We start from the raw sequence: 72,089 nt of genomic DNA on the forward strand, positions 1-72,089 counted from the left end.
ACCTCTCGGCAACAAAGCTGAACGTCTCCTCATTCCAACCAGGTACAGCCTGGTGCCCAGCGCCAGGGACGCTTTCCAGAGCCGCGGCTGCGTTAGTGGCCGTGAAATATTTTCCCACTACATATGCCATAGGAACCATAAGCTACCCTCTTAGATGCAATCTTTTCTATTTTAGCTCAGCCACTAGAAACACAGTAGCCAATAACTCATAAGCCTATCTTAACTCACACTGCATATCAAGCAGAATAGTAACAGTGAACGTGAAGGACTAAACCACACTTGTCACAATGGTAAAGCAACGCAAAAGCCCACCAAACTTTCTTATTGAAGAGTCTAGCCCAGATGACACCAATAGTACTGTAGTGTTAGACAACCTCCCTGACAAGGAATTCAGAAGGGAGCTACTTAGGATGCTTAGGGAACTAAAAGAAACAATGGAAGGCAATGCCAACAGAAGACAAGAGAATTTGAAGGCAGAAATGAGGAAAATGCAATCGGAAATGTCAGACCTGAAAAATCTGGTAGGCGAATTGAAAAACTCAGTGGAATGCCTCAGCAGCAGAGTAACAGCTGCTGAGAACAGAATCAGTGAGCTCGAAGATGAAGTTCAGAGACTCTGCAGAAAAGAGCAGAAAATTGCAAAGAGACCCACAATTCGGGAACAGATGGCAAGAGAAGATTGTGATGAAGCCAAGAGGGGTAACATAAGAATTAATGGAGTCCCAGAGGGACAGGAAGAAAACCTTGGTAAAGAAGAAACTGTCAAAGAAATCATTGCTACAACATCTCCAGAGCTGAAGAAAACTTGTGACCACATTCAGGAGGCCCGAAGGGTACCAGCTAGAAGAAATCCGAATAAAAATACCCCAAGACACATTCTGATCAAAATGACCAAAACCTTAGACAGAGACAAAATTCTGAAAGCAGCAAGATCGAAGAAAGAAATCTCTTACAAGGGAGCGTCCTTAAAATTCACAGCTGATTTTTCTGATGAAACCCTCATGGACCCAAAACAGTGGTGGGACATAGTGAAAAAACTCAATGAAATAAATGCCTCCCCCAAAATACTTAACCCAGCGAGACTCTCATTCATAATAGAAGGAACAACACACAGTTTCACAGACAAACAACAGCTCAGGAACTTCATAGACTCAAAACCATGGTTACAACAACAACTAAATGGGCTACTTTAAGGCAAGACAGGCCCCTCAAATACACCAATTTTCAACAAACAATGGGACAAAATCCCATAACAATAATCTCTCTCAATGTCAATGGGATAAACACACCAATTAAAAGACATAGAGTGGCAGGATGGATTAGAAAATTGAACCCAACATTCTGCTGCCTGCAAGAAACACATCTCAACAGTCAAAGCAAACACAGACTCAGAGTCAAAGGCTGGAAAACTATCCTACAGGCAAACAGCTCCCATAAAAAAGCTGGGGTAGCCATCCTAATATCAGACCACATCGATTTCAGAGTGAGGAAGGTCATAAGAGACAGTGAAGGCCATTTCTTATTGATCAAAGGATCTGTACAACAGGAAGAACTTGCAATAATAAATGTATATGCACCTAATGAGAGACCAGCAAAGTACTTAAAACAACTAATCATAGATTTGGAAAAAGACATCAATAGCAACACAATACTAGTGGGAGACCTCAACACTGCTTTGTCACCTCTTGATAGATCAACCAGATTCAAGCTTAGCAAGGACATACTTCATCTGAGGGAAACAATGGAAGAAAGGGACTTAGTAGATATATACAGGACATTTCATCCTCAAAAAGCTGAATACACATTCTTCTCAAGCGTACATGGAACATTCTCCAAGATAGACCACATGCTGAGCCACAAAACATGCCTCCATAAAATTAAGAAGATAGAGATTGTATCAACAATCTTCTCAGACCATAATGCGCTGAAATTAGAAGTAAATCACAAATGAAAACATAAAACTAAATCAAACACCTGAAATTAAACAGTGCGCTATTGAACAACGAGTGGCTTAGAAAGGAAATCAAAGAGGAAATCAAAAGATTCCTAGAAACAAATGAAAATGAGAACACGAGTTACCAAAACTTATGGGACACAGCAAAAGCTGTGTTAAGAGGAAAGTTTATAGCTCTACAAGCATTCCTCAGGAAGGAGGAGCGAGCACACATAAGTAACCTAACCTAATAGCTTAAGAGCTTGGAGAAGGACCAAAAAAAGGAGCACAACCTGAACAGGAGAAAGGAAATAATAAAACTCAGAGCAGAGACTAACGAGATGGAAACCCAAAAAACAATCCTAAAGATCAATGAAACCAAGAACATACACCATTTCCAAGTAGGATTCATCCCAGGGATGCAAGAATGGTTTAACTTTTGGAAATCAATCAACATAATCCATCATATCAACAAAAGAAAACTTAAAGAGCACGATCATATCAATAGATGCAGAGAACGCATTTGACAAGATCCAGTACCCCTTTATGATGAAAACCCTAGCCAAAATGGTTATGCGGGGACTTTCCTCAACATAGTTAAAGCCATCTACCACAATCCTACAGCAAGCATCATCCTCAATGGGTAAAAACTGAGAGCCTTCCCTCTAAGATCAGGGATGAGATAAGGATGCCCACTCTCTCCACTGCTGTTCAATATAGTCCTTTCTTGCCTCATCACTTGCAATAGCAATTAGGCAAGAAAAAGATATTAAGGGCATTCAGGTAGGAGAAGAAGAAATCAAGCTCTCACTATTCGCAGATGATATGATACTATATTTAGAGTACCCAATAACCTCCACCAAAAAACTCTTAGAAACAATAGACTTGTATAGTAAAGTTGCAGGCTATAAAATCAATACCCAAAAGTCCATGGCTTTCCTATACGCAAACAGTGAGAGAGAGGAAAGCTACATGGAAAAAAACAATCCCGTTCACAATTGTGCCCCAGAAAATCAAGGGAGATGATTTTCTCCCTTGATGAAAATCAGGGAGATGCAGATCAAAACCACAATGAGATACCATCTCACACCTCAGAGACTGGCCCACATCAAAAAGAACAAAAGCAATCGATGCTGGCATGGATGTGGCGAGAAAGGGACACTCCTTCACTGTTTGTGGGAATGCCGACTGGTTCAGCCCTTTTGGAAAACAGTATGGACTATTTTCAATAAATTAGAAATTGAGCTCCCATTTGACCCTGCAATATATATCCCGGAGAGGCAAAAATGTATAGTCAAAGTGACATCTGCACTTGTTTGTTCATTGCAGCACTCTTTACAATAACCAAAATCTGGGAAAAAAACTGAGTGCCCAAGAACAGATGACTGGTTAAAGAAACTTTGGTTCATCTACACAATGGAGTACTATGTAGCTGTTAGAAAAGATGAAGTCATGAAATTTATATACAAGTGGTACAACATGGAAAGTATCATGCTAAGCGAAATGAATCAGAAAGAGAGGGATAGACATAGAAAGATTGCATTCATCCGGGGAATATAAAGAAACAAAATATGAGATTAATACCCAAGAATAGCTGAGATCAACACCAGGAGGATTACTCCATAGCTTAGAGGCCAGCCAGGCATTCTAGGGGAAAGGGCAGCTCAGATAGAGAAGGGAGCACCAGATAAAAGGGTGTTTGGAGGATCCTCCCAGGAGGGAAGATTCATGTCGAAAGTAGACTATGGACTGAACATGTTTGCCACTCAATGCCTCTTTTGCAGACCACAACACTCAAAAGGAGAGAGAGAACACAAGGGATTGCCCTGCCACAGAGGCAGGGTGAGACGGGAGGGATGGGGGTGAGAGGGATATTATCCATGGTGGTGGAAAATGGGCACTGGTGGAGGGATGGGTATTTGATCATTGTATAATTGAAACCCAAGCACAAAAAATTGTAAATCTACAACTGTACCTCATGGTGTTTCACTAAAAATAAAAAAAAAGAAAGAGAGGGATAGACATAGAAAGATTGCATTCATCTTGGGATATAAAGTAACAAAATATGAGATTAATACTCAAGAATAGCTGAGATCAGCACCAGGCAGATTACTCCATAGATTAGAGGCCAGCCGGGCATTCTAGGGGAAAGGGCAGCTCAGATAGAGAAGGGAGCACCAGATAAAGGGTGTTTGGAGGATCCTCCCAGGAGGGAAGATTCATGTCGAAAGTAGACTATGGACTGAACATGTTTGCCACTCAATGCCTCTTTTGCAGACCACAACTCCCAAAAGGAGAGAGAGAACACAAGGGATTGCCCTGCCACAGAGGCAGGGTGGGATGGGGGTGATGGGGGTGGGAGGGATATTTTCCATGGTGGTGGAAAATGGGCACTGGTGGAGGGATGGGTATTTGATCATTGTATAATCGAAACCCAAGCACAAAAAATTGTAAATCTACAACTGTACTTCATGGTGTTTCACTAATAATAATAAAAAAAAGAATAAAAAGGAGACCAAATTTCTAAAATGAATACATATATTTAGATGAATCATTTGCAGATCCAGCAAATGGGAAATAAGTGAGAGATGAGTGGAAATAGGAGTAGAGGAAACAAATCGACTAAAAGACTAAATAGCACTCTATGATTTAAAGTTAAATCATACAGATTCTGAATATTTTTTTAATCACCATTACTATTATGCTTCATATATTCAAGTATAGCATGGATAGTCATTTATATGCATCAACTGCTACAACATACCCTGCTCCTTACTATTTCCTTTTGACAAAATTTGTCATTTTAATGAATAAAAATGAGCTGGTACAAAACATTTAATTTTAACAGAACTCTGCGTAGTTTCTTTAAAAATATTTGTTTGTTTCAGATATCATACTTTCTCTAAGAGAATTAAGAGTGTGTTTTCGATGGTCACGGAGCTGTATTGATCCCAGCAGAAAAGTTGGAAGTCACCTTTTTTTGGAGAGAGCCAGAGGGTAAGAGTGGGGTAGAGGTCAAGGAGGTAGTAGAGTTGAAATGAACAATTCTGAATAAAAGTAGAGAGTAGCCTAGGGCCAATGTTTGGGAAAGGGAAGGGTGACCATTGGAGAGGCCAAAAGAATTTAAAACAAGAACCATGAACATTCAAAATTGGAACGCTTTTGATCCCACTGAGTATAGAATTTTTTGTTGGGCTTGCCCTTCCTAAGTGGGCTGGAGCAATAGCACAGCAGGTAGGGCGTTTGCCTTGCGCATGGGCGACCGGGGTTCCATTCCCCCCCCTCCGCACCCTCCCCCCCCCCCCAAGCTACCCAGAGTATCTGACCAGCAGGGAAAAGCCTGGCAAGCTACCCGTGGAGTATTTGATATGCCAAAAAAAGTAACAACAAGTCTCACAATGATGATGTTCCTGATGCCCGCTCAAGCAAATCCATGCACAACAGGACAGTTCTATAGAGCCAGAGTGCCCTTCAAGTAAATGCTGTCAGATTTGCTGCAAATTGGTAGTGGGGTCAATGAAGTCTGGTAGTTAAAACACAATGATAACAATATCATTAGAATTATTAAAAGTTGTTATTTATTGAGAGCTGTCTGTGAGTCAAGACTGTATGTATTTGCATTGCATACATCAATCTCCATTTTTTACCCAAATCCTTTGAGAACATATTGTTGATGTGATCTTCCCACATGGTGGGAAGATCCAGAAATTTTAAATAGCTCATTTAAATTCACAGGTTGTGAGTCCTCAGAGAAGGTAGAAGCTGCCAGAGACTTTGGAAATTTCTGTGTTAATTCAAGGACCCCGTCATATTCTATCATTTTTATAATGTTGTTTTCCAAACTTGGCTCATAGAACTCCTAAAAGAATTCTGAAAACACTTCTTTCAGGCACACTTATATTAATATCTGTATTTTTCCAAAGTTTAAGTAGTTATAAATGTGGAATTTCCTGTTGCAACTTAGAGACATTTTAAAATAAAATTCTTCCATCACTTTAAGAATCCATATATTATAGTGCTTTAACACAACCATTATTCATTTAAAAGTACACAAATAAATTTTCATTACAATTTGACCTCTTTAATTTCTTAGAATTTGAATTTCTATTACACTCCCCATACACAATGTTATTTTAATACACTTTGCTATAACAAAATATTAAAATATTTAACTTTTTCATTTAATTTTTTAAAATAAACAAAATTTGGACTTTGGGAGTTTATGCAATTTCTTCAGATACATTTCTTAAAATATTATCTACACAATTTACTAGAACAATAATCTGAATGTTTATAACTATTACATAAAAATAATATATAATTATAATTATTATATTCAGGAATATGCTGTTTAATAATATAAATATGCTTTCCCTCCAATTGTTTGCTAGATCTATGTATAATATTGTGTCTAGAAAGAATCATAAATTCTGTTATGGGATACTACTTAATATTATTTTAACGTTGATTATTAATTCAACTTTTTGTCTGCACACGCATAGGTTTTACACTGAATTATCAGAATTAAATTTGATACTCTTAAGCGTCCATAGAAAACACATAAATGAGACAAAGCATTTATAAAAGTACAGCACAAAAATGCTTAAAAATAGCATTTTTGCCATTTTGGTTGAATCATTATTTTGGTTTTGGCACAGTCTATCACATGTACCATGTTAGCAATATTGCTGGTGCCAGTAACATACCCCGCAGTGATAACCAAAATTCTTCCGTATAGTGCCAAATGTCTCTAAAGAGCAAAATCATCACCCTAGTTAAGAAACATTTGATAATATACAGAATAGATGGGTGTTAGGATGTCATGGGGAGGTAAGAGAAATAGCAAGTAGAACTGGAGACATAAATGGATTTGAGGGATATTACGGAATAGTTTTTTTTTAACTCTGATAAATTGTATGAATTGGGAGAACGTAAAAGTCAGAAACTCACTAGAATTTGGCAAACAGAAAGATTGTGATATTGGAAAAATTACCATAACCATAAAAGCAACAATAGTCACAATAGTCACTGTCACTGTCCTCCTGTTTTTCATCGATTTGCTCGAGCGGCCCCAGTAATGTCTCTATTGTGACAATTGTTACTGTGTTTGGTGTATTGAATATGTCACGGGTAGCTTGCCAGGCTTTGCCGTGTGGGCAAAACACTCTCGGTAGCTTGTCGGGCTCTCCGAGACGGGTGGAGGAATTGAACTCCGGTGGGCTATGTTGGCTGCTTGCAAGGCAAATGCCCTACCTGCTGTGCTATTGCTCCAGCCTAACAATAGTCATGATATGTTAAAGTGCCTTTATATTTTCCACCATGATGTTATTTTTCTTTTTGCTCACTTTTAATGTTCTGGGACAATATTCAATATCAAGACTAGGGGATAAAATGCATTTCTTTTTATATTAAAAGAATGGTAAATAGAGGGGCTGGAGTGATAGCACAACGGGTAGGGTGTTTGCCTTGCACGCGACCAACCCGGGTTCAATTCCCAGCATCCTATATGGTCCACCAAGCACCACCAGGAGTAATTCCTGAGTGAAGAGCCAGGAGTAATCCCTGTGCATTGCTGGGTGTGACCCAAAAAGAAAAAAAAATGGTAGATAGAGAAATGAGTAGTAGAATTTATATGATCTCTAGAGAATGCATCCTTCAAATTCTCCATGTTAATTAACCCCTGGGAAAGCCCAGATTACCCAGGAGTACTCATGCCCAACATAAATGATACTGATGACAGATGATGATAAGCATGTTTCCAAAGGAGAGTAGAAAGAATACCAACGTTACAATTAAATTATCTCTGGGTTGGATTCCTAATTGTTCTGCTCACAACTTTGGATCTTGAATACATTACTTAACATTGAATATCTAGTTTTAATCATAAAATCATAATTATGAATTCCCAAGATTGTTGAGAGAACAAATGATAAATGTGCTAAATCTCACAATATAAAATATGGAAAGTTTGCTCAATAAATACGTTAATGTATTCTTTGTCTCTTCACTTCCTCAAGGAAATAATAGTACTTATCCCCAAGAATCTGTTGAGAATTTTAAATAGAAAATTTTGGTTTTGTTTTTCTTCTCCGCTTGAATACTAGACATTTTTGTTTATCAAGGAAATTTCATTATTTAATATTTATTTTAGTATTTTATTATGTACCAGATTTGAAAAAACAAAACAAAAACAAAACCACAAACAGTGCAATTGATGGACCCAAGTTACTCACAATTTGGACATAGAGATTAGTGCGCCAACTAACAATATTGTAATGAGTTAGGAGATTATCGTTGTTCGGATATTTTAACAACATCTAAAAGCAAAATTTCAGTAAAAAAGATAGCACCATACACTTAATTTTGATGTTAAAAGAAATATTAAAAGAGAGTACACGAATTTACTAAGAAACAAATCAACATAGAAAAATGATGAAGGTGGTAAAACAGAAGTCAAAGAAAAAGGATATGAAAGATGATATTACTTTATACAACTAGTAAGAGGAAATAATTCTTAACATAGAGAATCTGGATTGCATACAAAAGTAAATGTGATGATAGACAGGCCCTAAAGAAAGTTGGGAACATTGGCAAGAGAGCAGAGCTAGAACATAGGAAAGAGAAACATGTAAGGAGAAAAAAACAGAGAAAGTAAAATTTGAAACTGGTTTCCTGATATCAAGTCACTGTCACTGTCTTCCCGTTGTTCATCTATTTGCTGGAGTGGGCCCAGTAACATTGTGAGACTTGTTACTGTGTTTGGCATATCGAGTTTGACATGGGGAGCTTGCCAGGCTTTGCCATGCGGGCGAGATACTCTCGGTAGCTTGCCAGGCTCTCTGAGAGGGGTGGAGGGCCATGTTGGCTGTGGCTGCGTGCAAGGCAAATGCCCTACCAGCTGTACTATTACTCCAGCCCTCTTATATCAAGTAACAGCTGATAATTGTCTTTAAAGGAATTTATCTTGTAGGATCTTTATCTTGTAGGATAACATTGTTTTGTCCTTCATGCATAGCCTCAGATAGTTTAGGTATATTGGGTTGCTCCCATCAGAGTGTTCCCATTCCTCTGTGTTTATTTGTAACTTCTTTTTTGGTGCTCTGTTGACTTGTAAATACTGTTTTTCTCTTCTCCCTAATTCCTTTGCATAGTTTATTCAAAGCATGTCTTCTTGTGTCCTCACAAAAAGGACATTCCTCTGAATATCATCTTTTGCCATGCTTATGCCAGCCTACGTGCAATATCACCAAAAATAAAACGTTTGGTGGCTGACATAAATATCACACAAACAAGAAGTTAATCCATTTAAAATTTTCAAAGGACTATTTTTATTAAAATTTCCCTACTCAATGTGATCTGGGGACTTTGCAGATAAAATTCTTAGAAACTCCCTACCTCTAAGAGGGAGGTAGCGCTGTAGCACTGTAGCATTGTCCTCCTGTTGTTCATCAATTTGCTCCATCGGGCCCAGTAACGTTGTGAGACTTGTTGTTATTGTGTTTGGCATATCGAATACAGAATGGGGAGCTTGCCAGGCTTTGCCATGCGGGAAAGATACTCTCAGTAGCTTGCTGGGCTCTCCGAGAGGGGTGGAAGAATACGAACCTGGCTCAGCTAGGTCCTCCATGTGTAAGGCAAACGCCCTACCCACTGTACTATTGCTTCAGCCCAGGAGGGAGGTAAAAAGAACTTTTACATAAACTATATGCTCTTCACCCACAATTCCTTCTCAAGTCTTCTTATCTAACCAAAGTCAAAGATACATAATCCCCAAATTTTTTGGTTTGTTTGTTGTTTTTTGTTTTAGTAATACCCAGGTGTTATTCCTGGCTGTGCATTCAGGAATTATTCCTAGTGAGGCTCGGGAAACCATACAGGTTAATGGAAATCAAATACTGATCAGCCACTTGGAAGGCAAGCACTCTACCTGCTGTACTATCTCCCTGGCCCATGGGGTTGTGCTCAGGAATTACTTTGGTTCTGTGCTCAGGGATCATTCCTGGAAGACTTGGCAAGATCCAATCCAGGTTGCTTGTGATTAAGGTCAGCACTTTACCCTCTGTAATATCTCTCAAGGGCCCCATGATTTCCAAATCTAAACCCATTTCTTTATAATTTTCTAGAAGAGAAAACAATGAATCTTTCTGAGATGAGTAATATCTAATGGTCACGGTCACAGTCACGGTCCTCCCGTTGTTCATCGATTTGCTCTAGTGGGGCCACTAACGCCTCCATTGTGAGACTTGTTGTTACTGTGTTTGGCATATTGAATATGTCAAGGGTAGCTTGCCAGGCTCTGCTGTGTAACAAAGTGTCAAAACAAAACAAACAAAATAAATCAAGAAATGGAGAGAGGAAATGAACAGAAATGAATTAAAAATGTATTGCCTCGTTGTGATTTCTTTAGGCAACTGTTTAAAACAGTTTTCCTTAAAACATCCTGATACTGGGTAGACAAGAGCACATACCTAGCATTTATAAGGCAACAACTTTGACTAGGTGTGATATCCCTGAACACCCTCAGGGGTGCCCTGGTGACATCTGTGGCATTGACTCTCAGAGTCACACTACTGGTCCATGATTATCTAGAATAACCTTCTTGGAATTATATTTTTAATAATACTTTCAAAGTGTAATAATATCTTTAAATAAGACAATATTTTTTGTTATATTTATTTATTGAATCAGTATGGGAAAAGTTACAAAGCTTTCAGGTTTAAGTCTAAATCATCCAATGATCAAACACCTTTCCCTTCGCCAGTACTTATTTTTCACCACAGAGAACCCCAATATATTCCCTGTCCCACCCCTCCCAATGCCTGTGAGGCAGATGATTTCTACTTAACTCTCTCTCTACTTTGATTACATTTATTATTTCAACAAAAGATGCACCATTGTTGTTGAGAGTTTCTGCCGAACTGAACTGCTGAAAAGGCATTGTGAAATAATTTGTTTTCTATAGCTGGTTCACAATCACAATCACAACCATCCTGTTATTCATGGATTGTCTCGAGCAGGCCCCAGTAATGTCTCCTTCGTCCTAGCCCTGAGATTTTTTCTTAAAAAGTGCCATATTAAAGGCTCTTTCAGAGTTAGGAGAATGAGACCCTTCATTGTTACTGGTATTTGGCATATTGGGTACGTCACGGGGAGTTTGCCAGACTCTGCCGTGTGGGCTGGTTATATTCGGTAGCCTGCCAGTTTGTCCAAAGTAGGAATGAGATGATAAGATGTCGCACAGCCGCGAATGAGGCCGGGTGCTTCCGGGAGCTGAGTGTGATAATCTCTGGATCCTGGCCGTTGTTGGGGTTACACGGCAGTTGGTCGGTGGTTATTATGGTAATAGCTGATTATGAGAACCAAATGATGTTGTGCAGCCATGATAGCGGCTGCATGATTTTAGATTTCTGATATTTTACTAATTAAGTCTGGAGGGATTTCAGCCAAGAGCCAGATAATTACGAGATTGATTTCTATGACTCTGGAGCCATGGCTGTGCTGGAGAGCTGCTCATCGGGGGCAACTCGTGGCCTTGGTAGGGCATGAAGGACGAGTGGTACTGCCCCCTTTCCCGTGGGGCTGCAGTTGCCCTGTCCTGCCTGCTTATATCTGGCTTTCCAATAAGCTCTGAGGCAGCAGTCACATTGCTGCTGCAGGGGAAAAAGGCAGAAGGGACAGACATCCTTTCCCTCCCGGGGAGGCATGGCGCCGTAGTTTAACGCATAGTCCATTCACTTTTCTGCCTCAAGTTGCCGGGCTCTGGATTAAGTCCTCTTGCCTCTAAAGCCATGGCTGTGCCAGAGAGCCACTCATGGAGGGCAACTTGTGACCACGGTAGGGTGTGAAGGACAAGCTGGTACCGCCCCCTTCCTGTAGGGCTGCAGTTACCCCATCACCACCGGTTCATACCTGGCTTTCCAATATAAATAGGACACTCTTAATGCTTATTATGTGTGTTTGCATAATGTTTCTCAGAGCAGGCTTTTAAAAAGTAATATATGATGTATTTCTAGTGTTCTTTAAGAATCCCATACCACACCTGACCTTTTCCATATAAGTGGAAATTTTCATAGCTTCATTAGTAACCAATATTTCTAAGGATTTCTCTACTTACACACACACACACACACACACACACACACACACACACACAACTAGATCAAGAGGTTCTAACAGCAAAGACCACATGGTACCCTGAAAAATTTCTCAAGAGTTGATTTAAAAAAAAATATGCTGAAAGTGATGAATGAAAATAAATTAAAATTTAAGCAACAAGTAACACCAAGAATATTACCTTTACATCCAGTGCATGAGACTTCTCAAGAATCAAATACATAGCTATATCAATAAAGAGGAAAATCATCTTTGGCTATATTTTGGTAAATTGTAATATACTACTCAATAATCTCTGCTTTCCAGCCCCTTTGTTAGAAATACCTGTCTCCTAATTCCAAAGATATTCATTTTCTCCAGAAATCTAGTGAGTTGAGACTTCTGCAGGAAAAAAAGAAATGTGTCACTACATCAAAGACACATCCACAATTTACACCAAGTTTCCATAAAAGCAACTATATCTCATATGCTAAAAGTTCAATATGAATGCAAGACTATTCACTGATTTATGAAGTTTCTTTAATTAACTAATATATATGATAACAGGCCTGAAGATACAGTACAAAGGGTTTGGCACTTGCTTTGCATATACTTCACCTGTGTTTGATCCCTCGTATCCCATATAGCCCCCCAAGCTTCATCAAGAGTGATCCATAAGCACAGAATAAGTCTTGAGCAACACTAGGCATGCCTCCCTATGCACCCCTCCCAAAAAAAGCCCAGTAAATGAAAGGTTTTGCTGATCACTTGATCACTTGACATCCCTTTACTCATCGATTTGCTAGAGTGGACGCCAGTAATGTCTCCACTCATCCCTGTCGTGTGCTAGTGTAGCCTAATGGCGTCTGCTTTTTCTAGGAACACAAAGAGCCTCAATCCCATTGTTCACAGTCTTGACGAAGAAGTCTGACCATCTCGTAAATGGGCAGCCACACGGTCTTTTGACATGCCATGGGATCCAGTGGGTAACGGCTCTAGTTCAGCGGTCATCTCCAAATCTCATTATGTGTCCAGCCCATCTGATTTTTGATGCCTTGGCAAACGAGACAGCATCCCTGACTTTTGAATGTCAACGGAGGTTGGAACCCCGGATTCTTTCTCTCATTTGAGTGAAGCGTGATACTCCAAATACTTGGAGTATACTTGGAGTATCACCCCAGCAGACAGATGTCTGGGTGGATTCCAGGCAGGCCCTCCAGTTCCTGGCAGCAGCCGCCAGCACTGGTTGCAGGAAAGTAAAGGGCAGAGACACAGTTGCTGTCAGACCCAAGCTAGGAGTCACCCCGGCTGGGGTACACAGGCATTTCACGTGTGCTATTCAATTCCTCTTTGGAATATGTGCTCTTTCGATTCCTCTTTGGGAGAACCGAAGAGCATTCTCATCCTATTTTCGGAGGGTCCAGGTCCTTGAGGCATATGTTAATGCAGGAAGAATAGTGGAATCAAAGAGATGTGCCGAAGCCAGAGGTTCTTCGTCCTCTTAGCAATATCTTTGACGCTCTTGAAGGTTGTCCAAGCCTCTCTCTTTCTCCTGCACAACTCAGGTGCCAGGTCATTCGTCATGTTGACTTTTTGAACTAGATACACATAACTCTTGCATTCGGTAATGTTTGTTCCATTGAGAGCAAATGGAACATTAGGAATGAAACTGTTTCTCATAAACATTGTCTTCGTGAGATTCAGCTGTAGTCCGACATTTCCACACTCATGGTCGAAGTCGGCCAGCATTTGTGCTGCTTGGCTAAAGTTTGGTGTTATTAGAACGATGACATCAGCAAAGCGGAGGTGGTATAGTTACCGACCATCTATCTTCATTCCCATTCCTTCCCATTCCAGTCATCCCATGACGTTCTTGAAGGTGGGACTCAAGTTTTGGTGAAATGGTATCACCCTGCCAAACCCCTCTCTTAACATGGATGATCACTTCTTTGTAGAATGAAGAGATCCTGGTAGTGAATCCATAATACAGCTCATGGAGGATCCTGATGTATTGAGTTTGAACGCCCTGATTGGCTAGGGCTTCAATGACTGCTTCTGTCTCAACAGAATCAAAGGCCTTCTTTAAATCAATGAATATCAGACAGAGCGGCATCTTGAACTCCCAAAAAACCCCAATGAGATTGATTATCCTGTGGATATGGTCGTTCATACTGAATCCTTTGCAGAACCCAGCTTGCTCGCATGGTTGTCCTTCATCTAGTGTTCTGCTAATCCTATTCAGGATGACTCGAGTGAACAGCTTATAGATGAAAGACAATAGGCAGATTAGGCAATAGATGCCAATGTCGTGAATGTCTCTCTTTTTATACAGTAGTACAGTCCTGCTGGTTTCCATTGGGATAGAACCTTGCATTCAGACAGGTAGCATGTGAAGAGCCGAGCCAGTATATTGATGAGTACTGGCGGCAGATTGTTCAGGTGTTCAGGTCTGACCTTATCTGGGCCTGGTACTATTCGCACATTTACCGATGAAATGGTGTGTTGGATTTCGAAAAGGAGAATGTTGGTAAAGACATATCCATCCTATGGAATTTGGTATGTGGGCAGGTGGACATGGCTATCGAAGAGATCTGAGTAGAAATCATGGATAATCTTCTCCATTGCCCCTCTGGAAGATGTGATAGATCCATCAGGATGTCAGAAGGCAGTCATCTTGGTCTTGTAGTTAGCAAAGGACAGGTGGGTGTTGTGAATTCTTTTCCCGGCTTCTGCCGCATAGGACAGCACTGCTGTTCTTCTCTCTTTGAGGTCTTCATTTATCACTTCTCTGCACAGTTTTGTGAGTTCGAATTTCACTTGCAGTTGCCTGAGGCTTGTGCCAAGTCATTTTGGCAAATAAGTTCAAGAGGTTTCAAAGACAGGCATCTTTTTGAGGCTCTCTCTCTTGGCGTTCTTCGTAGTCATAGATGTGCTGAACCAGTCTATCATATTTTTCGTCGATGTTGTCAACAACAGCATCTTCTCATGTTGCTGCAATAGTGCCAAAGTGCTCCCAGTTGGTGGTCGTTCTGGGAGTTCTCTTAAATTTTTCAGCCCTTTCTCCCTGCTCTGTGAAGTAGAATTTTGCACAAAGGAGATGGTGGTCCGATCCCATTTGGAATTTTGGGACAACAGCAACATTGGTCAGGCAAAAGCATCAATTGAATATGATGTGGTTCATTTTGTTGTGGAACCATCCACAGGGAGACTCCCAAGTCCAATGTTTAGATTTAGCCTTCTGGAACTGTGTGTTACCATGGATGGTCTTGGTCGACATGATGAACTCAGACAGTCTCTCACCCTGTTTGTTCCATTCTAGGCCATGGGTCCCGATGTGGAGTTCGTTGGTTGATCTTCTTGGTCCTATCTTGGCATTAAATTCACCAACAATGATCTTGTAGAAGGTGTGGTCTTCTTTATAGATCTTCTCTAGTTCCATGTAGAACTTCTCAATTTCTCCTTCATCATAATTGAATGTTGGTGTGTAGACAACAAAGATAGAAACTGCCGGCAGTGAGCCACATCTATTTAAGTGTAATCATCCGATTCAGGTTGTTAGGCATTCAAATGAATCAATGCTTATGGCCAAGTTTGTGTTGACAAGGACACCGACACCACCGATGCCTCTTTTGTTGCATGTTCCGAGGATCAGTTCTTCTCTAGTGTTGAAAACGGCGTGATGTGATCGATGCCTTCTGGTCTCAGTCAGACCTTTGATGTTGTACTTGATCTTACGCACTTGTACCATCAGGTTCTTGATGGATGCATCCGATGCCAGTGTATGTGCATTGGAAGTACAGACAGTCATTTTTGTCTTTCTTCGTTCTGGCAGCCTAGTTTGGCCTTGAGATTTTATTAGCCTCTCCTTTCTCATCAATCTTAATGCTGCCATATTGGTAGCTCTCTCGGGGTCAGGGGAATGAGACCCATTGTAATTACTGGTTTTGGCATATTGAATACCCCACAAATAGCTTACCAGGCTCTGTCTTGTGGCCAGGATACTCTCAGTTGTTTGCCAAGCTCTCCGAGAGAGATAGAGGCTTTTAGGGCAGCCTCAATCACCCTTGCAGGTGTTCCCAATGCTCAAACCATATTTGAACCCTATCAGATATTGTGCTGCAAACCTGCAAGATGGGTATTAAGTGTCTTATGATTTGTGATCCAGAAAGTATCCTGGAGCGTGGCGGCAGCTGGGTAGTGGATGTAGTGGAGGTCATCACAATATATACAATTAGACAAAATAAATACTATTTGTTTTGATTATTACTGAAAGGACAAATTAAAATTAACTGTTCAGGTTTAAATATGCATCAAAGGATTTTGCTTTACAAAAAAGAATTCATAAACTCAACTTTAAAATCATTCATTCATGATTTATAAAAGGTAAAGCTAATACTTTCAGAAGTTAGGTGAGTTTTGTAGCAAATATTTAGAATCTCAGCAAAACGTATGATCATACAATTGAAAGGTTCAGTACCTCCATGATTGTGTGAGGAACTGACAAGAGAGAGATAGCCACACACACAAAAAAAAAAAACTCCTGTCTTCAAAAACTCTTGAGCTTATTCACCAACGTTACTTGGCACAAGCCTCAGGGAACTGCAAGGGAACGTCCGAGCTCTCAAAACAATGTGGAGAAGCTATAAAGGAAGACCTCAAAGAGAGAAGAACAGCAGTGCTGTCTGATGAGGCAGAAGCAGGGAAAAGCATTTGCAACACCCGCCTGTCCTTTGCCAACTACAAGACCAAGGTAACTGCCCTCCGATGTCCTGATGGATCTATCACATCTTCCAGAAGGGCAATGGAGAAGATTATCCATGACTTCTACTCGGATCTCTTCGACAGTCATGTCCACCTGCCCACATACCAAATTCCATAGAATGGATATGTCTTTCCCGACGTTCTCCTTTTCGAAATCTGACATGCCATTTCGTCGGTAAAGAAGTGAACAGCACCTGGCTCAGACAAAGTCAGACCTGAACACCTGAAGAACCTGTCATCAGTACTCATCAATATACTGGCTTGGCTCTTCACATGCTACCTATCTGAATGCAAGGTTCTATCCCAAAGGAAACCAGCAGGATTGTTCTACTGTACAAGAAAGGAGACATCCACAACATTGGTACCTATCGCCCAATCTGCCTGTTATCTCGTCTATAAGCTGTTCATTCGAGTCATCCTGAATAGGATTGGCAGAACACTAGATGAAGGACAACCATGTGAGCAAGCTGTGTTCCACAAAGGATTCAGCATGATCGAGCATACATATCCACAGGATAAGCAAGTTCATTGAGGTTTCTTGGGAGTTCAAGATGCTGCTCTGTCTAATGTTCATTGATTTAAAGGAGGCCTTTGATTCTGTTGAGACAGAAGCAGTTATTGAAGTCCTAGACAATCAGGGCGTTCAAACTCAATACATTAGGATCCTCCATATTATGGATTCACTGCCAGGATCTCACCATTCTGTAGGGAAGCAATCATTGACATAAAGAGAGTGGTTAGGCAGGACGGTACCATTTCACTGAAACTCTTCAGTGCCACCCTCGAGAACGTCATGTGACGACTGGAATGGGAAGGAATGGGAGTGAAGATAGATGGTGGGCAACTACTCCAACTATGCTTTGCTGATGACATCATTCTAACAAGACCAACATTAGCCAAGCGGCAAAAATGTTGGCTGACCTCTACCATGAATTTGGAAAGGTTGAACTACAGCTGAATCTCATGAAGACAATGTTTATGAGAAATAGTTTCATTCCTGACGTTCCATTCGCTCTCAATGAAATGAACATCTCTGAATGCAACAGTTATGTGTGTCTAGTTCGAGAATTCAACATGATGAATGACCTGGCACCTGAGTTGCACAGGAGGAAAAGAGAGACTTGGACCGTCTTCAAGAGCACTGAAGAAATAGCTAAGAGGATGAAGAACCTCCAGCTCTGGGAACATCTCTTTGAGTCCACTGTTCTTTCTGCATTAACATACACCTCAGAGACCTGGGCCCTATCCAAACAGGATGAGAAAGCTCTTTGGGTCTCCTATAGAGGAATCAAAAGAGCTATTCTTGGAGTATCACGCTACACTCAAGTGAGAGAAATCATCCGGAGTTCTGACCTCCATTAATGATCAAGAATCAGGACACTGTCTCATTTACCAAGGCGTCGAAAATAAGATGGGCTGGACACATAATGAGATTTGGAGATGTTCGCTGGACTAGATCCTTTACTGACTGGATTCCACAGGACGTCAGAAGATCACATGGCCGCCCACCTACGAGATGGTCAGACTTCTTCGTCAAGACCCTGAACCATAAGTTTGAGGCTTTTTGTGCTTCTAGAACAAGCAGATGCCATTGGACTACACTAGCATGACAGGGACAAATGGAGACATTACTGGTGCCCATTAGAGCAAATAGATGAGTTACGGGATGTCAAGCGATCAAGTGATGTATTGTGATTTAATTAAGAATGGAATACATTTGATTTTACTGTTCAATCTCTTGGTTGTTTTTTGGTTGGAGTGTTGTTGGAGGGTTGTTTTTTGTTTGGTGGTAGTGTTGGGAGTCACATCTGATGGTACTCACAGCATCTTTCCAGTGATACTCAGAGGAACATGTGGGTATTGAACCCAGGATTTTTTTGTTTGTTTGTTTGTTTGGGGGCCACAGCCAGCAATGCTCAGGAATTATTCCTAGCTCTGTGCTCCTGGCAGGTCTCTGGGGACCAGATGGAGTGCTAGGATCAAACCTGCACCAGATTCATGGAAGGCAATTTCCTTACCCACTGGACTATCTCTCTAGACCCTGAACTCAGAATTCCTTCTTGTTAAGGATGTGCTCAAGTCATCTCTCCAATCTTTGTCAAATGGATTTTATAGCTACAGTTTATCAATTCTTTGAATACGGTTTATTAGGGGAATAGAATTTGTAAACAAGGCTAAGATAGGTGCAAAAAATCACAGATCTTTTCTTATTAGACAATGTATCCTTCTGAAATACTGAGAGGTATTCTGGTATATCATTCAAACTGCATAAATGCTTCTTCCATATTTTTGTTAGTTTGTTTTTTGGTTTTGGTGCCACACTCAGCAGTGGTCAGGTCTTAGTTCTGAATCTGTGCTCAGGGTTCAACTCTGGCTGAGCTTGGGAACCATATGTGGTACCAGGAATCAAACCTGAATCAGGAGTATGAAAGGAAAATGTCTTGCACACTATACTATCTCTTCAAGCCCATAAATACTTATTTTTACCAATGTTTAGCAATTTTTTGTTTAAATTTATATTTTATTGATGGGAAAAATTCACATCATGTTCAAAATAAATGAAAACATATGATGCAGCATTTTGTACATTTTGATATTAATAAATATCAGAACATAACACAAAGCACACATCAAGAACTATTTTAAGTGCAGAAAAATACAATGTAAAATAGAATCTTTATTTAATTTGGATTATGTTTATCCATATTTACTTGCTCCTATATTTGACACTGTGATGCAAAAAATATATAATAAGCTTGTCAAGAGAAGCAATGCTAGAAACATCTTAAGACACGAATTCCCTCTATCTTTTGGATTGCATAATATGTGAATTTTACTGACATTGTGAATCAATCACAAGAGCTTAGAATGCTAAATGATTGTATGCTTCACAGTTAAATTACAATAATGGAAAAGATGAAAAACATTACAATGCCACTGGTATTGGTGAGAAACTTATCCTAATTAGAAAGCTCATCAGACCCAGCCAAAAAGGCAATAGTCAGGTGGAGTGTCTCCATTTGCCATATACTTGTTCATTAGGAACACTCAAAAGTATTTTATTAAATTTGAAAGACATGAGTCAAAGATCATCTAATAAACATCTGGGATAAAATGCAGTCTTTCAACCTTGTTTTTGGAGCAATAATTTCAGTCAGAAACAAAACACTCTCATATGACAGCCTCACATTGCTTAGGGGTAAACTTCAGCTATAATCTCTTTTGACATTTGCAATGTTTTAAATCGTTCTGGTATGACTCAGTTTTGGATAAACGAACTTTAAACGGCCTTACAACCAGTGACACACACAAGGTTATATGCCCTCCTTATAGGAGGAATAACTTTCAGAGAGAAAAAACCTTCAAAGTTAAAATAGAACATTAAATAAGACAAATTTTCTATTCAGTATGTGCCATTTATTGAGATTCAAGTATTGCAAAACTCCATCCTCATAATAAGAGTTCAATTAAAGGGAGCTGGAGTGATAGCACATTGGGTAGGTCGTTTGTCTTGCACACAGATGACCCAAGTTCAATTCCCAGCATCCCATGTGGTCCCTTGAGCATTGCCAGGAGTGATTCCTGAGTGCAAATCCAGGAATAACCCTTGTGCTTTGCCGGGTGTGACCCCCTCAAAAAAGAACTCAATTAAAGATTAATTTAAACATAGTTTTAATGCAATTCTAGAATAAACTACCAGTTTTTTTATTAGCATAAATCTTAAACAGTAGTGACTGGAAATATGTCCTGCTATGGTTTTTGTTTTCACTTTTTTAGTCACCAATTGGCTTTTCTCTTGCTCCCCAATTTTTTCAGCATCTATATTTGATTGCTTGCACATTATATAATAACAGTCTCTTAAGATGTTCAGCACATATATATTTAAATAATGTCTTTGGCAGTAGTTATTTGTCTTTGTACTTCTAATGAATAAATTGTTTCAATTATAAAAACATCCTGTAGCATTATTTTCTCATTTCACATGATGCCAAATGCCATCCGCAAAATGCCACCTTCTCTTAATATGTTTGTAAAGCACTTAAAAGTAAACAGAGAAAAAAAGAAGAAAATTGAAATTGTTATTTAGCTGTTTCTTCAGAAGAGTTATCTTATATAAAACAGCATACTGTTACTCTATCTCACTTAATTCTTATACTTATTTTTAAGGTAGATATTTTTATTCTTAAACTAAAGACATTGAATAAGGCCCTGACAATCAAAGACACTTACCTAAGTTTTCTAGTCACTTAATGAAATCAAAATGTGAAAATCTGTAGACCTTAGACTGTTGACATTACAACTTTTAGACTTCATGAACCTAAAAAAATTTTCCTACCACTACCAGTAAGACCTTTGTTCTATGGTTATTCTTTTTTTTATTATTAATTTTTATTAGTGAAACACCATGAGGTACAGTTGTAGACTTACACATTTTTGTGCTTGGGTTTTGATTATACAATGATCAAATACTCATCCCTCCACCAGTGACCATTTTCCACCACCAAGGATCCCAGTATCCCTCCCACCCTCATCCCCCCCATCCCACCCTGCCTCTGTGGCAGGGCATTCCCTTTTGTTCTCTCTCTCCTTTTGGATGCTTTTGTTTGCAAAAGAGGCATTGAGTGGCAATCATGTTTGGTCTATAGTCTACTTTCAACATGAATCTCTCATCCTGGGAGGGTCATTCCAACACCCTGTATTTGGTGCTCCCTTCTCTATCTGAGCTGCCCTTTCCACAGGAATGCCCGGCTGGCCTCTAAACCATGGAGTAATCCTCCTGGTACTGATCTCGGCTATTCTTAGGTATTAATCTCCTATTTTGTTACTTTATGTCCCCCAGATGAATGCAATCTTTTTCTGTCTATCCCTCACTTTCTGACTCATTTTGCTTAGCATGATACTTTCCATGTAGTACCACTTGTATATAAATTTCATGACTTCATCTTTTCTAACAGCTACATAGTACTCCATTGTGTAGATGTACCAAAGTTTCTTTAACCAGTCATCTGTTCTTGGGCACTCAGGTTTTTTCCAGATTCTGGCTATTGTAAAGACTGCTGCAATGAACAAACAAGTGCAGATGTCACTTCGACTATACATTTATTTTTGCCTCTCTGGGATATATTCCCAGGAGTGGTATTGCTGGGTCAAATGGGAGCTCAATTTCTAATTTATTGAAAATAGTCCATACTGTTTTCCAAAAGGGTTGAACCAGTCGGCATTCCCACAAACAGTGAAGGAGTGTCCCTTTCTCTCCACATCCATGCCAGCATCGGTTGCTTTTGTTCTTTTTGATGTGGGCCAGTCTCTGAGGTGTGAGACGGTATTTCATTGTGGTTTTGATCTGCATCTCCCTGATGATTAATGATGTAGATCACCTTCTCATGTGCCTTTTTGCGTTTCGGATTTCTTCTTTGAGAAAGTTTCTGTTCATTTCATTGCCCATTTTTTGATGGGGTTGGATGTTTTCTTCTTCTGGAGTTTAACCAGTACTTTATATATCCTTGATATCAACCCCTTGTCAGATGCATATTTGGCGAATATCCTTTCCCATTCTGTAGACTGTCTTTGTATTTTGGTCACTGTTTCTTTGGAGGTGCAGAAGCTTCTTAGTTTAAGATAGTCCCATTTATCTCTCTCTGTTTTCACTTGCTCGGCCAGTGGCGTGACATCTTTGAAGATACTATTAGCTTCAGTGTCATGGAGGGTTTTGCCAACTTTGTCTTCAATGTACCTTATGGATTCCGGTCTGATGTTGAGATCTTTAATCCATTTTGATCTAACTTTTGTACATGGTGTTAGACAGAGTTCTGAGCCCATTTTTTTGCATGTAGCCGTCCAGTTTTGCCAGCACAATTTGTTAAAGAGGCTTTCCTTGTTCCACTTCACTTTTCTTGCTCCCTTATCAAAGATTAGATGATCATATGTTTGGGGGGTGATGTTAGTATATTTGACCCTGTTCCATTTGGTCTGCAGCTCTGCCTTTGTTCCAGTACCACGCTGTTTTAATTATTGCTTCTTTGTAGCAGAGTTTGAAGTTAGGGAGATTGATTCCTCCCATTTTCTTTTTCCCAAGAATTGCTTTAGCTATTCGTGGGGGCTTATTGTTCCATATAAATTTCAGGAGTGTTTGCTCCATTTCTTTGAAGAATGTCATGGGTATCCTTATAGGGATTGCATTGAATTTGTACAATGCTTTGGGAAGTATTGCCATTTTGACAATACTTAATTCTCCGGACCCATGAGCAGGGGTTATCTTTCCATTTTCTCATGTCCTCTTTTATTTCCTGAAGTAGCGTTTTGTAGTGTTCTTTGTACAGATCCTTTACTTCCTTAGTTAAGCTGATTTCTTCCAAGTCTTTAAAGAGGACTTACTCCCAATCCTCTTTAAGCTTTTCCATGAAATTGAAATATCAAAAACACTTCCGAACAGTTTCTACAAAGCAAATATTACCGTGATACCAAAAGCAGACAAAGATACCACTAAGAAAGAGAATTACAGGCCGATATCCCTGAAGAACACAGATTCAAAGATCTTCAACAAATTATAAGCAAATAGAATCCAATAACTCATCAAAAAGATCATACACCATTTCCAAGTAAGATTCATCCCAGGGATGCAAGGATGGTTTAACTTTGGGAAATCAATCAACATAATCCATCATATCAACAAAAGAAAAGATAAAGAGCATGATCATATCAATATATGCAGAGAAAGCATTTGACAAGATCCAGCACCCCTTTATGATGAAAACCCTAGCCAAAATGGGTATAGGGGGGACTTTCCTCAACGTAGTTAAAGCCATCTACCACAAGCCTACAGAGAGTATCATCCTCAATGGGTAAAAACTGAGAGCCTTCCCTCTAAGATCAGGGATGAGACAAGGATGTCCACTCTCTTCACTGCTGTTCAATATAGTACTGGAAGTACTTGCAATAGCGATTAGGCAAGAAAAGATATTAAGGGCATTCAGGTAGGAAAGGAAGAAATCAAGCTGTCACTATTTGCAGATGATATGATACTATACTTAGAGAATCCTATAACCTCCACCAAGAAACTCCTAGAAACAATAGACTTGTATAATAAAGTTGCAGGCTATAAAATCAATACCCAAAAGTTCATGGCTTTCCTATACTCAAACAGTGAGAGAGAAGAAAGTGACATGAAAAAAACAATCCTGTTCAAAATTGTGCCCCAGAAAATCAACCTAGGAATCAGCTTAACTAAGGAAGTAAAGGATCTGTACAAAGAAATATATGGTTATTCTTAACTTCATACTATCAAATTTCTTCTTAATTTTTCTTCAGCCTCATTTTATATATGCCATTGAAATAAAAATGATCATTTGTGGCTGTGTTGGAATTTTTTGTGTGACTATTCTATTACTGCTATATCAATGATCTTATACTTAAAGGATTTAGCATTGTCTATGCCAAGACAAGAGGATTCACAATTGTGATTTCTCAAGTCATAATTTTTTAGTAATTTCAATATTGTCTTTAGAACTCAAAGATAGGATTCAGAAACTTACTTTTTATTTTACAAATGAAAAATTAGCAAGTTAAAAAACAATAAGGATGGGCTGAAGCAATAGCACAGCGGGTAGAGCATTTACCTTGCATGTGGTCAACACCGGTTCGATTCCCAGCGTCCCATATCGTCCCCTGAGTATCACCAGAAGTAGTTCTTGAGTGCAAAGCCAGGAGTAACCTCTGTGCATTGCCAGTGTGTCCCAAAAAGCAAAAAAAAAAAAACCCACAGTAAGGATATTAATAAATATATAATATAATCATGTAAATATATATTAAGATAATTAAAAATTTATACATACAGAAAAACTTAAACAGTAAAAAGATATTGAAAGAAAAGTAGAAACAGTGAAAGTTTAAGTCTAATTTCAAGAATGCTTTTAGGGAATGAAAAGGTAGTAGAAGGGTTAAAGTGCTTGAATTTCCCGAAGCCAACTGTAGTTAGATCCTAAGAGCCATATATAGTACCATGAGTACAGTCAGGACTAAGCCCTGACCATCACTGGGTGGGACCCAACCCCCACCCCATTCCCACAGACTGCTTATAGTAACAATAATCAAGACTATATAGCATTGTCAAAGGGTTAGACAGAGATAAAGGAAACAATAGAAATAACTCTATGCATACGTATTTAATTACTTTCTGTCATAGATGAAAAAGTAATCTGATGAAGAGATGACAGCATATTTTATAAATGGTATTAGAACAAGTGAACAAGAAAGAAAAGAAAGGAAGGAAGGGAGGAAGGAAGGAAGGAAGGAAGGAAGGAAGGAAGGAAGGAAGGAAGGAAGGGATAATCTTGGTGTCACACCTGATAGAAAATTAACTTAAAATGAGTCATGGTCTTACAACATTGAACTAAAGTGTTCTTTTGTCCTCTAGCAAAAAAAAAAAAAAAAGAAAAAAGAAATTAAACTATAGTTGACACAATAATTTTTGTTTAGAATTTGTATCAAAAGCATAAATCCCAAGAGGAAAATTTGATTACTTGACTTTTATAAAACAAAGAAAACCAATTTCTCTATGAAGGACTGTTTGGAGTTTATGAAAAATTGAATGTGAGAAATGTTTGCTAACCACATGTCTAACAAAAAGCATTTAGAATATAATTTTTAAAATACTCAAAATACATCAGTTAAAAATAATCTAATTAGAAAGTGAAGGAAAGAATGAACAGGGGGCCAGAGCAAAGTACAGTGAATAGAATGCTTGCTGCCTTGCACAAGTCCACCTTGGTTCCATCCCCAGTACCTCATATTGTCCCCTAAGTCCCACCAGGAGTGATCTCTGAGCACAGAACTGGGAGGAAGACTTGAACAACTCTGGGTTTCACCCCAAAACATACAAACAAAAAGATATTAAAAGGCATTCAATGTTATTGCAAATTATAATATGTAGGATAACATTGGACTGGAGCTATTGCACAGCGAGTAGGGCATTTGCCTTGCACCCAGCTAACATGGCCGACCCAAGATCGATTCCTCTTTCCCTCTCTGAGAGCCGGTCAAGCTACCGAGAGTATCTTGCCCACAGAGCAAAGCCTGGCAAGATACCTGTGACGTATTCGATATGCCAAAAACAGTAACAAGTCTCACAATGTTACTGGGCGCGCTCGAGCAAATCAGTGAACAATGGGAGAACCGTGACCATGACCGTGAGGATAACATTGGTTTGTCTTTTCTGCTTTGCCTCAGGGAGCTTAGGTTTATTGGGTTACTCCCATCGCAGTGCTCCCATTCCTGTGCTTATTTGTAACTTCTTTCTTTGTGCTCTGTTGACTTGTAAATATTGTTTTTCTCTTCTCAAGTCTTTTGCATAAGTTATTCAGAGCAATGTCCTTTTTATATGGGCACAGAAAGAAAGAAAATGCTATGCTTTTGCAATGTGGGAGTCAATTGACTCTAAATGATATTTTCCTCCTGGGCATCTGTTCTCTCAACCTAAGCCTCAGCTGCCCTTACTTTCTAGAAACCCCCAAATCAGGGTCCCTGTGAGGAACTGAATGGACCCAGGGCAAGCGGTGAGCTATGTGCTACCCTGGCATCGAGATGGGCCTGGCCAAAGTGCCTAATGCTTAACTATAAGCTAAGAGCTTGGTCATGGACAAATGCTGTCATGATCCAAAAAGTAATAACTAGATTTGGATCCCACTAGGGTTAGGAATGATTAATCTGACCTGAGCAACGTATTCTGAGTCTGTGGTAAGATTTTCCCAGGAGAACTGCCTACAAGCCTCAATGTATCTCTTACACTGTCCATACAAAAATAACTAATATTAAGATGTTAATTAAGATGTTAGGAGAAGAGGAAAACCCATAGGTGGTGTTTCTCCCCTTGAGCCTGATGGGCAGTCAGGAAGGGCTTTGGAATACCCCTAGGTGGTGTTTCTGCCCTTGATCTTGATGGGCAGTTAGGAAGGGCTTTCTTCTGTTGATTTTTTTCTACCAGACTGGGTGTAGTGTGGGCCCAGAGGGCAAGGTGTGGAGAGACAAGTTGGGGTGGAGAGACAAGTTGGGGAGAAGCAGAATCCAGAGAGCTGGGATTGAGGAATGAGGGGCTAGGAAGGAAGAGTGTGTGAGATGGGAGAGATGAGAGATTGAATAAACGGTAATTAATCAGCAACCAGCTTGGTCTTCGTTATTCCTTCGCCTGTCCATCACCAACAGTGTCCCGATCCAGTTCATACACAGCAGCTCAAGAACAACAAATGTGGACAGTGAGAGAGAGCTGCCCGGAGAGCCCATACACACACATCCCTCTGCATGTGTATTTATAACATACTTAGAATATAATTTTTAAAATACATCTGTTAAAAATGATCAAAGTAGAAAATGAAGGAAAGAATAAAAAGGGGGCCAGAGCAAAGCACAGTGAATAGGATGCTTGCTGTCTTGCATAGGACCACCTTGGTTCCATCCCCAGAACCCATATTGTCCCTTAAGTCCCACCAGGAGTGATCCCTGAGGACAGAACCAAGAGGAAGAATTGAACAACTCTGGATGTGATCCCAAAACATACAAACTAAAAGATATTAAAGGGCATTCAATGTTTTTGCAAATTGTAGTTATAATGCAACTCAAGTGCACTGTTCAGACTTGCAAATTAAAATCATAATGAGGTAATCCATTTAGCCACCTAGCAAATAGCTAGGAAACTAAAATAATGACAATACCAAGTGCTGACAAGTATATAATATTATACATTGTTTTTAGAAAAATAAAATGTTATAGTCTTTGTAGAAGACTGGGCTGGAGCGATAGGACAGCATAGGGCGTTTGCTTTGCGCGCAGCCAGCCCTGCCGAGCCGGGTTCAATTACTCCGCCCCTCTCGGAGAGCCGACAAGCTACCGAGAGTATCTTGCCCGCATAGCAGAGCCTGGCAAGCTACCCGTGACGTATTCAATATGCCAGACACAGTAACAAAAAGTCTCACGATGGAGACATTACTGGGCCCGCTCAAGCAAATCGATGAACAACGGGGGAGAACCATGACCATGACCATGAGTCTTTGTAGAAAGTGGTTTGGCAGTTACTTTAAGGTTTTTAAAGATGTAAATATATAACAACATATTTATATTGAAAACGTACTCCTGGTGATTTATCCCATAAAAATGAAACTGCAATTTGATTAAACACCCACACATGAATGTTCTTTCCAGCCCTATTTGTGACAGACAACAAATAGTATAACTAGTTTAGTTATACTAGGATAACTGGAGGTTAAATAAACTATTCCATGATGCCATTGGAACCCTCAACTATAAAAATAGAATACACTTTTGTTATACACAGAACCTATATGGGTCTCCAGAAAAATCCAATGAGTGAAAAAAAAAATTTCAAAAAGTCACATACCGTATAATTCCATTCTTGGTATGACAAAATTGTAGGCTTGAAGAAAGCCTTTTTCTAATGTCCAGGATTAAAGATAAAGAATGTAAAACTGGGTGTGACTATAAGAGAAGAAAATAAAGAATTTTTTGGTGGCAGAAAGTTTTGTATTTTGATTATATGAATGTTGCACTAAAATATAGCAGGGTACTTTTTTTTTCTGAATGCATTTTTTTTCAATTTTATTGATTCACCGTGCAGTATAGTTACAAGCTTTCATGTCTGAGTTACAATCACACAACGATCAAGCACCCATCCCTCCACCAGTACACATTCCCCACCACCAATATCCCTCATATACCCCCACTTCCCTACCCTCCCACTGCCTCCATGACAGGCAATATTCTCCATACTCTCTCTACTTTTGGGCATTATGGTTTGCAATGCAGATACTGAGAAGTTATCATGTTTGGTCCTTTATCTACTTTCGGCACACATCTCCCATCCCGACTGATTCCTCCAACCTCATTTTCTTAGTGATCCCTTCTCTATTCTAGCGGTCCTCTTCCTGCCCACTTGTGAGGCAGGCTTCCAACTATGGAGCAATCTTTCTATCTTCTATCTACTGTCCTTGGGTGTCGGTCTTGTGTTACATTATTTTATACTCCACAAATGAGTGCAGTCCTTCTATATCTGTCCCTTTCTTTCTGACTCATTTCACATAACATGATACTCTCCATGTCTATCCACTTACAAGCAAATTTCATGACTTCATCTCTCCCAACAGCTGCACAGTATTCCATTGTGTAGATGTACCAAAGTTTCTTTAATCAGTTGTCTGTTCTCTGGCACTTGGGTTGTTTCCAGATTTTGGCTGTTGTGAACAGTGCTACAATGAACATATAGTTACAGATGTCATTTTTTACTCTGCTTTTTTTCAGCCTTGGGATATATTCTCAGAAGGGTATTGCAGGGTCATATGAAAGCTCAATTTCTAGTTTTTGAAGGACTGTCCATATACCAGTCATCATTCCCACCAACAGTGAAAGAGTGTCCCTTTTTCCCCACATCCATGCCAGCACTAGTTGTTTGTTCTTTTGAATGTGTGCCAGTCTCTGTGGTGTGCGATGATATCTCATTGTTGTTTTTATTTGTATCTCCCTGATGATTAGCGATGTGTAATATCTTTTCATGTGCCTTTTGGCCATTTGTATTTCTTTTTTGAGGAAGTTTCTGTTAAGTGGGACAACACAACAGAAACTACAGAAATTCAAAGGATCCTCGGGGATTACTTTGAGAAGCTTTATGCCACGAAACAAGAAAACCTTGAGGAAATGGATAAATTCCTAGATTCCTACAGCCTGCCAAGGCTGAACCAAGAGGACCTGGAATACCTGAACAGACCTATCACCAACAAGGAAATTGAAATGGTAATAAAATTCTTCCCAAGCACAAAAGTCCTGGCCCAGATGGATTCACTAGTGAATTCTTTCAAATCTTTAAAGAGGACTTACTCCCAACCCTCTTTAAGCTTTTCCAGGAAATTCAAGTATCAGAAACACTTACAAACAGTTTCTATGAAGCAAATATCACCCTGATACCAAAAGCAGACACAGATACCACAAAGATAGCAGGGTATTTTCACTGAAGGAAACAACAAAGAGTACATGGGGTAGCTTTGTAGAACTTTCTGTAATTACAGGCGAATTTGTAACTACCTTGACGTAAGCAGCTATATTTGCAGTTGGGAACGAAGGAGAGGGTTAAAAGTACATGTCACGTGTTGGAGAAATAATACAGGGGTAGGGAACTTGCCTTCCACAAAGCTGACCTGACTTCAATCCCCAGCATCCCATGTGGTCCCCCAAGTACCTCCTGGAGTAATTCCTGAATGTAGAGTCAAGAGTAACCTCTGAGCATGTGACCAAAAACTTAAAAATAATAAGAAGAATGATAGTAATAACAATAAATGCTACAAATAATGATAAATAAAAGTATATTCATTAACCAAAATTTATTAAATTTTATGCAGAAATGTCATAAGTCAATTTTTAATATTTCCAAAAAGCATTCAATAGAACCATGTGAATTCTAGTTTATCTCTACTAGCATTTCTCAATCTACACTCAGAGGAAACCTGGGAGTCTTTAATGTTTCTTAGCAAGTGATATATTCATTCTTCTCAGAAAAGACTGGTCAGTGAAGTAAAACCTGGTAGAGGAGTCCAATAAATTCTGTTTGTAAGCAGAAGTATATAGTTTTGATTTCAATAAAATAAGATGTTGTTCAAGTAATAAAGCATATTCTGTGCATATCTAAGGGCCTGGAATTGAATCACAAAATCTTATATGACCTCCCACTAGTTCCCACAGGTGTGGCTTTCATAGTCCCCACCCCACTCCAGAAAGCACTGGGGGGACCCTGGCCAGGGAAGAACATCAGCATAACTAACAACAATTAAAATTTAATTTTAAAATGATGAGTATTTCACAAAATAAAGTGGCTGAACATGGCTAGGTGTGTTTCCCAAAAATCAAATCAAATCTAAAGACAGAGGTATTTTAATTGGATTTCAATTATTTAATCTTTTATAGGTTTCTATTCAAATCTTACTCCTCTTGATAATTGAAGATCTTATGCATTGTCTTTCATTGAACATGACAGCATATATATTAGATCAAAAGAGTCTCCCAGCATGCCAAGAAGTAGCAGTCTGTTATTGGTTTTGGAGGATGATGAAAAGATAAGTGATTTGTGTGTATGTGTGTGTACATGTAGTGTCTAAAATCAAACTAGGGCCTCATACATGCAAGCAACAGTCTAATCCTGCACTGCATCTCCAGCCCTAGAAATAGTAATTTTCTAAGAACAGAATATTTCTATCATGATTCTTCTGTGTACATATATAGTCTTGTGTAAAAAACTAAACACGCTGAAGGTTGTGTGTTCGTGGGCTCTCTGGACGGTCCTGTCTTACTGCCCGCGTTCAGTGCTCTTGAGCCACTGTGTGTGGCCTGGATCGGGATGGCTGTTGGCCAAGGCAGGCAAAGGAAGAAACAAGGGCCAGGCTGGTTGGTCCCAGTAGCAGTTTATCACCAGGAAGTTTATGCCATAGAAGAAATTTATGTTATGGAGGGCCCAGGTTCTCTCAAGCACGTGTTCCCCCTGCTAGTCTCTCTGAGCTCCATCTTGCAGCCCTGCTCTCTCTCTCACCAGCTCTCTCCAACTCCCTCAAAGCCTGGGCTGACACTCCACCTAGTCAGGTAGCCAAATCAACATAAGAAAGCCCTTCCTAAGGGCCCACCTAAAAGGTAATTCTAAAGCCCTTCCTGACTGCCCAAGGGCAAAATACCTCTTAAGGTGTTTTTCTCTTTTCCTTGGTCCAATAAACCATCAATAAACTATCAACTATCAACTTCCTGAGGCTATACAGGAAGGACAGAACAGTGTTATCCTACAATCTTGAGAGGTTTTTGTTTGTTTGTTTGTTTGTTTGTCTGTTTTATTAGTGAATCACCCTGAGGTACAGTTACAGACTTATAAACTTATGTTTCAATCATACAATGCTCCAGTACCCATTCCTCCACCAGTGCCCATTCTCCACCACTGATGATCCCAGTATCCCTCCTACCCACCTCCCTCCCCATCCTCCCACCCCACCCCACATCTGTTGCAGGGCATTCCCACTTGTTCTCTCTCTCCTTTTGGGTGTTGTGGTTTGCAATCTAGGTATTGAGTGGCCATTGTGTTTGAGCTATAGTCTAATTTCAGCACGCATCTCCCATCCCAAGCAGGTCCTTCAACCACACTTTACTTGGTGTTCCCTTCTCTATATGAGCTACCTTTTGCACCAGCTTGTGAGGCCAGTTTCCCAAGCCGTGGTGGAACAAACCTCCTGGTACTTATCTCTACTATTCTTGGGTGCTAGTTTCCCATTCTGTTACTTTATGTTCCACAAATGAGTTTAATCTTTCTATGTCTGTCTCTCTCTTTCTGACTCATTTCACTTAGCATGATATTTTCCATGTTGATCCACTTTAACCTTGAGAGTTTTTTTATTTAAAAAATTGTTATTTAGGTATCATTTTATTTATTTATTTTATTTGGGGGCCACACCTGGCATTGCTCAAGATTTACTCCTGGCTCTGCACTCTGGGTTCACTCCTGGCACTATGAGGAGGCCATATACAGTGCCCAGGACTGAACCTGGGACAGCAGCATGCAAGTCAGTCACCCTACCCTTTTTACTATCTCTCCAGCCCCAGGCTGTGTTTTTTAATCTGCTTGTTGAATGACACCGTAATAACAACTATCTACAAAGAAACACTTATTTTATTCCATTCCACTGTTTAGAGTATTTGAGAACATTTATTAGACCAAGAGATGGGGTAAAAGGTAAGAACAGTATTGCAAGAATGTTTCTACTTAAGGAGTTCTTCTTGGTTAATATATTAGTCTGTGTAAAGCTGGACAGGGGCTGGAGCAGTGGTTGGGGTGGGTGGGGATGTCTTTCATCTTTGTTAAATCTTTGATCCTAACAAAAAGAAACATGCCAGATGAAGGCAATGAAAGGAATGTTTTTATGCAATTCTCTTTTTGGAAGATGTTTGAAATATTACCCCTCCATTATGCCTGTTGTTAAATCTTAGTATGGATTACCTGATGTTAACCAAAAATTAAAATTCAGGATCTGGAGCAATAGCACAGCGGGTAGGGCGTTTGCCTTGCATGCAGCCAACATGGTTGATATAGGTTCGATTCCCAGCATCCCATATGGTCCCCCGGGCACCGCCAGGAGTGATTCCTGAGTGCATGAGCCAGGAGTAACCCCTGAGCATCGCCGGGTGTGACCCAAAAAGCAAAAAAAAAATAATAAAATAAAATAAAATTCAGATAACTAGGACCCAAGAGATAAGCTGAGCAAATGGAATATACAATGAATTTTCAAGTTTGTACATTCAGAAATGCAACAACAACAAAATGAGAGTTTATTTTCCAGAAGGCAGAAGGAGGAGAAAAGAGCAAAAGGAAAGCTTGCTGAGGTTTTATTTGTACTGGCAAAATAATGTAGAAAGTTAAGATTCTCTTTGGGAACTTGGTCTCTCTGAAATGGTATCTCAGTCATGCAATTCTTTCCACCCCCTTTTCAACTGCGCCCCCATAGGCCTTTTTCCCTTCTAATCATCTCTTTTATTTCAATGATATGTCAATGGTTGATTTAATGGAGCACTGCCCTAAATCATTTTTTACTATTTCCAAAAAGCATTCAATAGAACCATGTGAATTCTATTTAATCTCTACTAGCATTTCTTTATCTACACTCAGAGAAGGCCTAGGAAGGTCTGTACTTTAACATTTCTGACAAGTGATAAATTCTGTTCATCTCAGAAAAGGGTGGTCAATGAAGTATAACCTGGCAGAAGAGTGTAAAAATCTAGAAGAAGAAGTTTACATGATCTCTTTTCTGAAGATTTTTTCCCCTAAGTATTACAATTTCTTGAAGTACTGAAGAGAAAAGAGAGAATATGATTCAAATTGTTCTTGCCAAATTTATATTCTCAAAGATCCAGGAGTGTTTCCTGTTATAGATAAAGAAAAATCAGCATATTATATCCCTGTCTTTTGTTTCCCTCTACCAAAGGATTCATACATAAAAGTCTTTCTGAATTTCTTACAAAGACCTTCTCAGCTGGACCCAGGCTATTACTCATCTGCTCCTGGATTTGCTTTTCTTTGGAATCATAACTACAAACAAACAGAATTTGTTACTAATACTAATATAACCCTGTAATTAAGAAGTACCGGAAAGGAGCTATGTTTTCATTTTGGTGATTTATGCTGTAGTTTCCAGGAAAAAAAAAATATATGGTTTGGGAGATGGGGGAAAGGAAGGGTGAATATTTCATCTGTGCATCCAGTTTCACAAACTCTTTGTTTAAAAAAAATCTGCTTTTCTTTCCATATTATATAAAGTTATGCTAAAGTATTAAGATCCACCCCCTATTGGGCTACAGCGATAGTAAAGCAGGTTGGGTACTTGTCTTTCATGATGCAGACTGGGTTCCATCCCCAGAACCACATATGGTCCCTAAAGCCCCACCGGCAATGATCCTTGAATGTACAGCAAGAAGTAAGCTCTGAACACTTCTCAGTGTGGTCCTAAATCATAAAATCAAACACATGTGTGGCTGTGTACTTGCATGCACACAAACAAATTACACCCCTATTAAGATACAAAGATGGCAAAACTTTTTTCCGCAATGTATGGTGGACAATTTTCTGTAAATTAAAAAAAATATATGTTTATAAACCAGAGAAGTGGTTTTTAGAGGAAATTTTCAAAACATTTAAGTGGAGCAATTTAGAAACAGTGGGAAGGGAGTTTGCCTTGCACCCAGCTGACCTGGGTTCGATTCCTCTGCCCCTCTCAGAGAGCCCAGCAAGCTACTCACAGTATCTCGCCCGCAGGGCAGAGCCTGGCAAGCTCCCCATGGCATATTCGATATGCCAAAAACAGTACAAGTCTCACAATGGAGATGTTACTGGTCCCACTTGAGCAAATCAACGAACAACGGGAGGACAGTGCTACAGTACAGCGCTACATTTCTCAAGATTTAACTGAAACATGGGGTAAATGAACAGTCAGAATTGATTAAATATAGGAGATAAATTGGAAGAAAGTTACCATGCTTTCTTGAGTTTTTTTCCCTGAAGGTCTTATAAAGCAGTTAAGAATTGAATTGAGTCCCTTTAAAGTTGAAGGTGATGTTGGTGGGCTCCACGGGTGACTAATGTGAAGTGGGTAGGAGAAAGACAGTCACTTTCTCTGATCCACCTCTGCCACCGGGACCCAGGGTTACTGGGTTCTTGTCTCACCTCACAGAAAGGAATTTAGGAGTAGACAAGCAGTGAAATTACAATTGTTATTTGGAGGCTTTGAAGGGAAGTGGGGAGAGAAAGTGGAAGAGAGTGGAGAGTAACATGCTCAATAGAGAACCTGGGCTTCTCTATGGGTAGAAAGAGTCCCCACATACATCCCAGCATTAGATATGAAAGCATGAAAGTACATATCTCAAGAGGGGAGATGCGGAGACACATGTGCTCAGGCACCACATGTGCTCGGCCATATGGGCTCAAGTAGTACATGCTTTCGGGCAGTTGGGAGTAGTGATGATCTTCTTTGAAATTCCTTTCCTGATCTTTGTTTCCACAGGAGCTTTTCTGGGTCTATTGCTGTAAATGGGTGAGGGTCTTATCGGGCCTTAGTTCCTATTTTTTCCTGTTTTCTTCTGAGAGTCTTATCAGGCCCTTTCAGCAGCATCGGGGCTATTTCTTCCCAGAAAATTTTGCCATTATCTTGGGAGGTGGCCTTCCCTATCCTGCCTACATTAAAGGTATGAGTAATATTTTATAGGTCATATTTCACAGGGGGCCAGTGAGATATATTACGCAGGGTTTTTGTCTTCTGTGACACTCATCCTGGTTTTATCCCTTGCACTCCATATGGTCTTCCAAATATACCAGGAATGATCCCTAAACTCAGAGTCAGGACACCGCTGGGTATTGTTCCCAAATAAAACAAAAGCAGATAATAAGGCAAAATTCTCATCAAAAAAAGATTTAATAATGACATAGGTCATTCAGCAAGTTTTTTCACATGGTGGAAACTCATACATGAGTTCTTTGGCATCTTCCACAGTTTCTCATTTATTACATTATATATTATCACTTTCGATATGGACAAATTTTGGAGTTATACTATATTTTTAGAAATAATTAATGAAATTGACATTAAGAGTTCATAAAAGTAATATAGCCTCTGTTAAACAAATATAATCATGGCTAGGTGGGTGTAATACTGACTTTTACCAACAAACTTTTCCCTGAAATATTGCATCACCATACTGGAACATACTGCCGCCCTCTTTAATTATATGTTTTGATGGTAAACTGCTTTCTGGAATTAAAGAAATAGCAGTTCAGCATCTAGTCACTGGGTTGAACTGGATGACCTTCCTTTTAAAGAAATGACTAAAAAGGCGCTGGCCACAAAACTGTCTGCTAGATCCAAAGATGTTTGTGGGTAGCAAAGCTGATTCCTTGTGTGAACTAAGTATCCTTCTTCATAATCTTTTTTTGAAAGATCATCAAATACTAGAAAGAAAATATAAGGCATGGAACTGATATAGTTGAGTATGAGGCTAATCATTTCCTCCTTGGAAATTTTTCAAACTAAAATTTGAAACTAGAGGTAAATGATGATAAGAGAGGCAGGATAATTTCCAGGAGAGTTTCACAAAATGTTTATCAGTCAGAGATTTCTAGTGATATCACTCTAATCAACTGTACAATTTATCAACTATGCAGATTTTAAACTGTACTGGTTAAATACACTCAAATGGCATGCACCTGCATCCCGTGTCGGATTGTCTTAAGATATGAGATTGTAGCCATATTTCTTTAATATCAACATAACTGAATTCCAAAACAAAGCATTAGGAAATTACTGATATGATGAAGACTCATTAATATGGCATAGCATTATCTTTCTTGTCAAGTTTGACATTGGGTTTCAGTATTTTTCCCAAAGCAGTTTTAGTCAGACTTCCCTTAGTGGTTTTGAAAATGCAAACAGAGCAAGCTGAGATGATGTGTTGCCTCCAACTCTATTCCCACAGGTGGACTTAAGTTAGTGCTACACAGTCCAAATTATTTTTCAGAAAATTGGCAGCGACAACACTGCAATCTGAAGCTCATTCCAGCAATTCAAAGAGGAAACAAAATAGCAAGGGTTTTTGTTGCTGTTGTTGTTGAATGTGGATTCTTTCACTAATACTTCAGAATTGTATGTGTAGCAAGGATATTACACAGTCCTTTCATCTAATAGATAAGGAAGCTGAGCGCCAGACAGGTTGTTTGATTCGTTCAAGGATACACTGAAGAAGAGGCCAAGAACTCTGTTGTCTTGGCTGACAGTAAGATGTCTGTAATGGGAGCTTTAGTATAGTTGCTATTTTACATGTTTTATATGTAGGATTGTTTTCTTTCCTGACACTCTTTTTCTGGTACCTATTATAAAGCTCACCTCAAAGATTTTATTGGCAAGTAGAGAGAACGTGGATCTGAAGACATTGAAGAAAAGGAAAGACTTGAATCAGATTTGTGAGTTAAACAGGCAATCTAAGAAAACGTGAGATCTTTTTCGTTTCGATTCTTTTTTGTAGCTATGATCTACAGTAAGCTTTCACCCTTTAAGCATTTGTTTTCCCCTAGAAAATAACCATGTCCTTTGCTTTGTCTATGTCAGACCTCATTGGAGCTCCAGATTTAATCATTGAATGAGCAGTTTTTATAAGATATAAAGCATCTCAAGTATAGGTCATCATTATCACAGGGTATAACTTAACTATTTGAAGCTTTCTCAATTGGTAGGAAATCAGTTACATGAAGACAAATGCTTATCAGGATGCAATGGGTTAGAAAAAGCACATTTAATACAAAGTGCTCTCTGGCCCTGGAGTTTAATGAATCAGAATAGTTTGGCACATCAAGAAAGGCACCTGTAGGCAAGCAGGACTTTTTTTTTTCTTTTTTTATTAGTGAAAAACCATGAGGTACAGTTATAGGCTTACAAATTTTGTGCTTGGGTTTCAGTTATACAATGATCAAGTGCCCATCCCTCCACCAGTGCCCGTCATCCATCCCCACTGGTCCCAGCATCCCCCCCCCAACCCTCATTCCCCCCCCCCACCGTCCCATCCTGCCTCTGTGGCAGGGTATTCCCCCTTGTTCTCTCTCTCTTCTTTTGGGTACTGTGTTTTGCAAGAGAGGCATTGAGCAGGACTTTTAGAAGAGAACAGTAAACCTTTTCAACCTGGAGTGAGGTGCTGAGATGATTACTGGGCTGGAGCGATAGCACAGCGGGTCGGGCATTTGCCTTGCAAGCAGCAAACATTGCCGACCCAAGTTCGATTCCTCCGTCCCTCTCGGAGAGCCGGCAAGCTACCAAGAGTATCTTGCCTGCTCAGGAAAGTCTGGCAAGCTACCCGTGACGTATTCAATATGCCAAACACAGTAACAATTGTCACCATGGAGATGTTACTGGGCCTGCTCCAGCAAATCGATGAACAACAGGAGGACAGTGACAGTGACATTCATTTGTTAACTGCTTTCCAAAGAAGTTAGAGCAATTATTTCTGGTGAACTTTATTGACCGAAACATATGTAGAAGTAAATTTTATATAAATCTATTGAAACATGTATATTAGAATTGTTTTAACATTTAGAAAATAACATTTCTAAAAAAAAGCTGAAACCCTTTTAAATGTTTTAGTTTGATTTATTCATTTTAGTAACAATTACATAATTCAGTGGAAATACAACCGTGTGATAAATCTCAGATGCATAAGGGATTTGTTTTTTGCCAAGTGAAGACAGTATACATTTTCAATGGTGAGTAAGAATGTGATCAATTACAGGAAGAAAATACAGTTCCTGAGAGTTAAACTGTTGAAAATTAAATACCCTTCTTGATGAAGTATATTTGTAATAGCTATGTGATAAACCAACTTCTAATCAGTCCTTAATAATACCCCATGCATGACACAAGGATTGTGTAACTTTCTAAAGCATATACTAACTGTAGTAATCTCTTTCAGAAGACTAAGTAAATGCCATAAAAACAAAAGAGAAAAGTAACAAGAAACAGACTTAGCTATCAGAACTCTTCTTCAGGCAATAAAAATCATCATATTTTTCTTTAATGGGTAAGAAATACCACATTCTTTTAGACTTCAAACAGTTTTTAATGTCACTTCATAGTTTAAGTCCCAACAGTAAGCAGTATATTCACCTTGTTAAATGCAATGAAGATGTTCAGAAAATACCCTTCAAGTTTACAGAGCCTCAGATAAGGAAATGGAACTAGCTGAATTTTATTAAAATGGTAAGTTCGAAGGTACCAGCTAAAGTTAGAGTCAGACATTCTGAAATATTGAAGTGTCTTCAATATTTTAGTAGGTTGAATTTTCAGTCATATTATCATATTATACTGTAGCACTGTAGCACTGTCCTCCTGTTGTTCATCGATTTGCTTAAGGGGCACCTGTAGCTTCTCCATTGTGAGACTTGTTACGTTTTTTGCATATTGAATATGTCACTGGGAGCTTTCCAGGCTTTGCCGTGCGGGCGGGATACTCTCGGTAGCTTGCTGAGAGGGGCAGAGGAATCGAATCCGGGTCAGCCACGTGAAAGGCAAATGCCTTGCCTGCTGTGCTATCGCTCCAGCCCCTCCATACATCAAATATAATTTTAGTGTATAAAGAGATGTTACAAACTTTATGGTCTCTGAGAAGTTTGGTCTTCTTTAACAAAGGAAGGGTCATTTTTTGGTAAAACTTTTGGATTTTGATCAGAGAAAAGAATAGAAAAGATAAATTTTTTATTACAGTGGTCTTGTTGCCATGTGGAAAATCAGAAGATAAAGAAAATACAATATATTACTTAAGGATTTTATTAACTCAAGATAAAACCTTTTTTTAAAATTTTATGTGCTTTGAACAATTCTCCCTATAAATTGTGAAGGCAATATTAATGGCACTTTACCACCATGACTGGCAAGTGTGTTTAGGGAAACAAAGAATATTTTTACACTATATGTGAGTGCATACCCCCTGAAATATATTAACATTTATATAATTGTAAGTCATTATGTTATAAAATAAACTAAATATATATACATTAAAAAAGGGAAGATAGTCGAGGGATGAGAAAACATAGATTAATAAGGCTGTTTATATATTGAAAGTTTGATATACCAAACATGTATGACAAGTCTACAATTAGATCCATATGGTAGTTTAGCCTAAAGTATATATTGTGCGGGTTATTGGCCTATAAACCATGATTTGAATTACCTGAAAAGTGACTGTAAATACAAAAGAAAAGAACTACAAACTTTGGTGTTGAGTATAACAATATTTAAGAGTGAAAGAAATTTAATTTGGGAAGGAAACTGATGTGATGTGGATGCTAAAATGATAAAAAGAATGTAGGGAGGTGACAATGTGGTCTTTGCTATTAATTGTGTCTGATAAGGCATGCATTATTGAACTTGGCAACATGAAATTTTTTGTTGACCTACGAACATACCTTTTTTAGGGAGGTCAATCAAAGGACATCTTAGTGGAGTTGTCTGAGAAGCTAAAAGCAGACACAAAGATCAGAAGTAATGCTTTAATAGTGTTTGTTGTAAAGGAGAAGAAACATTTATTAATCAGTTAGTAGGTGTGAGGATCAAGAAAATTGCTTAACAATTGCAATTCTGATGGGAACATTAAGGCCAATGGAGAGGACCTTAATGATGATGTCTTTGAAACAGAAAAGCATTCTAAGAGCTAAGCCCTGTAACAGTATAACAAACCATTTGGGAGAAAAAGCAGGGAGGCTCCTGATTTAGTGGTGGTATTATAATAATCCCAACAGAGTGCTTCAGTTTTCATTGTGAAATACAAATGAAAATAAAGAGAGGAATAGAAGAGAAGGATGGGACAAAACATAAATGCTAGTATTAGGCAGGAGGAAAGGAACACTCCATAGAAATTCCATGAGCTAGTAGGCGGTATTGAGTGCGCCTTTGAAAAATTGTTTCTAAAGTGAAATTAGTTCTTTGAGTTTTGTATTTTTATTTTCCAGCATTGTTCAATTACTTTGATGGTACAGGGAATAATTGTATAATCTGAGCTATGTAAAAGACAAGAGGGGAGTTTAAACATGTCTGTGCAGCAACCCAAGCTTTCCTGACATTACAGTGAAACAACCAAGAGGGTCAGTTCACTTCTAATCCACTGATAAAAACAGGGGCTGATTTTTGTTTAGTCTATTCTCTGCCTAAGACCTGTACAATTTTCAGTGGAGAAAGGAATAAAAGTTGCCTAATGCCCTGAAAATTTATGCCTGGGCGTTTGGACTCCACCTTCCTATATTTTTAGCAGCCATCTGAAAATGCAGTCATCTGACAATGAACACTGCTATCTAAAGTATTACGTATTGTTAGTGGACTATGAGAATGTCTCTCTCAATGCACTTAAATGAAAACTTGGCTGTATTTTTTGAGTCATATAATTCCTGCAAAGAAGAGAATAAACCTTTTTTTTTTTTTTCTGGTGACCCATAGTTTGTCAAAATTTCAAACACCAAGATTTGGTCAGGGCTAGAGTAGCATATCCACAAAGTCAATAATGCTGTCCCTTCCCCACGTTTTTATCCTCTAAAAGGACTTAATACATTCTTGTTTGGTAACCCAGCAGGAAATGAAATATATGCAGGCTCTTGATCTATGCTCAGAGTTCACTGGAATTTTCAGCTCTTCTAAAGCTCATCATGTGAAATGCTTCTCTGACAATGTTATCACCTAACAAGCACGTGAGCTTTGCTTGACACAGATATCTTAAAAAACAGTACTGCTCTCTAAGAGCACTTGTTAGACATGGAACTCTTTCTCAAAAAACAAGGCTCTGCATACATAATAAATTTTCTTCTACAACTTCAACTATTGATAATTAAAAGTAACAATGTTTGTAATATCTAAACGTCATTGTAAACATGTTATGAGGATTAACTTATTTAAATCTTGCAGAAATCTTACAAAATTATTGTCATTTTCATCTTAGAGGTAATAAAATTTAGTGATAAATAAGATAAGTAACCAACTCAGGGAGAAAATTTTATGTGTGAGGGTTTTAATTTGAGCTCTCGTATTCTGGCTGCAGAATTTAGTAATAACCACATGCATTGGAAAATAATTGTTCTGGACTTTAATAAGATAAATGAATTATTCAGTAGATCATATCATATTATTTTTACCGTAATTTAATTGTGTTTTATATTATTCTACATTAAAAATATATCTGATCATTTATCTTGAAGAATTTTTGTTTAAATAAACAGGAATCATACTAGGAACCTAAGAAAGTACTCTAACTCTTTCTTCCGATGTTACACTCTAAAAGTTTAAATTTAAGAACAGTACTGTGATTTAAGATTTAATTTAAATTTAAATCATATGAATTTGCTGTCATTTTACCCTTTTAACTCATAAATCTGTCTCTTCATTATGATTTTTTCCCAGTCACTCATGGACTCTTTGCTAAATTCTCTTGTATAAGGAACAAAGGCCGGTTTTTTAGAGAGCAAAAACTCAGGACAAGGGCATATATTGTATCTGAGGGACAGAACTATTTCCTGTAAGTTAGCACTTGGCAGTGGTGTCTGGAGATTACCAAATATGCCTTATAAGTTTTCAACTCAAGTTTAAAATGATGTGAGCAGTGACTTCACTTCAAAAGCTGATTAAACCTAAGCTTTTATCATCTTAATATTTTTGAGAAAAAAAAAACTTCTGGAAACCTAACAGCAAAAGAGTTTATCTTCTGATTGAAATAGTGGTTATGACAATGTCATCACACACTCAGAAATCATAACACCTACAGTGTTCTAAATTCCTCATTTCTCTCATCGGATTTGTCATTACTAAAAATAGCACCAGTGCAAAAATTCCTGGCAAAAGCATCACAAATTGGCAATCAGTAGACTCCAGCTAATGTGTTTTCTGAGTGTGAACAAGAAAGGTTGTCACATTCAGAAGTTCTAAAATAGTTTTCTTTCTTTAGAAATTGTGTACCTTCCCAGGACAAGCAGCATTTCTCTCACGTGGTTTAGCCAGTGTCATTGGTCACCACTGAGCCAGAATAGAGGTGAATTTTGGGCTACTACAAGTGTCATTTTCTGTAGTTGATAAGTGTGGTAGTCTGGATGTCCTCAGCACATGAAATGGTTGACAGAATAGTCATTTTAAAATTTGCCCCGTGAGCCTGTAGAAGGTATAAGAGGTGGCACCCAGAAGATAAATGGCGGGTCAGGGAACAGGAACACAGCTGCTATCACAGACACAGGCCCTTCATCTGTCAGCAGGATATCACCAACATGTCTTTCACTGTAAGGTGATATGTTTTGGAGATACAAATTAGAGAATATAATTTCTATCCACTTCAGAGAGAGATAACATGAACACCTAAAAATGACACACCAGTATATAGGTGGCCACAGAATAGCTAATGACACGTGATTTTGTAATACTATCCTCCCAAATTTCTAATAAGTCCGATTGAGGAAATGTAATTTCTTCATTTATTTAAATCAGCCAAATTCTGGTTTATCTTTTGATTTTGACATTTATTTTGATTTTATAATATCACATTCTAGATTTGAAACCTCACCCTTCCACTTTCTAAATTGATCACTCTGCTCTTTAGCGTCTTGAAATGTGTAGTATTATTTGTACAATAGGGTTATTGATTTCTCAGTACACAGTTTGTTGTCTCATACACACTCAATTACATTTTTATTGTTACATTAACAATGAATAAACATGCTTTATTTATAATTATTGGTACATACTTGTAATGGTTGCCTTTATCTCTGACATTTTTCTCAGAAATATTGGTATAATAAAAGGAGAAATATACTGCGATATTATTTTGCTCATTTTAATATTTAATAAATTATTAAAATGATCCTAGCAATAATTCTGCTATTAGAATTCCATACTATCCTCCACTGTTAATTTTATAAGTAATTTAATTACCTACTAATATTTATCTTTATCTTTTAAAATTATAGTTTAGGAATTATAGCTTAGAGTAGTGTTAAAATTTATAACATTGATATACAACCTTACTACACTCATCATTGAAGTGGCCATGAACCTCCACTCTGTGCCATGGTTATCTTCTAATATGGTTTTCTTTCCCCTTTCCGCTACCAGCTACCCTCTGGTTTGAAAATTGGTTCTGTATTTCAATGTTAAAGATTTGTCATTGTTTAATACATCTATTAAATGCTGTGTAGTCCCATCAACGGCCAAGACTCAGAGACTATATAAACCAGCTCCCGGAACCGCGCAGCCGCATTCGCGGTCTCGCGACATCCTATTATGACATCTTATTATCTCATTCCTACTTTGGACAAACTGGCAGGCTACCGAATGTAGCCTGCCCACACGGCAGAGTCTGGCAAACTCCCTGTGTCGTACCCAATATGCCAAATACCAGTAACAATGATGGGTCTCATTCTCCTAAAGAGCCTTGAATATAATCTCAGGGCTAGAATGAAGGAGATGTTACTGGGGCCTGCTCGAGGCAATCGACGATTAACAGGATGATTTGTGATTTGTGAATACATCTATGTTGTCTTTCTCCCCATCTTCATGCTACAAAAACCCCTCACATCCACTCCTCCCACCCCATTCACAGAAAAACTCAGCTCTGTAGACCAACTATGCAGTTCTGTCTCTTTTGGACACTGTTCTTGACTTACTATATAGCTTTATATCCCACATTTTAAATAAATCATTCTGCATGTCTCCCTTTCTCTTCTGACTGACTCCAAACAGAGTAATACCCTCTAGTTCCAACCACATAGCAGTAAATTACATCTTTTCATCCTTTCTTACAACTGCATGTACGAAAGCATGTGTGTAGATACTTTTTGATACATTCATCTGTAGTTGGACATTTGGGTTGATTCCATATCTTAGCTATTTTACTAAGCACTGCAATGATTGTGAGTGGACATATATTCTTTCAAATTAATGTTTCTGTATATAGGAGATAATGTCAAGAATACATTTATGAAGAGTTTGTCTAAGTCCTTGATGAAAGCCATTTTAATTAATAGGCATGAATTTGTGTAATGCTTTGGATAGAAAGAACATCTTGACAACATTGATTCTTTTATGTTGATTTGTTTTTCTTGTTTTGGGGCCTTACCTTGTGGTGTTCAGGCATTACCCCTTGATTTTCACTTAGGAATTACTCTTGGCAGTACTCAGATGACCATATGGAGTGCTGAGGATCAAACCTAGGCAAAAACCCACCTGCTATACTTTAGCTCCGATTCCATGGCAACACTGATTCTCAAAATCTACTAACAGGAAAATTGCTACATTTCCTGATTCCCTACTCTATGTCTTTCCATAGTGTCTTGTATTTTTCTCTTTATGTCTTTCACCTCTTTTGTCAAGTTGATTTAATGCTATTGATTCTTTTTGTTTGTTTGTGTGTTTTTTTTTTTTGCTTTTTAGGTTTGCACAGGAGTTACTCCTGGTTCATGCACTCAAGAATTACTCCTGGAGGTGCTTGGGGGACTATATGGGATGCTGGGAATTGAACCCGGTTTGGCCGCATGCAAGGCAAACACCCTACCCGCTGTGCTATCGCTCCAGCCCAATACTATTGATTCTATTCTAGCTATTTGATGCTATTGGAATATTTTGAAGAGTTTTTTATATTTTTTTATCTTTTGGTTTATTATTTGCATACAGAAATGCCACAGATATGTTTATTTGGTAGCCTGCTGCTTTTCTGTATTGGTTCATTGTTTTTAGTAGATTTATGGTGGGTTCTTACTTTTAAATCCAAACACCAAAGTTCACATGAGGTAACATCATTTTTTCCTCAGCGAAAATATTTTAATTGTATCACTTGATCACTTGACATCTCGTTACTTATCGATTTGCTTAAGCGGGCACCAGTAACATCTCCATTCATCTCTATCGTGTGCTAGTGTAGCCAATGGCGTCTGCTCACTTCAGGAACACGAAGAGCCTCAAACCATTCTTTCAGGGTCTTTGATGAAGAAGTCTGAGCATCTCATAGGTAGATGGCCATGCGTTCTTTTGAAGTTCTGTGGAATCCAGTCAGTAACAGATCTAGTCCAGCGGTCATCTTCAAATCACATTATGTGTCCAGCCCATCTGATTTTTGATGCCTTGGCAAATGAGACAGCATCCCTGATTCGATAGTTGATGGAGGTTGGAACTCCGGATTCCTTCTCTCACTTGAGTGAAGCATGATACTCCAAGCATAGCTCTTTCGATTCCTCTTTAGGAGACCCGAATAGTGTTCTCATCCTGTTTTCGTGGGCCCAGGTCTCTGAGGCATATGTTAATGAGGAAGAATGGTGAAGTCAAAGAGATGTGCCTGAAGCTAGAGGTTCTTCATCCTCTTAGCTATTTCTTCGATACTCTTGAAGGTGTTTCATGCCACTCTCTTCCTCCTGCACAATTCAGGTGTCAAGTCGTTCGTCATATTGAGTTCTCAACCTAGATACGCATATTTTTTGCATTCGGAGATGTTCGTTCCAAATGGAACATCAGGAACGAGTCCATTTATCATGAGCATTGTCTTCATGAGATTCAGTTGCAGTCTGACCTTTCCACCCTCATGGTCGAAGTCGGCCAGCATTTGTGCCACTTGGCTAATGTTTGGTGTTATTAGAACAATGTCATCAGCAAAGCGGAGATGGTATATTTGCCAACTGTCTATCTTCACTCCCATTCCTTCACATTCCAGTTGTCGCATGATGTTCTCGACGGTGACACTAAAGAGTTTAGGTGAAATGGTATCACCCTGCTGAACTCCTCTCTTTATGTCGATGATCACTTCCTTGTAGAATGGTGAGATCTTGGTAGTGAATCCATAATATAGCTCATGGAGGATCCTGATGTATTGAGTTTGAACGCCCTGATTGGCTAGGGCTTTGGTGACCGCTTCTGTCTCAACAGAACCAAAGACCTTCTTTAAATCAATGAATGTTAGACAGAGTGGCATCTTGAGCTCCTGAGAAACCTCAATGAGCTTGGTTACTGTGGGGATATGGTCAATCATGCTGAGTTTTTTTTGTAACCCAGCTTGCTCACATGGTTGTCCTTCATCTAGTGTTCTGCCAATCCTATTCAGGATGACTTGACTGAACATCTTGTAAATGATGAATAACAGTCAGATCGGGAGATAATTGCCAATATCAGGGATGTCTCCCTCCTTGTACAGTAGAACGGTTCTACTGGTTTTCTATTGGGACAGAAACTAACATTCAGGCAGGTAGCGCGTGAAGAACCGAGCCAGTATATTGATGAATACTGACAACAGATTCTTTAGGTGTTCAAGTCTGACCTTGTCTGGGCTGGGTGCTGTTCACTTCTTTAACAAAGAAAATGGCGTGTCAGATTTCGGAATGGAGAACGTTGTTGGGAACGACATATCCATCCTGCGGAATTTGGTATGTGGGCAGTTGGACATGGCTATCGAAGAGATCCGAATAGAAGTCACGGATAATCTTCTCCATTGCCCTTCTGGAAGATGTGATAGATCCAGCAGGATGTCGGAGGGCAATCATCTTGGTCTTGTAGTTGTCTAAGAACAGGCAGGCATTGAGAATGCTTTTCCCGGCTTCTGCCTCATCGGCCAGTAAATATTACAGTAAATTTTAATCGTATTGAGAAAACCTTTTCCAGCATTCTTTGGAATCGATCACATCCCAGTTGCCTATAATTTTCCCACATAAGCATGGGCAAGTAGGAAAAGAAGGACCAAAAAACAGTTCATAGAGACAGACGCTTTCAAAGGTACTGGTTTCAACTGGCACATGCTGTGAAATGCCTAACACTTAATATGGATTTTTTTTATGTTGTAACTGTGGCTTAGAAATACAGAACAAAATTTTATAACTTTTAATATAAAAGACTCCCTCAGGCACACTAACTTTACAGAGAATTCTTTAAAATGAAACTATTGGGCCAAGGAGATAGTTTAGCACTAAACTTGCCACCTGCCTACCAGGTTTCAATCCCTGGGACCCAAGGCCTTCTGAACATCAAGAGAAGAGGTATAATAAGTACTAGAGGCCCTCAGGTACTTCTGGGTGACCTTGGTGGTTCCTGTAATCACAGGACCTGAGTAGGCCTGCATGTTCAAGCTCTGATACTAAACACTTACTCTATTGATGGAGAATCACCAGAAATGACCCCAGGACCTCCTGAGTACCACTTGGGAGTTCTTGCCTACAAGAGAAAGACAGTTACATAATTCTCAGTATAAATAAAAGTGAGTAAAAGTAAAAGCACTCTTTTCTGGAACATGAAGGAAAATTTTACTTAAAGAGTTGGTCAATAGGCAAAGTATCAAGCACCATCAAACCTATGCTTTAAAAAGAGCAGTAGAATATGTCTGTTGGACTATACTGTTAAGGAGAGACATCATTAAAATGTTTTAAGAGCTTTCCTGTATTCAAGCACAGCAAAAGATTCAATATACATAAGCATAGCACTGCATTAGAAATAAGCACAGAGATTTGGAGGTCTAAGTGCTGAAATTTAGACTCTGACACCTCCAATTAATGTTTCCTTATCTAAACTTTGACTTCTTATATTAATAAATAATAACAATGCTTGTAGCTCTTTGAACTTAGTAAAATTCAATAAATGTTTTTTGTCACAATGTACTTAGTATTTAGCACCAAAATTACTTTTATCTAAAATAAAATAGAAAAATACAGATGGCATTTAATAGAGATTTCCATCAAATATGCCAAAAGGCAACAGAAACTAACAAAACTTTAAATTCCCCAAAGCAACAGAAACTGAGAACAGAGGAGTAGTGGAGCATTTACTTGGTAGAGGGAGCAGACATGCTGGTCGAGAGTATGGTTACAGTAATGTTTTATGCACTAAACTCTACTATTACCAGTTTTGCAAGCCAAAATGCCTAAAATAAAATGTAAAATAGATAAAAATAAAATATTTTAACCTAAAATGATTTAAACAGAAAAACATAATTAAGTAGAAGGGGAATTTTATGTTGATATGTAACAATTTTTTAAGCAATTGATGTGTTCTAGGCTTTATAATAAGAATTACCTATTAATGATGTCCTCATTGAAAACTTCATTTCCAATAGGAGATAACAGGGGTAGGGGGCAAAGACCTCAGAAACAAACACTGATGATGTAAAGTTGCTATATATATATATATATATACATATATATATATATATGTGTGTGTGTGTGATATGTATTTATGTGAATTACAGATCCAACAAAATTAAAAATAAGATATACAAACTACAACAGCCAAACTTAAAAATGTTTCTGTCAACAAGGCAGGTTGGGACATGGGAAGGGAAACTTGGGATATTGGTAAAGGGAAATTGACACTAGTGATAGGTTTGGTGCTGGAAAACTTTATGCCTCAAACTCAACTATAAATAACTTTGTAGATCACAGTGCCTTGATAAATTTGTTTTGGGGGAAAAAACTACATTGTCATGACTATCAAAATAATACTGAGAACATTATGGATATTTTCATTTTTTAAGATGAAAAAGTAAGACCCGGATAATGCCCTCTTTTTTTGCGATAGCACAGCGGGTAGGGCATCTGCCTTGCACGCAGTCAACATGGCCGACCCGAGTTCGATTCCTCTGCCCCTCTCGGAGAGCCCGGCAAGCTACCGAGAGTATTCGATATGCCAGACACAGTAACAACAAAATCTCCAATGGAGACGTTACTGGGCCCGCTCGAGCAACATTTATTGATCTTCTAAGAGCTTTGGCCAGAGGATGAGGCTCAGCAGTAAAGAGAATGCTTTGCTTGCCTAAGACTTGGGTTCTATACATGCTACTGTACCTGATACAATAAGTAGAGCATCTTAGATATATATAGATATATATATATATATATATATAGAGAGAGAGAGAGAGAGAGAAGCAAGTAATAGAATAGACACACCAAATGATGACAAACTTTTGTCCTTTGATTACAAAACTGAGGTGACTAAATGACCTCAGTTTTTTTTTTATGGGAGGCAAGGAGGAGGTAAGGGATGGAGAGGTGGAGTACAATGACAAAGGACAGGTGGATAGTAGAGAGTCCTGGGCACTATGTTGAAGCAGTAAATTTATATAGCAAAACCATAAACATTAACATTATTATAATATGTCATTGAAATGACAATTTCATTAAATGACAATTTACATTAAAAAGCAAATTAGTGTAAATGGAATTTGAATGGTCTATGTGATATTTCATTTGTGAATATTCCTCTCTGAAATTGTTATCACCCTATTTTTTTTAAATAGGCAGGATATGAAGAAAGAAATGAAACAAAATATCAGCACAGTCTATGGGTGAGTCATCTTCTAGCCATTATGATGTATTTCAAAAATTTATTCTAATCCTATAAATCACTTCTATACTAGATAAATGGCTTGCAACTTTTTAATATGATTCATGTAACAAATATCCAATGGATATTTACAAATAAAAATGCAAGAAGGAAAAAGTTATAAAATAAACTAATTTGTAGAATGAAAACAGTCATATCCGCAGATCAAACTTCACATAACACTCTTTAAAGTTATCCATATTCTTTAGTAATGCCATGAATTATGGCAATAAAAATATCTTAAAATATTATATATATTTGAAATATTGAAATTTTTATCATTATAAAATATTTTTTGTAATATTTACAAATACTAATAATAGTACTTGCTTTAAAAAAGCACACCTTCTTTTCTGAAAAGGAATAATCCATCCTTTCTTCCATCCTTCCTAGAAATTCTAGGAATATTTTTAACTGTCATTGTTATTACATTTTTTCTATAAGCAGCTTTGAATCATGTAAGCCAAGGTCTGTATTTCAATGTCATTTAAATGGAAAATTTTACAAATACCATGACTTATTGACTTTCTTATGTTGGTCATTAAAATTATGGTTGGTTACTTGTCAGTTCTTAAAGGTTGCTTTGGTTGGGCTGAACATTGGAGATGTAATTCAAGTGATTCTTCCAATTCCCAAAGAGGAAATATTTTCCTGATTTTAGCACTCTCCTGGAAGAAAATTAGGGATATTAAAAAAAGAAATTAGGTCCAAGAATTTTAAAGTTTTAGAGATATTTCTTTATAAACCAATAGCTGAGTAATAACTAACAGTGGTTGAAACAATGCTATTTTATTAGTTAAAAATCTAAGAGTCTGATAAGGCCCTGAGAATCCTTAGATTTAGTGGAATAGTGGCTTGAATCATTTAGTGTACTAGGCCTTTACCTTTACCTAGTTTCTTCATCTGTCACTCACTTATAACAAATAAACTAAATTAAGTTTATGCAAGAAGTATGCATTATTTAAAATATATATCAAAAGGAAAGAGAGAACAAAAGGGAATGCCCTGCCACAGAGGCAGGGTGGGATAGGGGGGAATGGGGGGTGGGAGGGATACTGGGACCCGTGGTGGTGGAGGATGGGCACTGGTGGAGGGATGGGTACTTGATCATTGTACAATTGAAACCCAAGCACAAAAATTTGTAAGTTTACAACTGCACCTCATGGTGTTTCAGTAATAAAAATTAAAAAATAAAAAAAGGAAAAAAATAAAATATATATCTATGCTAAGTATAAATCAAAGTCTTATAAAATGGTAACTAGTTGCACTCCACTCTGTCTTATTTGAATAGGTCCTTCAAGTTTTATAAACTGTATTCAAAGTTCAAAATCTTAACCCACCGCCTCAAGTTCTATCAAGCATTCATCACTTATAACTTTACTAAAAACATTTTTCTAGTTTCTTATGGCTTACAAAACTCTGTTCTATTTTACCTAATTTATATAACCCAGTAAGTTACTTATGCAAGATATTATTTTTATTGATTTATTGATTACTACCTATTGTTAATGATACTCAAATTTTATTGACATTTCCAATTTTTAGTAATTATTAAAAATTTTTAATGTGACAGACGAGTTACAGAGAAGTAGAGAGTAAGGTCTAAATTTCTTTGGAAAAAACTTCCAAATGAGGATGATACTTGGACATGAATCCTTTGATGTTTCATGTAGAAAATGAAATAATTTTGTCTTGCTATTTTCAGTTTTCATCTAATTTTTGGATGTACACTTAGTATTTTATATTCTGTTCCTTTTGTTAATAATTTCCACAAAGGAAAAAAAAGAAAAATTGAAAGCACCAGTATTCCTGGAAGTTGTAATTCATCACCCACGAAAAATTTTATTGATTGTCAACTAATGACATTTATTTTGTTATTTTTTCCTTTTCTTAGCTGGATATCCTTCAACACCTATTACAGTTTCCCACACCTGCTAAGGTTTATTAGTTGGATGAGAAGTACACTACTTAAACAAAGAAAACATTTCAAACTAATCTGCCACTTGTCATATATTATAAACTAAATTCACTAGTAATTGAAATGCAAGTGGAGTTTTTATACCATTTTTAAAAGACAAACAAATAACTACCAAATGTATATTTTTCTAATAAAGAAACTGTCTCAGAAAAAAGGAAATTATAAAGAAATTATATCATTAGCTAGAAAATTATATGGAAAGTCAAATCTCACAAAGTGTGGTATTTTGCAGTTCTGCTATAATGAAACAAGACAAGATGACCTTCAATTGAGTTTCCACTTGACATTTAATTTCTTATTACTAAAACATTGGATTCATGCATAGGAAATTTTAGAACTGAAAAGTAAAAAACTGGATCAGTATCAAAATGGTGATGTTTGTTTGGATTATCTACATTAATATAATTGTGGGCAAAGAAAGAAAACCCTGAAAACTGGGATGGGTGAAAATAGATCTTGAGGAGGAATAAACTTCAATTCTTTTGCAATTTAAAATTTCATATTATCCATTCCATTTAAATATTAAATTATGCCTTTTAATTTAATAATTTATACCAAATTATTTTTGTCATAAAAAGAGATTAATAAAAACTTGAATTTGGAGCGAGCCAATATTTTTGCTATATGTTACTGTTGGAATAAAAATATTGTTATTAAAAAGTCACAAGATGACTTTATTCCTGTTACTATTGTTGATTGTGGTGTTCTAGATCAATCCCAGGACTCAAAAAAAAAATATGCAAAGCAAGTACTAGGCCACAGAGTTACATCCCTGACCCTGGTTTATGTTTTGATTCATTTCTGTTTTGGTCCATGGGCTTTCCCAGTAATGCTAGAGTCCATTTGGCAGTCTTTAGGTGACTATATAGTGCTCAGGATCAACTTGGAACCTGTGCACAGTAGTAATATACTCCAGCCCCATGAGCAGTCTCCCAAATCTATTGATTTAAAAGACTTTTTTAAAAAAAAAAAAAACATCAATTTTCCTATTGAAGATGGAGTATTTGAACTCGTGTTTAATTCTGAACTGATTCATTTTGATGAATAAGAATTAATAAATCAAAGATCAGTCATTTGATTGCCAAGTTCAAACTCAAGCACCCAAAGAATATTAAGATAAAACTAACTGGGGGCATGATGCCACCAATGGCCAATCTGTACCTGTGAGGCGAGTGCACCAGCAGCCTGATGGCACCTTCAGACTTTCAGATACCCCAAAATTGCTGCTGTACCTTTGGCAAGACCCCAAAAACTTGGGACAAAGTTTACCAAGAAAGTAAATGGCCAAAAGTTAGGTATTTGGGAGACACACCCACAAACCACCTCAGGCTCAGCTATGTAACTGGAGGTATGGCCTCTCTGGTTCCTGATCAAACTGCTTAATGGCCATGATCCCAGAGACTCAGAAACAAATCTCGAAACCCAACGACTTTTGGCAGAAATATATCTGGTCCCTGCAGTAGGTTACTGGTGCTGAGCCAACCCAGGTGGGAAAAGATTTTGTGCCTTGGCATGTTCCCCCTGGCGACCTGGTGGCCACCATCCTCCAGAGGCCACTAGATAGTCAGGTTTGGGCCTGCAGTGACGAGACACACAGAACCTCAAGGGATGGGGGTGGAGCCAACCCTTTCCTCCCCACCCCAACGAGACCCTGAGTTGCCGCCCATGAACAGCTTCTCTGACTCCTGATCAAGCTGCTTAACGGCCAGGATCCCAGAGACCCAGAAAAAAAATCTCAGAACCCAATGGCTTTTGGCAGAAATGTGTCCAGACCTGCAGTAGGTTACTCTCGCTGGGTCACCCTAGGGGGGAAAGAGTGCTGTCCCTCTGCCTGCTCCCCCTAGGTGGCTCGGTGGCCACCATCCACCAGAGGCCATTAGACAGTCAGGTTTGGGCCCCCAGTGATGAGACATGCGGGGCCTCATAGGATGAGGTTGGAGCTGGCCCTTTCCTCCCCATTCCAATGAGACCCCAAGTAGCTGCCCATGAACCACCTCTCCGCCTCCTGATCAAACCATTTAATGGCCATGATCCCAGAGACTCAGAAACAAACCTCGAACCCCAGTGGCTTTTGGCAGAAATGCATCCATCCCTGCAATAGGTTACCAGGCCACCCCAGTTGGGAATAGGTTTTCTGCTTTGGCCTGCTCCCCCCGGCGGCCTGGTGGCCACTATCCTTCAGAGGCCACTGGACAATCAGGTTTGGGCCCACAGTGACGAGACACGTGGGGCCTCGTGGGATGGGGGTGGAGCCGGCCCTTTCCTTCCCTCCCCAACGAGACCCAGAATTGAAGCCCCCAAACAGCCTTTCTGGCTCCTGATCAAGCTGCTTAATGGCCATGATTCAAGAGACTCAGAAACAAATCTCGGAACAAATCTCGGCTTTTGGCAGAATTGCATCCGGACTCCACAGTAGGTTACTGTCACTGGGCCACCCCAGAGGGAAAGGGTGCTGTCCCTCCACCTGCTCCCCTTAGATGGCTTGGTGGCCGTCATCTGCCATAGGCCACGGGACAGTCAGGTTTGGGCCCTCAGTGACAGGACACATGGGGCCTTATGGGATGGGGGTAGAGTGGCCCTTTCCTCCCTGTACCAATGAGACCCCGTGTCACCACCCATGAATGGCATTCTGGCTCCTGATCAAGCTGCTTAACGGCCGTGATCCCAGAGACTCAGGAACAAATCTTGGAATCCAGCAGGTTTTGGCAGAAATCCCTCCAGATTTAAGTGTTAGAATTTCGGGATTTCAAAATCTCTTGGCCACTACAGTAGCCATGCGACATCATATGTTATTCTTAACCATCAATAGAAAACAAATGATCTACTATTGCCTTTTCAGAAAATCTGAGTGTTGGGGTAAAATCCCAAATAATAATTGTGGGTCTAGTGTCAAAATATTGAATGTGATCAAAATAGAGAGAGAGTAATGTAGAAATCATCTGCTCCACAGGTAGGGGGAGGATGTGGGATGGGGGTATACTGGGGTTTTTGGTGGTGGAGAATGGGCACTGGTGAAGGGACAGGTGTTTCATTGTATGACCGAGAATTAAACCCTAAAGCTTTATAACTGCTCTCACGGTGATTCAATAAATAAAATTATAAAAAATGAAAAGAAAAAGTAAGGTGGAGTTCATGCACAATTTAATCAGCTAATCAGTGGCTGAATAAATGGCAGTACTCCTACATAAAAAAAAAAAGATAAAACTATCAAAAATTTGTACAATTTCCATGCAAATTAGTTTCCCTCATCATTTAATCTGGTACAGAATGCTTTGTTTCATAAGGGATTTATTGGCACACTTTCACCCATCCTGAAATCAATAAAGAAGTATTTTGGAAAGACAAAACTGAGAAGAGATACAACTTGATTCTAATCTATTACTGGTATTAAATTTATCCTCTAAATCCAGAAATTTGTACAGAATTTTATAATGACTCGAAGTCATACTAGAGCATATATTCCATTCAGGTTTAGAGATTTCTGTATGGTTTGTGTAGCTATAAATTAGAAAACATTCCAGACTTGCTCTCTTTGGGGTGCCACAACTCCTTAGTGTTTTCTGATATTGAAGCTGATGATAAGTGTTAACTTCAAAGATCAGGAATAATCTATCAAAACTTTTTTTACCTCCCAATTCTCTCAAATATTTACTTCATAACCAGTCTACTTCATAACCCCAACAATGGCCAGGATCCAGAGATTATCACACTCAGCTCCCGGAAGCGCGCGGCCGCAAATGCGGCCGCGCAACATCTTATCATCTCATACCTACTTTGGACAAACTGGCAGGCTACCGAATGTAACCTGCCAACACGGCAGAGTCTGGCAAACTCCCCGTGGTATACCCAATATACCAAATACCAGTAACAATGATGGGTCTCATTCTCCCTGAAAGAGCCTTGAATATGGCACTTTAAAAAAAAAATCTCAGGGCTAGGACGAAGGAGACGAAGGAGACGTTACTGGGCCCTCCTCGAGGCAATCGACGAACAACAGGATGGTCGTGATCGTGAACCAGTCTACTAAATTTGTTCAATTTATTAATGTAGCACATAAGCGTGAATAAAATCTATGAGCAAATAAGTTCACAGATATGCAAAATAAAATTTTATGATATTAATGATAATCACAGTATTAGAGTACTACTAGGGCTTGAGAGATAGTGCAATATGCCGAGTGCATGCTTTGCATACAGGGGCTCACGTTCAATCTTCAGTTCTGTGTGTATCCTCAGTACCCCAGGAGTGACTCCCGAAGAAAGAGCCAGTAGTAGTACCCGATCTACCACTGAATGTGGCCCGAAAACAAAGACAAATATATATGTAATATAAAATATAGGCAAATTGACTTTATTAAGATCATCTTTTACATGATTTAGAACCCATGACTCACTAACTCAGGAGCTATAAGGACTTCAAAGTGTTTCTAAGATGCTCTCTAGATCTTTCTGCAAGAAGACTCTATCTCAGATAAGAAATGCTATGCCATGACCATTAATGAAGACAAAAATAATTTTTTGCATTATTTTTGAGATTCTTTACTATTATTAAGAAAACTTGGTTTATACTAAAGTTCAGTTGTAGCACTGTAGCACTGTCCCACCATTGTCATCGATTTTCTCTAACAGGCTCCAATAACATCTTTATTATGAGACTTGTTGTTACTGTTTTTGGCATATAGAATACGCCCCAGGGAGCTTTCCAGGCTGTGCCATGTGAGCAGAATACTCACATGGCCTGCGGAGCTCTCCGAGAGGGACTGAGGAATCAATCCCGGGTCACCAGCCTGCAAGGCAAATGCCCTACCTGCTACGCTAGAAAAATGTCTGCCTTTCTCTAGAATCCCGCTTAGGAACCCTCTTCACATACCGTGGGAGGCTTCCTGCTCTTTTCCTCTCTTTTTATTCTCTTAAATAAAATCTCTTTCGAATTCTGCCAAAAATGAAAACAATAATGTTCATGTCACTGGTTTAGTCTTAAATGTTACTGTACCACATGCAATATCCAGATGCTAACATCCTTCTGCCGCAGTCCTAGCCCCTGCTTTCTCACATTCCCAACCCAGCTGCACCTGGTAATCTACCAGTTGAATGGCTAGAAACCTTTCTGATAGAAGTCAATAATAGAGCATTGACAGAAAAATATGGAAGATGTTTGTAATCCCATGAATAATAAGCTATAATCGGGCAGGGGAAGGGTTTGCACAATAGTACAGCAAATAGGGTGCCTGCCTTGTATGCAGCCCACCCGGGTTTGATCCCTGGCACCGTATATGGTCCCCAGAGCCTGTCACCATATATAGCCTGAGCCTAGAGCCAGGAGTAATCCTTGCGTACTGCTAAGTGTGCCTCCCCTGCCTCCAAAAAAAAAAAAAAGACAACAAAAGGTATGGGAAAACTAGGAAATAACCTGTATATCATGCAAGGATGAAATAACTCTACCTGATGTCATTTGTAGAACCCCAAATCAAATAGGATGGCTGAATAGAACACAAATACTTAATTGATCGATCTTGTCACAAAATATGAAGGAGCTAGATATTTAGCAAAGTCAGTAGAGCAGCAACTTTGGATCATCCATATGCAAATTTCCTAAATTCTTGACTATGAGCTTTATCAGCTACCTGAATTACTGGAAAATGAAATTCACATCTCTTTAGAGAAATATTCAAAACAGGTACTGTTGACCATGACACCATTTGCTATGCAAAATAGTATAATAGAAAACTTTTATTTAGGCACTGGGTTCTAATGACAGAGATAATGAATCTTTTTTCTTTTTTTCATCTCATAGATACTGTTGCCCAGTATCCAGTAAGAAATATAAAACATGCTCTAGCTTAGTTTACAACTCTAGCATTGTGAAAAGTGGGGCATTTCCTAGGGAGAAAGAAAACTTGCATTACATAATTAGAAGTACCAATTTTTTTGCTTAGCAACAAATTTGTGTAAGCAAAAAAAAAAAAAACCACTCTATTCAACTTGAGTTACTCTGATGAATGCTATCAAGTCCCTTGAAAGCACAGAGGACTCTTTTAGTCACTTAGGGATGCTAATTTAGAAGGAACAGAAAAACAATATGCTAATTTTTATAAACAGCTATACTTTGGACAAAAATTCTGGAATGCTGTGAAGGGATAAGAAGAAAGAGTACATCTGCATTATTCTCAGAGAAGCAAAATAATCTGATCTTAATATTCTAATTAAATTTAATTCTGTAAAAATTTTACTTAATATACATGTCTAATATCTTTCAAGATGCTGATATGAACATAAAGTCATTGTGTATCTGTAGCTTTCTCGCTTTCTCTATCCAAGGTAGTTGTTTTCAACATTTTGAAAATACCTTTGTTGACCTACTTCAATTGGGTTCTTTTGTTGAAAAAAAAGTATAAAACTTTTTTTTTTTCACAAATTCCTAATAGTGCTGAACTTTTACTGAAAGCATCCCTAGTATGTATCTTTGTTCTTCTGGAAACACTAACCAATGAAAGGGAATTCATTATCTAAAAGAGTGGGTTCTTCAATTTTGAACAGCTCTAATTTCTCTAAAGGTCTTTCTTCAGTGACTTTTAAAATTTTCCTTTCTTAACATTTCTGCTCCATTAGTCCTAGTTCTGCCATTTAAATACCAAAAAATAATCTATTCTCTCTTATGCAGCATTTCTCTCAATATTTAAAGACAAACATAAATTACTTAACCAAAAAAAATTGGAAAAATTTAACCCAAGTTTTTTAAACCTATTTTTTAGCTTACATAATTTTCATTGCATATAAGTTTGTATGTATGTGATTATCTATATGTTTCTTTAATTCCCTCATAAAAATGCTTCTGAAATGTAATTAAGCAATTCTCTATAGGATTATGAGAGGTTCTTTGCACACGATAGGCATGCAACTATAATGGTAAGTCACGAGTAGATCTAAATTAAAACCTTGAGCAGTAGATTAGTGGTGCAGCAAAATGTGAAACCTAAAATTAAGTACTTATGGAACCAAGTTGTAGCAAGAAAGACAATCCAGATGTAGACATTAGTACCAAAGGACATGAAGTCAACTGAAAAATATGCTCTTTGACAACGACACAGATAAAAATGAGGAAATGACAGGAATCAATTTCCATGACAGTCTCTATCAACACTGGCTAGATTAGAGAACTTAAGTTATGATTCTAAGGGGAGAAGTAATATTGTGAAAAGGTATATATATGAATGCTACCATTGTTCTTGATATTGTACATATCTTCCACATAGCTTTATTTCCTGATTCTATAGAAATGTAACTAAATTCAGTCTTAACTAAGGCAGACATTTATACAAGATGAAAAACTTGGATGAAATTTTGTGGTCTGGCCTGATACACTGGCCCATTATTACATGGGGCAATAACTTTGAAAATAGAACTGGAAAGTCGTAGTTCTGGAAACTGGAAACAAATGCAAAAATAAACAAATGGAATTATAACAAATTAATGTTTCTGCACAGTAAAGGAAATTATCATCAAAATGAAACAACATTCAACTGAATAGGAGAACATGTTTACACATTATACAAGTGACATGGGGTTAATATCCAGAATATATTAAGAACTCATGAAACTCAACAATCAAAAATAAATATGCAAATCTAAAAATAGACAGAAGAGCTAAGAAGACATTTCCTCAAAGAAGACATGCAGATGACCCACAGACACATGTAAAAACGTTTGCAATCTCATTTTATGGAAATGAAAATTAAAACAAAAATGAGATAGTACCTTATGTCTTTGTGCATACCTATAACCCAAAAAAGAAACAAATGAAAAGGATATGGAGAGAAGGGAAGTCTTACACAGTTGGTAGGAATGTAAATTGATGCGATAACTATAGAAAAAACATAGAGATACTCCATGTGATCCAATTATCCCACTGCTGTGTATTTATGCCCAAATTATGAAATTTATAATTTTAATATATACAAGAAACAGATCAACTTTTAGTCTGGAACTAACAATACTTCATTACCAAGCTAAAACCCACTAAGTATTCTACCAAAGGACCCAGGCATTTAAGGTTTTTCAGTCTAGATAGAGGAAAACAGACCCTCTTCAGTATCTTATGATAGTATAGGTGCTGTTTTTTCTAATCTTTGGGGGATTATTTAGATAATTTCTTTATATGCATAGACTGAATACAAGAGGGTCAATGCACATCTGCAATGTTCTCTCTTTGTATTCAGAGATCTTTCCAGCTTTCTGTCTCCTGGACTGTAACTGAATTAAACTCACCAAATGGCTGATTCTATCTCATTAATTGAAGGCATCTGCAGTCTTTTGCTATATTCCCCCTACAAGAGAATTTGAACTCACTATCAAATATTTCCACTGGAGAATTATATAACCTCATTTTGTTGTTTGTATTATTTCAGTGGTTCACTGTCTCTATTCCCTGACATCCAATGCATTAAATAAACACTGTCACTTGTATTTCATGATTTGGTTGCACCAGATTTTAGGTTTAGTCTCTCTAATTCCACCTATTCCAGAAGCAATATCTCAAGGGAACTATTGGAATCATGTCATAGTTGATTCTCTCACTTTTACACATATACTTCTTAAACTTGTTTGCTATTTTCTTAAGACATTTCTGTGACTACAAATTGACCCGGAAAAGGTGTCCAAGTGTATGTTTTTAAATGGTGCCTATGTCTCAGGGACTGGAATGTAGTAAAAGGCAATTGCCTTACATGCAGCCAAACCTAGTTTTAATCGCAGTCTCCAGGCATGGTTCCCCAAGCACCACCAGGAGTGGTCCCTGAACAAAGATCCAGGAGTGAACTCTGAGCACATTTGAGTGTAACCCAAAACTCTCAGAAAAATTAATTTACAAATAAAACCTGACCAGATTGATGGTGAAATTCCATCTGGAAGTTAAAATTAAGAGTAAAATAAGCTTTAAAATTTTTTGTCATAGATTATGATATAAAAAGTACATATTGCACAAGTAAAAGTAGTTAAACAAGTCAAAAATTATCATTGAGTAAAAATCCATTAAGAAATTATATCAAAGTGGATTCAGTGCAATAAATCATGTATACTTAAGTCAATGGAGATGGAAGACAAGTTTTTAGGCAGACGGCAGTAGCGAGTAAAATGAAATTTTCTACTTTGGACAAAAAGGTCAAAAACTTGTATTAGTATTTGATCTTACTAATTTGATACTAATTTGATACTGCATCTTCTGAAATACTTTCATAAGCTCTGAAGTCACAAATATTATCGTTGCCCAATTCCAATAATAAAGAAAATAGAGAATAAAGGTCTAGTCACATTTTTATAATAATATGATTCAAATTTAAAATATAACCTGTCCCATTACATTGTGCAAAATTTACTTGCACCCTATGGACTGAACATGATTGCCACTCAATGCCTCTTTTGCAGACCACAACACCCAAAAGGAGAGAGAGAACAAAGGGGAATGCCCTGCCACAGAGGCAGGGTGGGAGGGGGGGTGGGAGGGGATATTATCCATGGTGGTGGAAAATGGGCACTGGTGGAGGGATGGGTATTTGATCATTGTGTGACCGAAACCCAAGCACAAAGATTTGTAAATCTACAACTGTACCTCATGGTGCTTCACTAATAAAAAAAAAAAAATTTACTTGCACCAAACATGGCCTCTCGCAGAACAGCCACACACACAGAACAACTCTGGAAATTTGCACAATTCAAAGAAAGGAAGCATAACAGAGAAGCACAATAATTATCAATTCAACCAAAACACATAAGTTTCACTCAAAAATGCAAAAAGATATTTAGCATGCAAGTCTAAAAAATAGTTTCTGCTACTTAGTAAATGATATGTATATATGTGTGTGTGTTTGTATGCAAAACTGAGAGCTAACATACTTACAGAAAAGTATTAGAGAATTTCATTTGAGACCAAAACTCATTATTCACTTTGAGTTATGTTTTCGTAATGCTAAATAATAATTCAACTGAGAAATCATATGTTTTAGTAAAATTCAAAAACACAACCCACTTAAAGTACGCAAAATAGATCAATTCACACATATAAAAAGGTGAAGGATTAAAATTATAACATTTGAAATGTTGTAAAATACACTAAATTAAAAATTAAAATACTTTAATACTACTCTTCTGAGATATACACTATTATATCATTCTGTACTCCAATATAACAGATTATCTTGCTCTTACAAATCATTCTCATGTGATATATGTACATATATGTGTATGTGTGTCTGTGTCTGTGTATTATTTCAGGAAAATATACTGCTTAAAAATACCATTTGCCAAAATATCCTATAGTGTTTTTTTAAGCACATGCAAAGAAATGTAAAATACAGTTACCAATGTTAAGAAGTAATGTATTAGTGAGTTGAAAAACCTGAATCCACCTAAAAACAAAGAAAGCAGGGTAAATGTTGAATAAAAATTAATGCAAATTTAAGTCTACCTATTACATGCAGCTATTGATAAAGAGTAGATGTGAGTTTACATGAATTAAGAAATTCCATGATTAGTTCATGGCACAGAGCAATATTTAAAACTCATTATATATGAGACTAAGACTTAGTAATTAGAAGAAAATAAATATCTGTTAAAACATAGGGACCATTCTCTATCCCAAGTGCCCTCTCCCCCAGCCATTAAGGTAGCCTTCAAACTGTAGACCATTCATCCTGACCCTCGATTCTATTGTCCTTGAGTGTTAGTTTCATACTATGTTTTTTTTTGATATCCCACAAATGCAATCATTCTATATATGTCCTTCTCCTTCTAATTTATTTCACTTTGCATGATACTCTCCATATCTATCCATTTATAAGCGAACTTCATGATTTTGTTTTTTCTAACAGCTGTATAGAGGGGATAAAGAAAGGACCATTATGATGATGATGGTTGGAAGGGATCACTCTGGATGGGCAAAAGATCAAACATGATGGCCTCTCAGTATCTGTATTGCAAACCATAATGCCCAAAAGGGTTGGAGCGATAGCACAGCGGGTAGGGGCGTTTGCCTTGCACGCAGACAACATGGCCAACCCGAGTTTGATTCCTCTGCCCCTCTCAGAGAGCCCGGCAAGCTACCAAGAGGATCTTACCTGCACAGCAAAGCCTGGAAAGCTCCCCGTGACATATTCAATATGCCAAACACAGTAACAAGTTTCACAATGTTACTGGGCCCATTTGAGCAAATCGATGAACAATAAGAGGACAGTTACAGTGACAGTGAATGCCGATAAGAGGAGGGGGACAGAGAGAGAGAGAGAGAAGGGAGGGAGAGAGGGAGGGAGGAAGGAAGGGAGTGAGAGAGAAGTGCCTGCCATCGAGACAGACTTGGGGTGGGCCATGAAAGGAGGAATAAGGTGATTATTGGTTGTGGGAAATGTGCACTGGTGGATGGATGGGTGTTGGAACATTGTAGGACTGAAACTCTATCCTGAAAGCTTTGTAAATGTATTCCACGGTGATTCAATTAATTAATTAACTAATTAATTAGATAAAACATAGGAACCAGAACAAGTGTTTGTTCTTGACACATTGAGAACTAATGAGAGGATATAGGACTGCCTGAAGTCAATTCGAGAGGACTGTGGAGCAAAATTGGATAGGATGAATAGGACAACATCATGAAGGTCTGAAACGTATTGTTGAGAGTTTGTTCATCAGATAAAGATTAGAAGATTCCAATCTTCTAAAATTGATGAAAGTTCTGCTTAGTGAGATGAGTCAGATTTGGATAGCCAACAAGCTATGTGTGTTTGAGTCAAGCAGAGTTAGGATTTCTCAACATTTTCTCTTTTTTGCCCTCCCCATTTCAACAACTTAAAGTTAGAAAAATCTGTCGAGATTGATGAGCCATGACAGTGAGGAAGAAGAGATATCTGTGTCTTGTTAAAGAGCATGCTGATAAGGACAATTTGAAGTGAGTTTTTTAAAATTTACATCTAGGTATTCCAGAGTAGTGAAAGCAGGAGGAGATTCATGAACTATGTGATTAGTCAGTATAGTCATTAGAATCAGTAGTGAATGAAATTGTGAACCAGTGGAGAATAAAAGGTTAACTGCGTTTTTTAAAAAATTAACTTACTTCAATATGTGAACTCTTTTATCTCCCTAAATATGGTTTCAAATAACCACTCAAACAAAAAGAAGTGAGAGCTGAAGAAACCTAAACTTCACGAAGAACAAAGAGGAGATAGGACATGTATCTCATGGAAGAGACCTAGTCTTGAGCTCTCTTGCTAGTTTCAAACTCAAGATGGTCTCTCAATATGTCAGAAGGGATGGGTTTTGCAATAAATATTTAAGACTTGACTCTGAAATTAGGCAGATTTAGTACTTTCTATCATGTAACCTGTATGGGAATATGGGACACAGGCACTGCAAATGGTGCACAAATACCCCCCAAAAGACAATCCTGTCAACAGTGTCTTTTTCAGAAGAACATTAAAAGCAATAGAACAGGCAATAAAAGTTCATTATAGACATTTAATACATTCCATATTTTTATCTTCAACTAACTCCTTATATTTAAACAATATGAAGAAAGCACATGAAAGCGAAAAAGTATAAAATAGTACTGCACTAGTTCTTCAACTTAAGTCACTCATGACAAAGCTGCTAAGAGACATGTAAAATAGAAATGACAAATATAAATATCAAGAAAAATTTTATAACTGAAATTTTCAATATAATTGAAATATCTATAATAGAAAGAAGCCATAAAGATGGACTTTAATATACCATTAAATAAAAAAATAGGATTATGGCAGCAGATGGTTGACGGCAGTGATTGGAGAATAAATAGAAAATCATGGTAGTATTTTATAGTTCAACTGTTTGATACAGGGCAAGAGTTACTAGAGGGTTAAGGCACTTGCTTTCCATGTGGATGACTCTGACTTAATCCCTAGCCTATATGGTTTCGTGAGTATGACTGGGAGTTATCCCTAAGCACAAAGCCAGGAGTCACCCTGAATACTACTTGATATTTCCCCTGCCCCCCCCACCCGCAATAAAAAAGAAACATTTTTTTTTAATTAGTGAGGCACCATGAGCTACAGTTGTAGACTTACAAATTTTTGTGCTTGGGTTTCAATTATACAATGATCAAATACCCATCCCTCCACCAGTGCCTATTTCCCACCACCATGGATCCCAGTATCCCTCCCACCCCTCATCCCCCCCCCATCCCACCCTTCCTCTGTGGCAGGGCATTCCCTTTTGTTCTCTCTCTCCTTTTGGGTGTTGTGGTTTGCAAGAAAGGCCTTGAGTGGCAATCATGTTTGGTCTCTAGTCTACTTTCAGCATGCTTCTCCCATCCTGGGAGGAGGATCCTCCCAACACCTTTTATTTGGTGCTCCTTTCTCTATCTGAGATCCCTTTTCCCCTAGCATGTGTGACTGGCCTCCAAGCCATGGAGTAAAATTCCTGGTACTAATTTCAGCCATTCTTGGGTGTTAGTCTCCTATTTTGTTACTTTATGTTCCCCAGATGAGTGCAATCTTTTACTGTCTATCCCTCTCTTTCTAACTCATTTCGCTTAACATGATACTTTCCATGTAGTACCACTTGTATGTAAATTTCATGACTTCATCAAAAAAAACTTTTCAATAAACCAAATTCATAGTGGCTTATGAATGAATTTTATAAGTATTTGATACTAATAAAATAATTTCTTTCTTTTTATTTATAATTATGTATACAATTATATTTACTATTTGACAGAACCTATCAGTGGTTCTCAGGGGTCCCTAGGATTCTACCAGTGATTCTCAGTCAACAAGACAGGTGATTAATGAGAGAACCCCAGGATGCAGCGCCACTCAGGATCGTCAATGCTAGTATTTCCAGGTCGTCTAGTGTTTAGAGCTGCATTAGGAGATACTCAGAGGACCTTATGGTGTGAGGGTTCCAACTAGGGTTGGCAATATGTAAGGCACATGCTTTAACTCCACTATATATTTTCCTGTTTTTATTTTATATATTAAAAAGTTATGTTTCAAGTTTGGAAACTTTTAAAAATATTTCAAATAAAAAAAACTTTGAGATGAGAATAATTTTCTCCAGGATTAACACTGTTTATCAGCCTGTGTACTTGTATAAGTGTCAACAAATGTCATCGATAAACGTGAGTAACTTAAAATCTACACTACAGAACTGCAATCTATATTTTTTGTGGGTAACGTTTTCATGGGATTAGGGGTGCAAAGTGATAGTACAGCAAGTAGGGCATTTGCCTTGCATGCAACTGACCTGGGGTCAAGTTCTACTATCTCATAGGGATTCTGAGCACTACCAGGAGGTGAGTCCTAAGCATAGAGCCAGGAGTAATCCCTGACCACTGCTGGCGTGGCCCAAAATTAGAAAACAAAACAAAACAAGAAGGTTTGAAGGAAAACTCTCAAGCATCTAATTTAACTATAAACTTCTTTTAATATTTAGAGTTTTATTGAAATTTAGTTTACCTACTATAAAATATACAGAAAGTAAATTTTTTGATAACTTTAACATATATATATACATCCTTCAAAACATCAAAATAAAAAAAATAATGAACATGTACATCACTACTCGGAGTCTTTTTTTTGTAATTTCTCCCTTGAACAACTCTAGCTTTATTGTCCTTAATCAGTGGCTGCTTTCTAGCAGTATTTATTTGTAATTTTACTAATTGTGCAAATGAACTCATACAATATGCCTACATTGGGTATGTATTCTTTCATGTTTCTCTAATTTGGAAGTTTATATTTGTTATTATTTGTAGTACTAGTCATTCATTTTTATTGTTTGGTAAAGCTTATAAAGGTGAACCAAATATTACCTTTAGAAAATATAGTACACTAATTTTAACATCGTTCATGTTAAATAGATGTGTTACTCTTAAGTTACATGAGGGACAGAAAATACAGTGGGTAGTGTTTGCCTTATTACATGGTTGACACAGGTTCTATCTCCAGCACCATATATGGTCCCCTATCTTCTCATGGAGTGATCCCTGAGCACAGAACCAGGAGTATCCCTGAACACAACTGTGTGTTACCCAAAAAGTAAGATTGAAAAAGAAAAGATAACAAAAATAAAAAATATATTGAATTTTATTCAACCATATAATGTCTCCAACATAGTAGCCTATATCTTATTCTAGATTTAGTGAAATATTCCCTTAATGAGACTAACAAAACAATGATTTTATCAGAGTAATGTTTTAGAGTGTATATCAAAGGGTTGCAAATCTTCATTCTTATAAATTTTGTATCAGGGCATCTATAAGGATTATCTCCCATAGAGACAAAAGATCATTTAGACAAAATTTTTATTCCAACAACAAAAACTTTTCCATTATTAATCTCTTAAAGCATTTACTTAGAAATAGGTTAAACTATGGTGATTCAAACATAGCTAGACATCAAGCAATATATTAAATCCTCTAGATCTCTAAGTAAGCAATGATTTTCTTGGAAATCTGCATAATATTTGTTTTAGGGATACAACTAGGAAATTAAATTCTAATATAATAGATGAATTAATAGTCTGACTCCTTTTAGCATACAAAGTAAGAAGAGGCATAAACATAAAGTTCACAGGCCAAATCAGAATATATCACTACTTATTAGCAACATCGCCTATCTGGTCCATACTTTTTTTTACTTGAAACAGTCTCTCCAATCCAACATCCATTTCCCTATAGACGGGAGAATATTTGGCATTTACTTGCTGTAAGATGAGAGCTCTGTGCATCAAGTTTTCACAGCAGCCCTCCAGACATCTTCCTCTTCCCAATTCTCCCTGAAACAGTTCCAATTGATTGTAAACACTTGCCAGCAAGTTCTGAATTATGTCCAGTTGTTTTTTCAGCTTGCTGTTAAGAGCCTTCACACCATTGCTCCAAGCTTTAATTTCTTCCATTTGAGAAGAAATGGTCATCCAGTCATCTCTAAGCTCAAGAGACCCGAAGAAGTCATCTTTCACTGAAGATAACCTTAGGTTCTGGCATGTTCTTCGGTAATGAAATCAATCCCCAGGAAAATAAAACAGAGATAGCTCGATGTGATCTGACTGATAGTGTCCAGAAACATAAGCCAATTGACATGTGAAGAGCCTAGAGGGATTAAAACATATTTTGTACATCTGTTCAGCTTCCCAGAACAGGTTTTCCCTTAATACCTCCCAAGATTCATTTTATCTTTTATTCTGACAGCATCATCTACAATATCTATGTGTTCAAAGACAACAGTCATATATAATATTATGACATAAAACATAATGCCCATAAACTCACAATGTGAAAACAAGTCCTACTTGAAATAAGTATCCTATTAGTGAGATTTTTCTATATGTCTGTTGAACACAGTGAATAATTTATCAATTTAAAATTCTATTAGTATGACACTTAAGGTTACAGTATGATTAACCATAGATATATCTCAGGATGATAAAATTCCCTGCTATCAAGTTTCTGCATTGCAAGTTGAGGAATAACATTTTACCTCTCCATTCTTTTCCCTCCAGACGTTACAATAAAGTTCAACAAACTTTATTGGTAAAGACCCAACCCTCCTAATTAAGTACAGTTTAAGATTGCAAAGTGACATTTGAAAATATTTCCCTGGTGCTGGAAACTCAGATTCAATTTTTAAGTTCTTATTGAAAATTATTAGTGCACAATTTTCCTTCATAGTAATCATGCCAAGTAATGACATTTTTCAAGCCTGAAAATATACACAAACTGTTCAGTCTTCCTATCATGACTTAAATAAGAAGTTGTGTGAAAACTCCTGAAAGATGTACCAGTTACAAACAACTAAAGTTAGAAAATGTTTTCAGAGACTGGAGAGATAGTACAGCTGTAGAGCTCCCATCTTGCACGTGGCAGACCCAGGTTTGATCCCTGGTACTACATTTGGTCCCCCTGAGAACCTCCAGGAGTAACTCCTAAGTGCTGAGCCACGAGGAAGTCCTAAGCATAGTGGAATGTGGCCCAAACCCCCAATCCCTGTGCTCCGTCCCCCAAAAGAAAATTCTTTCATGCCAATTTCCTAGTTCTAGTAAAAAGAAAAGTTTCTTTGAATTTACTTCAGTTGCAGGATTTTATATGTGATATCAGTGGGCCTTCTCCCTAGGAGTCTTTGTGCTCCTTTAGTATGTCCAAGAAGATAAGAAGATTTTGTGTTACTGACAATTAGACAGGAAACAGTAACTGTGCCCTCTGTGGTATTTCAGGCAGCAACCCCTCCAAGTCTGCATCGCCATCACCATGCTCCAGGAAGACAGGGACTTTCCTGCACAGAAGACTTTGCTTTATTCCCTCTCCCACATCAGAAGTTCAAGTATTTTCCCTCTGTAATTTTTTGTACATTGTTGTTTTGTTAATCCCGTTATGGATCTTATCTCTAGGACTAGTACTTGAATGTAAGTTCCATATGACATTAAATTATAATCAACTCCTTCATCAGTTTCAGCAAAATTCCATTAAGTAATCTTTCCAAAAATTCCAGTCAGTCCATGACATTATTAGGCTTTTAAATTGAACCACCCATCTTTTTCATAATGATACTGAGTTTAATCAGCTCCTTCTACGCACTGTACTTTGTGATGTTTATTTTAATCTCCCGAGAAGTTTCTTCCAGATTTTCAATGTGTTTGTCATTTTCCATAATTTAGAAATCCAACTTTGCTATTTTAGGCAAGAGTGCTTCAAGTTTTCCCTCCAGGGAGGTCATAGAGTTCTATAGTTTCTTGATTCTGGAAATAATTTTCTGAAATAAGCTTTTTATGTGTAATCCAGAGTTCCTGACAAAGTCATTTTCTCTCTTATTTGCCTTAAATTAATCACTAATGCACCTGATGTCAATGCTAAATGTGTGACTCACATGAACTATATATTTTAATTGTGTTTCCTTGACAAAAATATAGATTAAAATGGAAAATCTGCTCAAGCATTCAGATGATATGCATATTGTTTGAAGTAGTCTTAATGTGATTTTAGAAAAATTGAGATTTGGTTTCTTTTACACAACCAAGTGATGAGTTAAAGAATAAATCTTCCACATGATAGCAATTCATCTGCTGAGTCACTGTCACCCTGTTGTTCATTGATTTGCTTGAGCAGCCCAGTAATCTCTCATTGTGACACTTGTTACTGTGTTTGGCTTATTGAATACATCATGGGTAGCTTGCCAGGCTTTGCCATGCAGGCAAGATACTTTTGGTAGCTTGCCGCACTCTCCCAGAGGGGCAGAGGAATCGAACCTGGCTCGTCTGGGTCAGCTGCATGCAAGGTAAGCACCCTACCCGCTGTGCTATCACTCCAGCCCCATCTGCTGAGTAAGAGAAGAAAATTATAGAAAATTTGGAGTGTACAATCTTGATCAGTTAATTAATTTTCATAAAAATATGTAAGTATATATAACAATTTGACTTATTTTGATCAACATCATTGAATTACAGTGTATATAAAATATAATAACCAATAACAAATGTGCTTAGCTACCATTATAATATATATAAATGTATTTCACCATTATGTCAGTCATGATATAGAGTATTCTTGTCATCTAAAATTTTTTTCTTTTACCATTAACTTTGCAGTTAATCCCCGCCCCCCCACCTTAATTCTCACTCAGGTCCTTGTAGTTATTGCTCTGCTTATCTGCTTTTTATCTCTGGTTTGACTTTCCACATTTCTTTGCATTTTATATCAATAGAATCATAAAGTATATCATCTTTGATTTTTTTGGGGGGGGAGGCACACCTACCATGCTCAGGGCTTACTTCTGACTCTGTGCTCCTGGTGGTAGTCTTCGACCATATATATTGTTGGAGACTGAGCCAGGGCAACCACCTTATTCGTGTCTCTAGCCCTGCAGTATATCTTCTTTGTGGGCTTCTTTCAATTAGCAGTTAAGAGTCATTCATGTTTTTTTTACAAGTATTAGAACTTTATTCCCTGTCACCAGTTGGTATTCTGTTAGTTTGCTTTTCTAGCTCCTCACTTCATAAATCAGGATGAAGATAATTTTTAAGAAAGTTGATAGTGGTAATAGTATTCCTACTAAGAAAATTCCCACCCCTTCTGTCGGCACCTTACAGATGAAAACAACATTTTGCTCCAGATCTTTCCTTTGTTCTTGGTGACTGACCTGTACAGACATTGTTTCACTTTTTTAATGTTCACTGACTTCTAACTAAAAAGAGCAAAATGTTCAGAGATAGGGGGACTATAGTGACCTAGAGTTTTTCTCGGTATCCTTTCTTTTTTTAAATTAGCATTTCCTCTTTGGCTTCAGCTGCCGGCAGACAAATCCACCATGGTTCCAGTTTCCATCAGGTCAAGTCCACCTTGGACTCCAATTAAATAACGTTTATCTCATTCCTTTGCTTTTCAAGCCATTGTTGTTAAACATCTTTATGCTGCCAATTGCCATGGTCCACAATGTTCCTTGATTAGTTCTCATTTCCATCTTACCTATGTAATCAATTGACTTATTAAATTTCATCTGTTCTAGCTTTTTAAAGCATATCCTCTGCCTAGTTAGATCCTGCTATGAGCTAAATGTTAGTGCTCCCTGCCAAATCCACATGTTGAGAACCTACCATACTGTGTCAAATATGTTTAGGTGTTGTCTTTAGAAGGCAACTGTATTCATCATATATGAAATTAGTGCTTTTACATAAATATACCAGAAATCTAGCTTTATTTCCCCTCAATATGTGAACATATATAAGCAATCTGCAAATTGGAAGGAAACTCTCACCTGAACTCAACATCTTAAACTCATACTTCTAGTCTCAAGAACAGATAAAAATTAATTTCTGTTAATATCAAGTCACTAACTTTATGGTATTTTTAGTAGCAGCCCAAACTAAGAAAAATACTGATTACAGTCTAAGACACT

This window comes from Sorex fumeus, unplaced genomic scaffold, assembly GCF_029834395.1.
Source record: "Sorex fumeus unplaced genomic scaffold, SorFum_2.1 ptg000054l, whole genome shotgun sequence".
Lineage (NCBI taxonomy): Eukaryota > Metazoa > Chordata > Mammalia > Eulipotyphla > Soricidae > Sorex > Sorex fumeus.